At 31.5% G+C, this 72089-nt stretch overlaps 1 protein-coding gene across 1 annotated transcript; it reads left to right on the top strand.

Moving 5' to 3' along the window:
- Positions 1–33501: 33501 nt before the first annotated feature.
- On the top strand, positions 33502–67339 carry LOC132757886 (uncharacterized). The gene is made up of 15 exons (XM_060749381.1): positions 33502–33675; positions 45800–45907; positions 53838–54182; positions 54465–54548; positions 55347–55474; positions 55793–55871; positions 59651–59680; positions 60081–60122; positions 60372–60451; positions 62857–62963; positions 63137–63228; positions 63973–64136; positions 65127–65255; positions 66349–66511; positions 67329–67339. The coding sequence occupies exons 1-15, from the start codon at positions 33624–33626 to the stop codon at positions 67337–67339; spliced, it is 1614 nt and encodes a 537-aa protein (XP_060605364.1). The 5' UTR covers positions 33502–33623.
- Positions 67340–72089: the final 4750 nt, after the last annotated feature.

Here is a 72089-nt window from a genome sequence, read left to right as displayed (position 1 = left end):
GCGATAGCAAACACTGATATTAACAATTTTGATATTTTTAATATCCCCTAGATTTAAAAAGATATTTAAAAAGAAACATAATAATATCCAAGGACTGCATGACTAATTAAAATAAGAAATAGACAATACGTTTCATGATGTTGATATAAAGCCAAAGCGAAATCACAACCGAAGAAATTTCCATTGACTGTAGTTGTAAAGAGATGGTTACCTTTTCTGGAATTTCATATAATTATTTTATAAAAGACTTTCATTTAAACACTTCATATACATCAATTGGATCCAAAGAGAAACATTTTTAGGTTCAAAATTCAAAAGGGTGAACTTTTTCTTCTTTATCACAGACACTTGTAGTATAGACCCCGCCCTTCTCCACCCCTGAATATAAAAAAGTAAAAGTATTATCTATTACAAGAATAAGTTTTAAATTTTTGCTTATATTAGTATGAGACGGTTAAGTGTCTAACACGTGAACAAGTTTCAACCGAATTTCATAACGTTTTAAAAAAGTCAATTTTTTTACCAACGCTTCAATTTCCTGAAGATACCAAACAAAACTGACCTACATATATTTCAGGTATTTATGTTATCGCATGCCATTTATTTCTGGCGTAAATCAGTCTATGCATATATTCCTTTAATAAATAAATGCATGTTATTTTCAGATCGTACCTTTCTTCCAAGCTTTGCACTTTTAATTACATTTTCCTAACCGTGTCACATGCTTCTTTCCGAATTCATGACGACTGGAATGTTTCCCGTAAATTACAGCGGGAAAATCGCTGGGAAAAAGAAATTCAATCGCAACTACTGGGCCCTTTCCGTCAGTCTTCTTGATTTGGTTTCTGTACTGATTAGGGGAAGTAACCGCTGCGGGGTTTTGGTTCTCGGCATGAAAATGAAAGCGCAAAACAGTGCCGGAACTCATTCCAGTCGTCTCACATCAAAGGTAAGCGTACGTTGTTATCTTTATGAAATTATGATATTTTAGGGACTTTTTTAAACGTTGTTAAAATAGCGGAAAACAAGTTTTATGTTCAAGACATGTGACCAGGTCGTAGTAATATGCAAAAATATTTGGACGTACGGTTTGCACGATAAAAATACACAAGGTGTATACGAGTGCGGATCATGGAGGGGAGCCACGCACATGACCCCAAGTGTCTGTGGTCTTTATTTACCTTTAAAGCATTATTTATGTACTATGTACTTTGTACATATCTCTTTTGAAAATGTGTATTAGCAATGAATTATCGTGTCATATATCTGAAGTCAGGATTAATAATGGCTTTAATCTATTTTAATCACGTCATTTTTTTATAATGGCTTGGAAAAATTATAACTATTAAAATGTATCCTGGTGCTAGATATGACATTATTAAAACATTTGTTTATAATGCTATAAGAAGCCATATATATGGCTGGGTAAAACTGAATGTATGTTTACAAAACAATTATCACCGACAATTTAATACAAGTTCTGTATACACTATTTAATGATATATTCGTTACACAATTCAAATTTAAATAATTAAATAAGTAAATAATTGATATAAACTATTAGCAGTTCTTTTTATTTTGGCTCAGAAAGTACAAAAATGAGAAGTTGTCCCCATAGTTTAGTCAACTGTTTGTAAGCAGTGAAAGTGGCAGTCTCAAGCGTCTAACAAAATTATCAGGCGCAGCTTCTTAGATGAATCTGATTATGCCGACAGTGACATGTTTCCGAGAAGCCTCTTGTCGGTAATATTAAACGAAATCACACAAAAAGGCGTCAGATAATAATTGAAAGTTACTGCTGCATACGACTGGGAATAAAAAAGAAATAGGTCAACATTCTTTATTCCTCCAAAGTGTATACATGTATATAAAATGTTGACAATCCACTTCTTTGTACTCATCGAAAGTAAAACTTATAACTGTCAAAGTGAATTTGTGACGAAATGATCTAAAGAGCAACATGGTTCGTGTCAAATAGGTGTCAATAGTAACATAATGTGCGAAGTATTGTGGTCAAAAGCCACATGATGTGAGCCAAAGAGTAACTTGATGTGTAACGAAATGATGTTAAAAGCTACATGTTGTGCGACGAAATGATGTCAAAAGCTACATGTTGTGCGACAAAATGATGTCAAAAGCCAAATTATTTGTGACAAAGAGCTACATAGTGCATGACGTTATGACACACAAGAGCTGCATGATATGTGATGCAATGATGCTGTAACATAGTGTAACGGAAAAGAAGGTGAAATCATGTCAAGCCTTTGTTGCTTTGATTTCACGTTTTAAATGTTCTTAACAATACTCGAAAATTTCGATGCCTATTCATTCAATCTCAAACGGAAGAAAGATAATAGTTAAACTTCCTAACATGCATAATTACACATTGTTATAATTGTGTTGAAGAATTTCGATGAATAAAGTATCACTGAATGTGTGTATTTACATAAAATACCAGACAGACTTAAAAATACACATTATCTGCGTAAAATTCTTCTAGTAGTTTTTGTATTCTTGAATAATTTCTTTTGCGTCATAGAAACCGCCTACTCACATTACTGTGTTATTCATGCGAGAGAATAAGAGAAATATTGCTCCGTAGACGTTAAATCAGTTTCAAGAAATTTGCAAGAGTAATTTCCAGTGGAATATGAAATTTATAAATTGATTTATAAGTAGCCATTTGACAGTATGAGTAATAAATCTGGTGACGCAATATTTCTGCCATACTTTTAGATTTAATCTGGCATAAGGAAAAAGAATCAAAGGACTGAAAACGAAAGGGTGATAAGTATTTCTAATGAATTTTATCAATTAATTATGTTTTTATATGATAATTCATCATTCAAGTTGTAGATATGCCTTCAAACAACAATCTTAATCATTTCACATATTACGTGTCCCTGTCCTTTTGCCACCATTGTGTCCACTCCCGGTTTTGGTTTAGTGCCTTCTGGGTGCCCTACTTGGGTATGTCGGGGGGCTGCGTCCTGTGAACGTTAATTTTGAGCCTGGTTGATCTTTATTCTTGCTTTTTAATACGAAGCAATATGGTATCGCTATTGAACGATATAATACTTGATCACAGTGTCTGAGTACATGCACACTCGTATCGATCACAAAATGAAGGCTAAAAATAACGAGCACATTCTCTGATAATTTGATATTTCGGGCAGACATCAAATTACCAAATTATTCGTAAACGTACAATTTATAATGTTCAGTAGCCATTCGTCGCTAAGTATTATTAAGATCACTTTAAGCCGTCTTGTTGAGTATCTGCCAGGAGACGTCAAAGGAAAAAGCTATTGACATTGTAACAAGGCAGACAGAACGTTTTTCAGATCGTGGAATAGATTATAATCGATTTCCTACACGGAGCTAAAGTGCTAGTTTTTTTATTTTGTAAAAATGTAGATTGGCATCGATGCATGTTTAATTTGCAAAGATACAACGTCCCCATAGACATCATGTTATTAATATATATTACAACGATTTTATGTCGCGTTGTATAATCATAAAACACGACATTGTATTTTTCTTCCTCATGTTTATTATATCGATATAATAACTAAAATTTTGACACAGAATCGTGGCATACACTTGTATGTAAAAATGTCACGGTTGTATTTTATAGTCTATTTTGAATATATTTGGTTTATTCGATATTGTACTATGATGTTGGCACAGCATGGGAGTTTAGTTTTACTGTACTTACGTATCGTGGTATGCAATTACAAGGGTTTTTTTATCATGTCCTATTTTCTAAACACGAAAACATGTTCCATGTTATGATGCCATGTGATCATAGCAAATTGCATGATATCGGTGCATTATGCTATATACTATATTGGTGGTGAGTTATTGGCGTCCGCGCCGAAGCGCGGCGCCCCTTTATGGAATGAAATCAGATTTTGTGAAAGGGCGACAGCAACTTCTCGAGCCTTTTAGTCGGTATAATAAAAGCCGATCATTCCGATCGGTATGAGGGTGCTTGATTATAATTAATTAATAAAAATGAAATGTCGCGATATGTACAATGAATAGCGAACTGGAGGATTTCGCAATGCAAACATTTTCAAATGCGTCTCTTCGGTTTTTTTTATTTATCATTTTTTAGTACACAGTGGGTTATCATGCTATCTTAAAATAGAATGATGAGTTGAAAACCTAAATATTCCGAAAATCTATTTATAGAGGGATCTATTTATAGATTGATGTACTCCTATCGGTAATTCCGGTCTCTCCCGGTCTATTTTGACCGGGATACTAGTGACCGGCGAATAGTATCACACGTTTATTGTCCGGTCTCCCCGGTTTTGGAGAAGATGTTTGATATCGTTACAGAACAGAACAAATATTTTACAGATAAATAAGCTTTATTCTAAAATGAATGTTTGTCACTTAGTTTGGTTACAATAATTAATAAACATAGATCAACTCTCAAATGTATTGATTATTATTATTATACATAAACATACAATTCGAAAAAAAAAACAAAACAAAAAAACAACAACTTTAGCATGTTTCATTTTATCTATATGAGATAAAAAACAATAAATATGTACAATAATTGTGAAAAATTTATGGTTTTAATATGACACTATCAACTTTAAAACATTTTATTTAATTTGTCATACGTGTTTAGTAAAGATGCCGAGGAGTTATTCAAAGTTACAAATTAGATTTTATTAATTATTTAATTGATTGTTAATTTAAAGAATGATAAAGAAAAATACAAATGTACATGTACATGGTTTAAGAATAAACAATATTATGATTATATTGAAAGATTAACCATAATTTACTGACTTTTTCCAGTTAAGTTTTGACTTATAATCGTCGGTCAATATGACAAGTGAATTCTTAAAATTTATTTTACAGTTTTAATAAAAAAGAGTAGTAAACGTAAAAACTCAGTATTAAAATAGCACATAAAACACAAAAAAAGAGAGGAAAACCATATTCATAAAATCTGTATTTTTGTTATTAAGATAGATATTACAAGTATTGTATAATTAACAAAAATGCTAACATGACATGGTAATATAACCAGTGTCATATTTTTACTAAGTGTGAACAGATACCTTAAGAGGGGGCCTTCGCTCATAGCGATTACATAATAAGGGACAATTCCACAAGTGTGGTGTTGATCATGCGTTACACATATGGATTATAAATGATTGTATACATGTATATCCGTTGCTATTAATAATCACGATCATAAAGAAATAACAAGTAATATTCTAATCTCTAGCATGCCAATCAAAGTTCATAATGAACAATGTCTTCCGTCCGTTCATTTTGGTAAAAACCAATTAACCATTGAAAAGTTTATAAGAATATCTTGACATCATATGTCTACTAGTTCATCTTCACTTTCTGCAATTCTTGCTTGGACGCCCTTTGATGCTTTGCATCAATGCTTTTCTTGTAGTTATTTACTTATTATTATTTTCAAATTTATACCATTGGAAGAAGGTCTACACCCATAGTTTGTGTGCAAAATTTGTTAACATTCGCTCATTCTGTTTTACCAGGATATTCATTTGTTTTATGAAATGATTGAAATATTTACAAGAGTTAAAGCGCCTTTAACTCAAGCTATGAGTCGACTTCAATATCGATTTAAAATTTTTATTCTGAGTATATTTCTTTATTACAGTAAATTGTTGATCAATGCAAGTTTTTAAAGGTTTGATTGGCTTTTAATCCACAGAGGAGTCTCTTCAAAGAACCAATGGTTACCTTTGGAACCGTTTTCCTCATTCTCTCATTTTAGTTTTTGAATGTTAAAATGTACCTCATTGACTTCATTGCCATGATTAGACTTCTTTAATCATTTCGTAATCAAATTTATCTATATTAAAATGATTTTTATGTTGAGAATGAGTTTATCTGCAACACAAAGGCATTTTCATGAAAATGAAGATAATTGGAAAAGAAGATGTATTCGTATTTCTTTACAGTAATAATTGGCTGCATAATCTCGTTTTAACTAATGAAATTCTGATAACATTCATAAGAGGTAATAAATATTTAATCATGAAAATAATTGCCATAAGTTATTTGTATTAAATGTAATTATTAAATCTAAGAATGTTAATTTGATAGGCATAACATACCATCAAATTAAAATGAAAAACTTAAACGTCAAGGTATAACCGTAAAGGCCCATTAAGCAATTTTTATTGTTTTATTTCTCCGAACCTATTATATTCAGTGATTATGATCTCCGAGCATTTTATAGTCGGTGTCGTGTTACAGTGTCCAAAATAATACATATTGGCCTTATAAATGAAGAATCCTTTTTATCATATTGATATTTAATGCAGTTAAAGTGATTTTAAGTGTTTTATATTGAATTAAAATACATATTTGTTTTTATTTTGATACAGAAAGGACAACGTGCTGCCCATTCAACATTCAAAGCTAGTGTCATAATCATCTCACTTGCTTTAGATTCATAATTAAAACTCTGAAACACGTATTGCCATTTCTTAAGAAAGACAAAAAATGTATTCATTTGTCTGAATAGAAATAAATACATATAAGCTAATCTGACTGGGAATAATAAGGATACTATAAAGATAATTTTACATTAATAACCATAATTTCATTTCCATTTTGTATATAAATTAAACAGGATATCACAAATTTTGATCAAATTACCTGATGATACACATATAATAAGAACGAAATGGAAACACATGTTTTAATGTATAAAACTTTTACATAAATTCCTAAAAGTATCTTAAGAACATCACCTGCAAAAAAGGGTAATCTAGATACTCATAAACAGGCTCAAATGTCTTTCCGTGTGCCGGCATATAAAACTTTTATAACAGAAAAAAAGTGGAAATTGCTCTCATTGGTTGGGAATCCCGAAAGCAAGCAGGTGTCGCTTTAAAGATTAGCGTCAGTTAATGTCAATGATTCAATTAAGTACACCAGTCAGATCACACTGATCTATTAATCATTTGCAGACGACAAATATATTTGAACGACCAATCCCTAGTTATTCTAAATATTCTTCCAGAATAATACAAAGCATACCATACATACCATTATTAACAACAGTGTTTTATAATTCATTACATTACTGATATATTGTTATAAAGGCCAGACAACTGTGCATGTAAACAAATATTGCAAAACAACCAATCCCAAATTAGTCTCAAAATATCTATAGTGTAATAAAATTTGTCTGGCCCAGCGTTCAGCAATTTAGAAAACTGTCTGTCTTGTAAATAGTCTATGCAAGAGAGTACATAGTCCTTGATTTTCTTTGTAGTGATGATGAAATACCAGACTTTTAGTTGTAATTTTTTTTTGTCTTAGCTCAGTCTCAAGTATAAGGAATTTACACTGGTTAATGTGCATTCTGTGCCGATTTCTGACCAACCAAATACCTGAAATTAAAATTTGATATGAGAAAATTTCTTTATATGCTTGGACCTTTGAACATTTATTTACTCTTATTATTCATTACTGTTTATCGGAAGATAAAACACATATCAAAGAATATTGCCGTCGACAAACTACCTTCACGTTAATGTGTTAACTTAATTATTTCATTAAATGTGAATAGCCGGATTTCTTTTTTTAATTTTTCAAAGCCCTTTCATAATATTATGAAATGCCACACTAGTACATCATAGAACAGGTATAATGCGGGTAAACGGAGCGTAGTGCGTTTCATTTTTCTCCTATTATTTCTTAAAATGTTTGGTAGATTCACGTTATAAGATTATACAATATAGAAGAAGCACAAATCTCCAAATTGTTATGAAAAAAGTAAAGTTTATGTTTTATTATTTATCTTAGTATTTCATTTTGTATTAGGTAAACATATACCCATGCAGGTAGGCTTGGCATTCATAGGGATACATTCTTTGGTGCTAACTATATTTTTGTCCTTGACGATATATATATAGGAAAATGATAATCAGTATGCCAACCAATGATAATTCGAGAAATTTATATGCATTATTACAGATTTCCATATTTGGTTAAGGCACCATTTATATATATATATCGTCAAGGACAAAAATAATTTTTCTATATATATATATATATATATATATATAGAAAAAATGATAATCAGTATGCCAACCAATGATAATTCGAGAAATTTATATGCATTATTACAGATTTCCATATTTGGTTAAGGCTCCATTTGGTTCGAGCGACATTTAGAATCTAATTTAGATAGATATTGTATATTACTGTCACGATCTGGCAATTAATTCTGTGTACATAAAAGTCAAGCAAAATTAAATAGAACATAAACAAGAGGCCATGCACTAAGGAAACTATTTATTGAAACAATCATAACAAAACCAAACAGAGAGGCAAATGTAGGATGTTTCTTTTTTAAGAAGAGAAAATTGAAGTAAGGAAATATTCAGCTTTCTCATGTAATGTGACAGCTTTCTGGCCGGTCCTCACATTATTTTTTCCAGAATAATAAAGTTCAATAAAATAGGACAGCGAGTAAATCAAAACGTCTTTGGAAAACACTATCGCCATGTAGTATAGAGCTTGAATTTCTTTCAAGTACATAAATACTGATATTTTTATCTACCTGCACAAAATAGCAAACATGTTTGACAGGGTTAAGTTGGTTATTCATTCTAAAAATTCATGTTTTCATTTTGTTTTTAATAAACATGTCTTTAAACATTATGTCGCACAGCATTGGGGAAACATGTCAGTTTTGAAATCATTTGCCATCAAATTTCAATATGATAATATTAAGAGCTGCAGGAATGATCGTATATCAAACAGCCATTGTAACGCTTTGAAATGTTACTTAAATTGCAATTAAAAAGACGTCTGATGGAATATTTGAGGAATACTACAAACAAATACTACACGGTACCCATTTTTGTAATCTTCAGACCGGCAGTGCAGTGAGGGAATTGATTTATTTGATTTATTGCAAGTTTCTTGTTGAGCTAGATTGAAATTGAAAGTCTGATTTGTTAAGACTTCGAGGTATTATTTAGAATATAGTGCATTCGAGTACAGTTTTGTTTTGTTTGATTGTTCTGTTCTGAGCAGCATGATGTTACCATCTTGAAGAAACCGTTTACACTTTATAACATTACTAACAATGCAGTGCTGACTTGTTAACGTATGTCCTTACTTTTAAAGATACATTTATTCATGATTCCTAACGTGAATCTTTCCATTTATCAATGTTCCTTTTATTATCAGGCGTAGATGGTTTAACATCATTATAACATATAAAATAAGACAATAATATAATAAATATGTTATTCTGCATAATTTGTTGTCAGCGTAATGCCATTTATAGAAGTAGAGGAATTTGTGGTTGATAAAACACACTTTAACGTGTAGGAACATTCGAACTTCATTCCTTATCTGAAGATATTTGATTATTAAATATCGTTACCAGAATGTTATGTTTTCAAGGATTTCACACATTTCTTTTGTCCGGGAACATTCCGTCTGTCAACATTAAATGAATAAGCATAAACAAAATCAGCAGGTTTGACCTGGGTATTTTTACCTGAAATGTCCACATATGGTTTCATATGAATTTCTAAAATCCATTTTTATCTTATTGTTTAAGAATTGTACTCTTATTTTTCAGCAGAACAATATATTATACAAATATGGACTTTTTAGCTGTTGAATATTATGTGATATGTACTGAAAAAAAAATATTGACCGAGGCAATAGCCGTCACGTCATAGTCTTGCGTATTTCGGGGATTTGCAGAAAATCTATTTCAAGACGGAAAACCGATGAATATACTCTGAAAATCTACTTTTAGAAAAAAAAAAAGTGAATACACTCTGATATAAACCTGTTATTTTTACAAAAAATTGCTTGTTAGCCAATCAGAGAAAGGCATTTCAAAGTTATTTATAGATTATATAATAATAATAATAATAATATATTGTTTATTCACTATATATTCTAATGAATTATTATGAGTTATTATATCAACTCATAAAATGTCATTTCTAGAAATCGTTTACACATACGTATTCTTCTAGGAAAACATAAAATAAATAAATGCAATAAATGTGCATTCACACATGTTCACAAACACATTTTCAAGAATCGTTTGGCCAGTTAATTTTAGGATTTAATGAGTGATATCTACATCTTAACCTTTGGAACGTGCATATTACTATTTAAACAATCTCATCTAAATTATTATTTCAATATCGGGTCAGATTTATGTACTTAATTATCACTGTCTGGCACAGCATTCAACTGCTCAGAAACTAATGCGTCCAATCAATATTAAAAGTACTTCAGCACTGATAACATATGACTTCTTATAATGTTATTGTGAAGATTATTTCTCAGACCCCGAAACAAATATACAATTCGGTATAATAATAGATTGTTGTAAATAGAAACATATTAAATCTATCAAGACATTTGGATAACCTTTTATTCGTTAGCAACAAAGTGATATACTATTAATAAGTATTTCTGTACTTTTATCAATAGAAGAGTGTCCTTCAGTAAAGATACTACTTGATAACTTTGATTACGTGAGTATTCTTATACCTGAGTATATAATGTCAAATACAGCTTGATGAAAGGAAGCGTTAAATACGAATACTAGTACCAGAAGATACAAATGTCAATCAAAGCTACAATTAACATTACTATTTTAAATATATACAAGTCTGTCAGTTCATGTATAGATGTGTATAGAGATTTAACACGTTAGGGAAAGGTTTTCACATAATTTATAGATATGTTTTTAAGAACCATGAAATCTGCTAGCTGTACAACATTTATAACGTGACTGCAAAAAAAAATGCACATTGTTTCATAGGACTTAGATATGAGTAATAATGTCGTGAAAGATTTTCCTTAACGTGTTGAAAATTTACCCTGAACAGTACAAATGAAGCTACAGAATAATTACAAATAATAGAAATTCCCACTTTCTGGGGGTGAAATGATGTATTTAGAAATGTATATCTTCAATGAGAACACTTATTCATCATAAGAATATATATGTTATATATTAATGGAATGGGTAACATTTCATGTAAAATCATGTAAGGGTTAATGAAAATCAGAGAAATTTACTATAAATGCTCATTATAGACGCTTATTTATAAACTATTACATGTATAAAGAATATTTGAAACCTATACTTTTATGGAAAAAAGTGAATTAGAATGATTTTTTTTATAAATGTACTGCAGAAATGAAAAAAGCTAAACGGATAAAAATATCAGGAAATAAAAAATGCCACACAAAAGAGGTATACACATGTTTTGTTCGCAATCACATAATTGAGTTTATTCCTTTTGTTGGTAAATGCGTATAGGGATGATACCCATTGTTCAGCGAATAAGTTAATAATTCTTTCTTATCTTGTATTTATTAAGAATTATTGTCACTTATTTTTAGCCTCATTATAACGTCAATTTGAAATTATTAAGGTTAAAGACAGCTTTTAGTATTTCCCATAACGACACTTGGCTTGGTTATATCTATGAAAGGATATGTTGGATCAGTTATTACAAATTCGTTACAAAGTATGTCGAATTTAATAATATCATTCTCTTGCGACTGAAACTAATTGAAAATATAGTCTGTTTTCCTAGACATAGTTGCCGTTAACATAATACGAAACTACTTAATCAATTCCAAATTCTTTCAGAACTTATATTTTTTTTATTCATAAGAATGGTGATGTGTCAGTTCCATATACTTCGCTCATTTGATGTAGACATATATCTTAGACAATATAACATGGGTATATGGTGTTTTTTCCCGTATGTTTAAGTACACACACACACACATATATATATATAAAATTCAACTTTCATTTTTATCAAAGATTATAATTCTAAACCTTACTGAAAATAAGCATTTAAGTTCATATCAATAATTATCAATTTTCCATTGCATTACATATTGATTCTTAACCCATTTCGTTTTAATTTTTTTTACATTTTAAAAACTTTCATAAGAATAAAACATCAATTTTAATTTGTCACACATACTAAATGTTTTGGATCTCTTTACGTAACGCGCACAGCAAATGAAACAAAACAATAAATCTTTCAAAGATTATTATGTCATATTAAGACCACTAATTTAATTTTTATCAACTACTCTATAAATTGTTTTAAACCGACAATAATAATAATAGAAAAATAAATCAATTTTCATTATTAGAATTGCTTGTTTTTGCATTATAATAAATACTATTTAGAATTCGTTTTCTGTTAGGTTATTATAACAACTAAACGTCTTTTTTTTTCGAAAAAAAAATAACCTTACCGCGGTATTTATTTGTAATGAAATCAAATACGATATAATTATACTCCAAAACCGGGAGAGACTTGCCATTTAGCTTGTGATACTATATGCCGGTCAATATAAACCGGGAGAGACAGAAAATACCTAGAAGAGACAGAACAATAGGACACCTCAGCTTTTTGGGTATCCTTTTAATTTAAATGGATTTTGTTGATTATTTTCTAAGATTTGATTATTTTCTGTTTTTCTTTTATATAATATTCCAAGATAAAATGGCAGTGCATGTTTTATGATAATTAATAATAATAATAATAATAATAATAATAATAATAATAATAATAATAATAATAATAATAATTATAATAATAATAATAATAATTATTATTATTATTATTATTTGGTTGCGTATTCCCCGCCATTTGATCTGTTATTTGGTTTTTATATTATTATGATATATTGTATTTTACGATTTTAGCATCACATCTCATAGATAGACTATTCTCCCATTTGTAAGGAATTGGAATTATCTCCCATTATAAGAAATGGGATTTTCTCCCATGTATCAACATGAGACTTTCCCCCCATATTCAGAATTCATTTGGAGATTTCACCTATGGGTGGATTTTCCCCGCAACGAAAATGGGAGGATTTTTAAACATTACTTTCTTTGTTTTTTATTTATACAATAAAGTATTTGAAGATTACAATAATAATTTTCTTGCATAAAAGTTAATTCTTTATTTTTTCTAAATCTCCCATAATATTTATCTCCCATTTTTATAGAATGGGGGTTAAACCCCATATGGGATAGCAAAACCCCAGTAGGATAATGATAAAACCCCATTGGGGACTCAACTTTGATTGTCTCCCCAGCACTCATTGTTAGGGATATGGGAAATCTCAAGACCAATTTTTGTTTAACTTTATACCAACTGTTGACTGAACTCTTCCTTTATTCTCTAATATTTAAAGAAAGGGTTGCTGAGTTTGCGAAAATCCCGGATTTGCAAACTTATTCCGGAAGCTGTTCACTACACTTCAATTTCAAGTCTCAGGCCTAGATCAGGGACGGAAGGTTTACCTTTTAAATTTCTTTTAACCCTGTCGACAGTTGTACCAATATCTAAAAGACAAGGAATAAAGGCAGACAAAATTTTGGTTGCAGAAGATTGATGACGATCATCAAAAAATAAATCATTAACAGCTGCAATAATGGCAAACTAGGACCGGTATCATCGTTAGTACCAACATGTTATATGATAAAAGCCGATATAAGATACAATTGACCTTGAGATATTCTTAAAGCTACAGTCACACTTTCATCCCGGCAGAGCCCCGGTAGACGTCCGGGGTGATCCGGGAACGACCGGGGTACGACCGGGAACAACCGAAGTACACCCGTAACGCCTGCAACGTCCGGGATGATCCGGGATGATCCGGGAACATCCGGCATTCCGGGGTATGATATAGCCGGTAGAGCTACGGTAGAGCTACGGTAGAGCCCCGGTATATGCAGGCAGAGCCCCGGTAACTACAGGCAGAGCCCCGGAGTATAAAGGTAGAGCTACAGTTGATCCCGGTAGAGGCCCGGCAAAGCCCGGATCATTTCAAAAGAATAACGACAATTATGATTGCACTTGTTTGTATTAAAACCCTTCCCATTTCCCTTCTATCCAGTATGGCATAAGGATTTTTCAGAAAATCATCATGAATTACTATTCTGGAACAATATATATTATATTAAATAAAAATTATGTATCAATGTTATCTTTTTCGGGCGATTTTAATCCACCGGGGTTCTACCGGGGCTCTGCCTGGATTGCCTGGTCTCTGCCGGGGTTCTACCTGGATCGACCGGGGCTCTGCCTGGGTCAACCGGGGCGCTTCCGGCGTCATCCGGGAACGACCGGGGAAGCACCGGCATGAACCGTAGCTTCACCTAGGCTCTGCCTGGATGATCCGGAGCGCATCCTTGGTGGTTAGTTTGGAACTACCGTAGTGATGCCGGGGTAAGTGTGACCGCAACAATAATTTCACCCGGATCGTCCCGGATCATCCCGGTAACTTACCGGGATGGTCCTGGGCTCTGCCGGGAGTAAGTGAGACCGCAGCTTTAACTAAGCCATAAATTATTATTCTTTTTGGGATGCTGTAATTTTAGCAATCTAAATCCAGAAACATTTTGGCTACTATTGATAAAATAAGTCTTTGAGTGTAGTAGGATTTGCGTACTTGTAAAAATAACATATACTGAAACAAAAAAGAAACTTTCTCCAAGTTTGAATGTAGATATGTTAGTACAGTTTTTCAATCCTTTTGAAACTCGATTTTTACGTTGAATAAACATATCGGGCTTTTATACGGGGATTAGCTGAACGATTTTGCAAACAAAACGAGTTTTATAAGCTACTACATGTATATAAGTGTGTACATCTAAGTGGTACCCTTGAACAACTGGCACATACTTTGCGAAAGTTTCTGTTTTGCTCCAGTATATAAGAACAAACATCACAAAAATCATTTCCTGTGTTTTTAAGGACAAATAAATCTTTGAAAAGTATAAAAGGATTTATAGGTTGTGTTTAACCCTAACATTTCATTTTGAAAATTCAACGATGACTGAATATGGAAAAGTATTCATTTCATTTAAATCAATCCTAGTAACTGATTTAAAGTTCTAACGCTACTTAAATAGTTGCAAATACTTGATACAGGTTTACATGAACATAAGAGTATAATGGAGTAGTCTATAGACATGCGGGTAAATAACTGAAATAACAGAATTTAGAATACATACATACTGTAATAAATGATTCTCATTGAGTTTAAAACATTTTCCACTATTTTCACACTGGCCTAAGCTTCGCAGACGCGGTGGGTCCATCGCAGAAGCAGTGGATAAAATATGGCCGTTTGCTGTTGTCGGTAAGTTTATGACTGAATTTTACTTTGTGTTTTGACGTTTTACTGAAACAAAACCTAGAGAGACTGGAGCCCACATATATACTCTTCAAACTTATTACTCGCGCACAGTGCAATTCATTGTCGTTTATGCAAACACTTCTGTAAAGTTTGACGAGGGGCCGCAACATTTGCCTAATTTTGGTAATAGCTCGTACAAATGTGTACAAAACTACAAATAAATACACCAGTATAACATCGTTTGTATCATACTTACAAAAACAACCATATTTTGGAACTTTTGGAAATTGTTATTGCCTTTTCATAAAATAATTGACAAACATTGATTACAACGCAGACGGCGGTGGATACCATTGCAACGCAGTGCTGTGGGCCCAATAATATTTATGTGTATTGTGATGGTTTAACTTGATATATTATGCAGTTTTTTAATAGAGTACAATGATCCTTTTATTTCTTTGACATTAGAGAAACGTGTTTATTTGATGTTTAAAATGATATAATTATGTATACAAACATAAGAATACTGCATTGCGTTTGTTACGTCGCTTTTCATAAGATAATCGTAACGTTTATATATATGTTTATAATACTGCACGCTTGTCACTTTTAATTGGATAATCGTGACGCTTGTATAGTTTTATATGCACGACTGTTGTCAATTTTCTAAGAAATCTCACTTTATTCTCAATAAGGAGGTTTGCTGTGTTATAAATGCGTTATAAATATTCCTGACAGGTTATATGACCGTATATAAACGGTTGTTTACAAAATAACCCTCGCCTAGTGACTGGTTATATTTTCAACCAGCCGTTTATAAAGGTCCATATGACCTGTCAAAAAATCTAATTATATACACGGCTGCTGTCAGTTTATGAATATTTTTTCTATAAAAAGGATGCTTGCTGTATTATAAATTTTCAACATGTACAAGGACTTGAGCTACAAATCAATCCTGTAAAGTTTCATTGAAATTGCATAAGTGGTATAAGAGGAGTAGTCCGAACAAACTTAAAAAATAAAAATTATTAAAGGGCCACAACTCGCACAAAAATCATTGAAATAAAAATTGCTGACAATATGCAGAGCTTGACTTCATACTGATCATTCCTGTAAATTGTGAGTAGTTTATGAGGAGTAGTCCGGACATATTTTGTGACGGACAGATGGACGGACAAAAAGACAGACAGACGACGGAGAAGTGACCTCTATCGGTTTGTCATAAATCACAAAAGAAATATCTAAAGTTTATTTTCCAATTTCCGATTTTTGACCTGAACACGCTTCCGTAGTTTTAAATTTTTTTGCAGACTTTTATTTACCGGTAATATAAACGAATTTTTTATAAACAGAAACAAAATATATTTTATGTATAATAAATGATCATCTGCTTTTAGCATATTAATAGGGCCAGAAAGAGATATTTAACCTAGATCTAATTATGCATTGTTCATTTCTCTGTTGTAAGCTCGATTTGGGCGGCTCAATATCAAAGGTTTAAGATATTGTATAATGTTGACATTCAAAATTTTTAGGAATTTTTACAAAATATCACTTACTTTCTTTTATATTCCTAGTAAATGGTAAACACCACACCAATTGTTACTGAAAAAAACAGATCGGCCAGTCAACGCATCCGCCATTTTATACGATTTCATGTCAATTAATGACGTCATATACACAGAAAGCCACTGAATTGTGGACTATATAGGACAGCTTAAAAAGGTGTTTTTTCGCCATTTTCTTTGATAGATTTTGACACTTTCCCCATTGATATGAGGCTTAAAAATAGCATTGTATCTTCATTAGGCATTGTTACGTACGATGCGCAAGGAATTAATTCTCATGCAATTGTTTCTACGTTATAAATAGAATGACTGGACTAATAGGCATGCGTGATATATAGGAGCTGCTTATCTCTGTTATTTACATCTCTGAAAAGAATCATCAATTCAGATAATATACAAGAAAAGCATTGATGCAAAGCATCAAAGGGCGTCCAAGCAAGAAATGCAGCAAGTGAAGATGAACTAGTAGACATATGATGACAAGATATTCTTATAAACTTTTCAATGTTTTTTACTAGAATTATATATCACTTATGAATGAGCGGACGAAAGACATTGTTCATTATGAACTTTGATTGGCATGCTAGAGATTAGAATATTACTTGTTATTTCTTTATGACCGTGGTTATTAATAGCAACGGATTTTGTTTGTTTGCGTTTGTTTACCCTCGCCACTGGAAAGAGACCATATGGGCGAGCAACGGATATACATGTATACAATCATTTATAATCCATATGTGTAACGCATGATCAACACCACACTTGTGTAATTGTCCCTTATTATGTTATCGCTATTAGCGAAGACCCCCTCTTAAGGTATCTATTCACACTTAGTAAAAATATGACACTGGTTATATCACCATGTTGATCATGCTGAGCATAATTGTTTATTATACAATAATTGTAATATCTATTAATTTTGATAAAAAATACAGATTTTATGAATATTGTTTTCTTTTCTTTTTTGTGTTTTATGTGCTATTTTATGTTTACTTACTTTTTAAAAATTTAAATTGTAAAATAAATTTTAAGAATTCAATTGTCATATTGATCGACGATTATAAGTCAAAAATTAACTGGAACAAGTCAGTAAGGAATGGTTAATCTTTCAATATATAATATTGTTTATTCTTATATTCTTAAACCATGTACATTTGTACTTTTCTTTATCATTTTTTAAATTATCAATCAATTGAATAATTCATAAAATCTAATTTGTAACTTTGAATAATTCCTCGGCATCTTTACTAACCACGAATAACAAATTAAATAAAATGTTTCAAAGTTGATAGTGTCGTATTAATACCATAAAAATGTACCTTTTTTCTCAATTATTGTACATATTTATTGTTTTTATCTCATATAGATAAAATGAAACATGCTATTGTTGTTGTTCTTGTCGGTTTTTTTTTCGAATTGTATGTTTATGTATAATAATAATCAATAAATTTGAGAGTTGATCTGTGTTCATTAATTATTGTAACCAAATTAACTGACAAACATTCATTTTGGAAAAAAAAGCTTATTTATCTGTAAAATATTTGTTCTGTTCTGTAACGATATCAAACATCTACTCCAAAACCGGGAGAGACCGGACAATAAACATGTGGTACTATTCACTAGTAAATCCCGGTCAAAATAGACCAGGAGAGACCGGGCATTACCGATAGGAGCACATCCCTCTATAAATAGATTTTCGGAATATTTAGGTCATCAACTCATCATTCTATTAACAGCTTTGGGATAAATGTACAACAATAACATACCATAATAACCCACTGTGTAAATAAAAAAACCGAAGAGCGCGATTTATTGACGGAAAAGGTTATTTCATTTGAAAATGTTTGCAAGTTCGCTATTCATTGTACCACGGATTAATTAATAATCAAGCACCTTCATACCGATCGGAATGATCGGCTTTTATTTAGACCGACTAAAAGGCTCGAGAAGTTGCTGTCGCCCTTTCACAAAATCTGATTTCATTCCATAAAGGGACGCCGCGCTCCGGCGCGGACGCCAATGAATCATGAAATTGTCGTATGTAGTATGTGGTATTGTTGAGTTCGGCCGAAAGTGTGCAAGAAATTGAAAACATAACATGTGTAGCCGCCGATGGTTTTATTTTAAATTATAATGTACTATAAATTCTGTCACAGAGCTCGCTTTGAGGCTTTACCTTGTTCATATTATGTTTGCATGCTCTTCATCAGAGGCGATTTTGGTTCAAAGTCCTATTATGCTCGTATTTGGAGCATGCCAGGAAACAGTACCAGCAGGTTATCTGCACTCAAATTGACATTCGGGGCTCCTTGCCAATTTCCGTTAACCCAACTGCAAAATTTCGCGAACTAACGTGTTTCTGAAATGGGACTTTTACCGTGTTCGGGATCGTTTGATGAATTAATCATAAAGTACGTACAATTTCGACTGATTCAGGTATAAAGTACAAATCGATAATTTTCAGTCAGTATAATAACTTTTCTAAGCACTTTTTCCATAAGATAAAGACAAAATACAAATAGACGCCGAGTCAATAGCAACTTCAGGTAGGTTCCTGTTTCGCGAATTCCTTTTCCCGGAATGATAATATAAATACTGAAATTTGAATTTAAATGAATTTAAGTTCTCTGACAGGTAGAGTCAATTGAGATAATTATCATATAAAATATAAAGACTTTTTCGGTAGTGTTTTGTGCGCATCGTATTGCATATCTACGGGAGATAATCACGGATAATTATCAAAAAGAAAAAGAAGTTAAATAGTACTCGGATAACTCTTCAAAACAAATAATGAGTAATTAATACATAATAATTATTTTTAAATGTTCAGAAAGAGATCGGTCAGAAGAATAAGAGGGCTGTTTAGACAACATCAGATAAGAGATTTCTCCTAGCAGTTGTATTAATTATTGATTATTATTATGTCCTATTATCTCACACACTAGTAGAAGTGACGAAAGCGCGTCGCCACATAATTACTGGCAGACAAGTTGGCAAAGAAGTTTTAACAATATATCAAAAGATATTGAATAGAAAAATAGTACATACATTTTTATAGAACTGTATGGCTATGTTGACTTTTTTGAGATATCTAAGTTACCATGGAAACTGCAATTGTACAAAAAATCTAACACGTTAACATATATTCATATTTTTGAATTCTTAAATGAATGAATAAATTTTACTTATCATACAACAAAAAATAAACAAACAAAAAAAGAATAGAAAATTCTATGACAGAAATTTTCAATGACATTATCCTCCTCTATTCCCAGCGGTAATTCCATCTCATTCGTAAAAGATGCTGTAACACTAAATGCACAAATGAATTCTTGACTTTCTAGAGTGTAAGTTGTTCTAAATATACTGAACATCAATTTGTGCATGAAATAAAATAAAATTTGTTAACGTTTAAAAACATAGCGTGCTGAATAGTGTGTAGTAAACTGTGTTTCCCATACCTATATGTAGGTCACTGGATCGCATGAAGTCAGTGTTTCCTTACATAAATGATACCGGAAAACGGCACCGTTCTCAATAGAAAAGTGACGACAAGATTCCCAATTCATGACTTATAAATTCCCAAAAAACAATGAAAATGTCCTCAAAAATCGGCAAATTTAAAGGATAACAAAAACAGTAATGGTCATTGATAAGTGATATACGATAAAAACCAAGTATAACCACATAAGTGATATTCGTACCCAGTTAATTTCGTACTTTTAGTATTTCACACCGAAACATTATTTAATGTACACTTGTTATGATTATCATTTAGTTTTCTACCCAAAGTAGAAAAAAACAACATTAAAGGTAATAATACATGATTTTAAAGTGTATATTATGCATAATTTTCATGTCTCCATGGATAAAAAGAAATTCCAAATAAATATTTTGCATCATATGTTAACTTCACAATTTGAGTCAAACCAATGGATTTGTCCCAATCTGTCCGGTACGGCATCATTCCCAAAGCAGGGCAAAAAGCACTGGGAAGTATTGAGTTGTTGAATAACTGTAGTAGAGAATTTTTTGTCAATAATAAATAAAAGATAGCATAATTTCAAAGACTGGTATTACATTTTGGTTTTTTTTGCATGTGAAATATATCAGACAGAATGTTAAGAACTATTTTTTTACCGCGCAAAGGCCAAAGCTAAGACTTAGCTTACAAAAAAACATCACAACAAAGGGATATAACTCTGTTCAAAATTAAAGGTAATTTGCCTATAAAACTTATTAAAAGTAAAATAAAACAGTGACATTATAAGTAGAAAAATATATTAGTGTCATGGATGAAGAAAGTTTATCTGGCTCTGCTCACCAAAACAACTCATCCAATTTGCCAAATATACTTCCTCCATCCATGGCACCAACCTATTATTCTCTATTTGTCCTGCCAGCATGTCTGAATATTTCCTTTTTTTTAAACACCAAACACAATTAAGTTATTTACTTTAATGTATCTAAAGGGTGTACCCGTTTCCGATGTCTCGTTCTTTTTCAGGGTTTCACAAGAACTGACCATCGGTTGAACTGACCTTTGTGAAAACACTGAAATTCGTGAAAAAATGCTTGTACGATATGAGAACACTTTTGCAAATACAACCCACCATGTTTAATCCCAAATATAGTGAAGACAATGCAACAGATGGCTAGTTAAAGAGCTATAGCTGCCACTATTTTTGGCTGGATATTTTCCATACCCCTCCGTACTGTCAACGTAAATTAAACTATTTGTAAAATAAAAAGGATCCTTTTTGTAATGAATGTGTATAATTGAGTAAAGTAAGATAATGTTTGTGTCCAGTTTATGTTGATTAAATATTGTGTTCGGCCAACAGTGTCATTTATAACTGAATAACTAATGAACATGTACTATACATGTATATAGTTACCCGAGTTATGTATCTAAAATAGTTATCACCTTTGATTTATACTCTGATTTTTTTCTTAAACATGTGATTTTTCTGTAATTTGTGCATGCATTTTTTAATGGTAACCTTTTCATTTAAGATATTATTTCAAAGTAAAAGGAAATGTTAAATCTTTTATTTTAGCTTTCAAAATGTTTATAGGAGACTAAAGACATTTGTCAGGTCATTCACTTGATAACTGACCATACTGCATTGTTCAAAGCAAGGGACTAATTCGACAAATACTTGGTAGTTATGAAATATTGTGGAAATTACTGCACTATTGTTGTTTCAAGTTACAATTAATGTTTAGAATTACATAATATTATTGTGCTAAGTAATAAAGTTTTTTTTAATGAATTACAATTTTCCTTAGACAATACAATACGTATCGAGATACATATTGTATCATGGACCCTGTACAGTGATACGTGTCTTATGGTGAGGTGAGCAAATCGTTACGCCCTTAATGTATCTTAAAACACCGTCATTAACACATGTAACAAATGAATACTTTACTATTAGATTTCTACCGATTCAAAATTCTCCATAATTTAGGATATTAAAAATATGATGAAAACTACTTCTGACAAGTGATTTATAATCCCATTTTGAGCCCCATTGATGATGTGCATGCGGAATTTAGGATTCTGGTTTTAATTTACAACAAGAAAAGCATTGATGCAAAGCATCAAAGGGCGACGCCAAAAGAATTTGATCCAGGTTTGCACCTAAATACTTAACAAAAGATGTGTACTTTATAGCAGTACCATTTCATGTGACCTGGAGGCTAGGCCCAGTTTAAGTTGAAACTTAAACCAAAAAGAAAAGACTCTGTCTTGCCAAGATACAAAGACAATTTATAGTCAATTAACTAATCTTACGATTTATTTTACCAAATACAAGGATACCTGAGTCATCATCATATAATCACAGGCACGAGTATCACACCTGGGAAGAAAAAGTATGACCAGATTTATAAAAAAACTGTGTTCATCTTAAAAGTTGCAAAAACCAAAAAAAAAAATGTAAATAATGACCCCCTTTAAAAATATACTATTAACTTAAAGTATATTTTAAAGGGGGTCATTATTTACATTTTTTTGGTTTGTGACAATTTTAAGATGTCAAGTTTTTTTTATCAATCTGGTCATATTTTTTCTTCCCAGGTCTGATACTTGTGCCTGTGCATATAATAAAAGCTTATTGCTTAGGTTGCAGACATGTCATTGACATATATTAGACATAAAAGAGGACCTAAAATGAACATCAGGGGGACATTATAGGTACTCAGAGCAGTAGTAGAAGGAGTACCAGCCACATCAACCAGCTGCTATCAGAGATAAGACTTGAACCATGTAAGAATGTCATTACATATGGCAGATGCTTGAAGTTCCATGAAGAAGAAGAAAAAGAACTTCTTCATGTGCAGTATAGTGTGATCAACTGTATCAAATGCTTTTTGTAGATCTAAAAGTATCATGCAATACTGCCTTTGTCCATTTCAAATAAAATACAATCTATTAAATGAATCAAACATGTGTCAGTTGAAAAACCACTTCTAAACCCTGACTTAAACTGCCTGACCATGACTCGAACTCATGACTTTCAGAAGACCAACTGAGCTATCCGGCCGGCTACACATTTTCTCTTAATAATGAAATAGTTCTAAACCACAACATATTTCCCGACTCTATTGGTTTATGTCCATGAATTTCTGATGTTTACAGAGCATAGTGAATTAAACTCATGGTTATATGCAGTCACTGGATGAGAAAAACTTTCAGCTTGACCAGAACTCAAACCTGTGACCCACAGAATAATGTACCGCGGCTGTAAGCGATTGAACTATCTGGCCGCTTACACATTTTCTGGCCTAAATAGTGAACAGTTCTAAACCGTGACAGATATTTAGATTTTTAAATTAACAGATAATTAATTCTTGATTAATAATTGAGAAATAAAAACCTTACATACTCATAGTCTAAATTAAAATAACAATTTATATATTATGTATAATTATTTTTACTAAAAAGGGCTTAGACAGTAAACTATTGGTTGTGCCATTATTTATAACAGGTTAATTTGAAAGTGAACATAACTGTGCTAATACATGTACAATATCTATTTTTTGTACGGATAAAAAACTAACCCTTTTTCTATGATAAGAAATTTTATGAAGGCTGATTTGTATTTTGCATCAAGGGCACTGGGCGAAAACATGTAAATGCAACAAACACACCACTTTGTGTTCTGGCGCCCGGTTACTTTTTTTGTACTTTGTTGGTTTTCATGTGGCAAAAATCACCTGCTATAAAATTTAGTGTACAAATTTATTCAAGGGCAAGTAAAAATCTACTCTATGAAAAGTCTGTTGCCGGGTTGACTCAAGAGACCTAAGCTTGGAAATTGAGACCGGTGTCCCTCCATTACAAATAGATAAGACAGAAGCTGTCCTTTTCAATCTATGCACATGTTAGAAAAAAATTAGAATAACCATTCAAAATATGATTTTTTGAGACTTTAACAATTATATTGCTTGATCCAAGTTTCAGGACATTTTCAATCAATACATGTATTATCATTTATAACTTTAAAATGAAAGTCTCATCCCTTTAATAATAATGACATAACTGTAACTCTTTAAATTCAGAAATATTATAAGTCTCATCAGTCATCATATCAATATACTAAGATATACATGTATGCACATAACATTAATAATTCCCAGTTTCTATTAAATAAATATGAAATCCTAACATTAACATTGGTACTAATGGATGGAATTCAAAATCTAGTAGAATATATAAACTCTGTTATAGATACTATTATTAGCCAGCTAACACTGGGTATAAAAGAACTATAACCTGTAGACTGATCAATACATGCATTATCATTTATAAATTTAAATGCAAGTCTCATCCATCATAACTGTAAGTCTTTAAATACAAGAAATACACATTATATCCATTATACTATGATACACTTGTATGCACATTACATTAATAATTCTCAGGTTCCATTAAAAATAAATATAACATCCTATTAACAGGAATTCATAATCTTGTAGAAAGAAAACTATTTTGTTTTTGTTTGTTTCATTTTACGCCTTTTTTTTTCAACAGTATTTCAGTCATATAGGCGGGTAGTTTCCTAACCATCGTTCCTGGAGAGTTACACCAGTACTAGACAACCTTCCTCCGCGCTAAACTACCAAAGCATCTCCCGGGGATTGAACCCACGCCAGAGAGGTAACTGGATTAGAAGTCATCGACTCTAACCCCAGTCAACCACGGAGGCGGTAAAAAAAATAATGTACATGATATTGTTTAGTATAAAAGTAAAAAAAATCTCAAATAGTCTTATATCATGTCATACAGATTAAGTTGTGTTAGTGTCTAAACATTAAATGCATATCTCTTACAGTAACAAAAATACTGTCCCTCTTTTAACCTTCCATTAGACTTTACTATACAATGTATAACTAACTCCATATAATGTAATCAAGTGTTTAAAATGAGCACCTATATGTATAGCTTAAATATTCTACCTTTCATTTTTACCAAAGGTTATTTTAGTAACAATTCATATACAAACACATAGAAAATGATAATTTCACATAGTGATTAGAAGATGCCTCTAGCAGAATACCTATAGGTATGTTCCAACTGAACAAACTAGAAAAACTGGTCTAGGGTATATCAAGCCAGTAAAAAATATATATCAATATTCACTCATCAGGGCCTCTCTGCTTTTGATGACCTTACAACTGGTAAATTTCATAAAAAAAACAAAAAATAGAAAGTAATACTAAAGATAGAGTAGACAGAAAAGAACAAATAATTTAGTAAACATGAGTTACTTCCCCTTAAAAGAGAGAAAACCTGAAACCCAAAAGAACACCCTAAACATTAAAATTACGAAATGTTGCAGCTCAGTCAGTTTTATTAAGCCATGCAAATTAATTGTTAAGTATTCATAAAAAAAATAGATGACCATGTGACAGCAGTTATTGCAGAAAATCGGATAGCTTTCAACATCCGGATACCGGTACACTTTGTAAAAACAATCATTCTGTGCAATAGAGAAACGTAATATGGATAAAATCAATAGGATAATCGTTTACAACAATTCCATTACATATCCTTATACTCATTTGCAGGTGAACGTTCTTCTTGTAGGAAAATTTTGAAAATAAATGAATGAAAAAGAATACGGCATCAATGTAGACCACAACGATATTCGAAATCCGGGTTTTAGTATTGCCAATAAAGCTAAGGGACAAGCTGTTAAACTGAGCCTGCAATTTCGTGAAAATAATATCACAATGCACATGCTTTTTATATAAAGTTATTAAATACAAATATAACAACATATTTGTTTACTTGATTTTACGAATCAAAATAAATCTAATTAACTCAACATGAAATTAACTGCTAATAATAACAGCTCCTTCCATAGGCAAAAATAAAAAGCATTCCATATAAGACGACGCCGCTCACCGGCGTCGCCAAAAACAAAGCATGACCCAAATAAACAAAATTCAATTTCATTTTATAGTTTAAGATGTTATTTTTTAAATATTTCTAAATAACCTTTATATTTTGTCAGAAACTGCTTCAATACTGCCATATAAGTTACTTTAATGTAGAGGAACCTATCTCAACAAAAGAACCAGTTACTGATGTTTAACCTTGTCCCAATGTTTACCAAGTTGTGTATGTTTCCACTAAAACTTAAAGGCATGATCATATGGCAAATCTTACACACATTTAAAACTCCCTATTCTTCCATAAACCTAAAATGTTCCCAAACTGGACTTTGCTTGATTATTTCCTTTCTTTTTGTCCACAGTTTTAATGTTTTGGTCATATAAAGTGTCGCACAAATACCGGCACCGACTAAAATGCGATGACCCTCAAATCACAATACGGTTAAATAAATGATATAAATCTGTCAGATTATTTTTTTTACAAAATAATTACTGATTCGATTATTTTGTTAACATTTTTTTCACAAAGAATTTTTTATTTGGAAGTCTGAATACAGCAAAAAAAATGTGAAGTTGTCCATTTAGTTTTAGACAGGTCCTTTGGACAGGGTGTCTGTTTCTGTTTATGTTTTGTCTCATAGACTTTTTTAATAACCAATGAAAGTATCGATTTTTAAAAATTTGAATCCATATTTGATTTAGATACATCGATATCATTTCAATCGATGACAGCTTTACCCACATAAGGGTACATGTATTTGGGGAAAAATGTCAAGTAATACCATGTGAGTTGCTTTTGCATGTTTTTAAGCCTTTTTAACAGTTTATCAGTTATATGTGAAGGGGGTAGTTTTCTTACCATCCTACCTGGAGAATTACACATAAGTCTACTTAAAAACTTCTTTTCATGCCTTGTGAGATTGTTTTTTTTATTTATAGGCATAAAAATGATTATATTTTTTATGTTTGTGAAAATATGTTTACTTGGTACTATGTTATTATCCTCAGTCTAAATTCAAAGTTGTCATTCATTTTCGCGACACGGTAATTATACGTTTCTGAACATAAGATGTTGTTTATCAGTAAGAATTTTTAATTGAAAGTTTTGCTAATACTTTTGTGCAAACTTGTATTTCATCTTATTTTACGTTTGTTTGAACCATAGTAGATATGTCCTTGTCGGCTCTGACCCTGTGCCTGAAAAGATCATGAGATACCTGCAGTAAGAAGTAAAAGTCAAACTTGACATACTTTCATAACATATTGTGAAAATATGTTTTTTAATGTTACTGATAATACAAAATATGACTACATAAATGTTAAATATTTAGTTCTCACCTTATCTCAGTTATAAACACGATTACATGGACGCCATTTTGTTGTGTACTCACTTGTGACGTTATAGTTTCTATGCGCATGCGCCGCGCGAATACTGAGTAAATGTGCGAGGCAATGAAATGCGAAAATAATGAATGTACCCGTTCAAGTCAAACATTATCCTATTTTTTAATTTGTTCAAAGAGTGGATAAAAATAAGCGTTTTTTGCCATACTATGACAACTCACTAGAGTAACTGATGTAGTGGGTGGGTTTTTAGGTGTGCGTTTGGAATAATGTAGTGAGTTTTTAGGTCAAATACATACACCCCCACCCACATCCCCCACACACGCACGCGCGCGCACACGAAACCCATTGTTATGGTTTTTTTTATTGATATGTCTATTATAATTTCTGTTTTCAAGTAATTATACATTGGTGGGAAGGTTTTAAGGTCAGGATCCTCGAAAGTATTTATTCTATTACAAGTGCTACTATTCTACAAAGCCGGATGTGTGTGACGTCGATATCTTGATATTATACTCCGAAAAAACCAGCACAGGTTAATTCATCTATGAAGATTTTCTTTAAACCTTTACTTATTTAGGTGTAACCTTATTTGCACATGAACTATTATAGATCTATTAGAAAATAAGTATTGAGCGCAATAATATTACTTTTATATTGAACTACGGGTCAGAAATATGGGACATATTGAAAGCCCTATTTTTTATTCAAAGAGTTTATTTATTTTACATTTTGAAATCAGTAATTTTGGTGTTAAACTACAAAATGTTAAACAACAATGTGTGGTGAGTCAAGAAAAATGAAATGGAATTTCCTTTCGTACCAATTGCACACTACATAACCAACTCAAATACAAACGAATAGACAACAAAATCTGGAAACATAATGATCCGTCGGAAGCAAAGTATATTGTGTACGTGTGTTGCTGCCATTTTATTCTTTGAGCTAAGTACAGATTTAAGCAAAGTAAAATCTTAACTGGATGTAAAGCATCAAAAAAGCGTTTTCAGAAAAGTTTCTGCTCCTCTACCCAATTGTATATTAACTTATGGATGCAGAAAAACAAAAGGACGGACAAACGGACAAAACTTTCTGCCGAGTTACAGTGTCCTAATTTATTAATAAGATATAAATACACCGACAGAATGACTCAATGGCAAACAGATGAAATGTTTGATAAACTTACATGAGTGTATGTGTATAAAATTCACAGCGCCATTGACAAAATGACAAGATATATTTGTTGCTCGTACAATACTACCTAATGTAGTAATTCAAATGATTACATAAAACATGCGCGCTTGAATATAGAACGAGGCACATTTCTGTGTGTTTTGTTGGTAAATGTACATATATATTTTTGGCGCACACTTGAAGCATTACTGACTCATTATATTCCTGTCAATTTCATCTTTAAGAAATATTAGTACAATACAAATCTATAATTTAAAAGGTAATTGTCTTAACTTAATTAATATCATTTTGCTTATACAAATTCATTACATTGCTCTTGCGTGCAAGAGATGTTACTATTTTCAGATTTTAATCAACTATATACATGTATAACCACTGACTTTACTTCAACTACATATTCATCTTCCGAAGACTTCCTTATTCTACCAGTTCTAGCAAAATTTTTCAACAATCGTATTACTTGGAGCATACTTGTGTTTTCATATTTTATATACATATAAAATGAATAAGGTAGGGGAATAAAAGAAGATCAGGCAATTTCCGAGATTTAGAAATCAAAGGCTTACCGTTATGGAGGTCAAAGCAATTCTCGTTTTTGACGTTATACCTTCACACTTTCATTAAACTTTGACGTCATACCCTGACGTCAAAAACGTGTCAATAAACTAGACACTAGCAATTATGATTCAGAATATGATAGTTTTATATTGGCAAAAGTTTTAAAAAGATAGAAAAGAGTTGAGAAGAGTAATATTATTGCTTAAATTTCAACAATCAGGAAAAGTAGTCATATAGTATTAGTATAACCAAAATGGAAATTGAGATATAAGCAATAAATAAAGGCAAAGCCGTTGACGGCCCTATAGCCATTGCACACAATTAATGATGAACCAAATCAACGCTAGTGTTAGCTTATCAAAGATCTGCTTCTTTTTGGTATTATATAACACTAAAAGTTTGACAAATGTCTAAGTTATACCAAATTTTAAATAAATACCAAAATTAAAATACGTTATTGTATTTATTAATATTGAAGAAACAAAAAAGGCACAATGAAAACGGAATTGTGTCATCATTCTCAGGAATGATCTTAAAACGTTGTATTTTAGACGTCAATAAGAAGTTACAAAATTTAATTTTTTCTAACAAGTTTTTCAATTTATTTTAAGCAAACCAAATTAACTCTGGGTTTAATAAAATCTGTATGACTCACGGTATGTTACTCACACAGTGCCTGATACAGTTTTTTCCGGATTCATGCTGGACGTGTGTATTTATTGTATGAGTTTTTACATTAATTATTTTGTAAATTTACATCAAAGTAATTGTGCGCGTTTTATCTTTTCCACCTTGTATATGTAGTAACACAGGAATGTGATAATAACGCAGAAATTGTTATATCGTATCGGATATTAAACAACGACTTTGTGATCTTACATTTCTTTATTTGTACCTTACCTTAATCTAAGTGTCTGCAACCTCGACTCCATTCAACTTGGCTGTCTAGTTTCTATATCATATCTCAAAAACTCATTTAAAAATACGTACTTGACGTTATAAATTATAGAAAGTGCAATTAATTATCTTGAAATATTGACGAAACATTATGTACTTTCATTTATATTTTTGTGAAATAACCTACAATTAATCTTGGAATGTTTGACATTCCTATGCATGAATTATGCAGATAGAATGAATAATGCTGACAGAATCCGGCTCTAACATCCGGGTGCGTCATATACAAATTATGACTAATGAGCCTTAAATGTCATAATTCTACAATAACATATTAAATACTGGTATTTCCTGTGCACAGTGTCCTGTATTTTGACGCACAGGGTTTCATTATATAATAATCAAGGACCTACTAATTACTAATCATCGAGTCCGACAAATTCTCACGCATTAAAGCTGCAACTAATCAAACGGAAATGACAGAAGTTCCTGTATTCGTTTCTTAAACGTTTAAATGTTTAATATTATCATGCTTAAACCAAGCGCCTTCCATAGTTGTATTTTTGACAAAGTTGTATTTTTTACATATAGTTGTATTTTGACAGAAAAGCACACTGCTGTATTGAACCTGCAATTTGCAAAGTTATGATTTTTTTTAAACGAAACGTTATTTTTGATTGGTCGGCACACACCATATTTCCCGTAAGGCTTATAATAGACTTTCAAATAATCCAGTATATTTCAAGCATAGTGCTAAAACACCATATACTACACTTTACAATGGGAATATGACACAGTATTGTAAGTACACGAAAATAGGTGAAGATAGATTTATATTCGGTTTTGTTTTAATATATTCCTACAAAAGTTTGGTAACTCAATTTATGTTTAAAACCCGTGTTTTAAATTTCTGCTAACAAAGTCTCGGTCAATTTAAAGCTTTACCTAATTTTACTGGAAATTTGGTTTAAAAAAAGGAGCAAATTTAAGAAATTAATCATTTCAAGATCCATTAACTGTTTCTCTCTGTCATTCATTATCCAATCTATGGCCTTTTTTGTTGAGAATAGATATATATAAAAAAAGACTCTATTATGAGGTTGACTAACCGCCGAAATATTACAAACATTTTTTGAACATTTGTTAAAATCATCGTACAATCAATCAAACAAACATTATATTTGTCTTGAATTTTGAATTTATTTTCTAAAGTTTGACTTGTACCAGGTATCTGGCTACAAATATGGTTTCTCCATCTGTTTACCCACCGAAATATGATCCTGTATTAATTCTCCCATGTCATTTTGAAATAACATGTTAGTATGAAAATCTAAAATGGGAAATACATACATACACATTAAGGAAAGAGGAATTAATTTGTTTTTTTTTAAAATGCATTCTTAATATTTCTTAATATTATGTACATAAACACATATGAGGATGAAATTGTATTTTTTAAGGAGAAGACTTTTTAAGTTCACTCTATAATCTATATAACACACACGCGCGCGCGCACACACACGCACGCACGCACGAACACACACAGAGGTCAGGTAAATCTGAGCACGCACTCGCACACACACACACACACACACACGCACACGCACACGCACACGCACACGCACACGCACACACACACACACACACACACAGGTGAAAGAATTTTACGTTATTCACTGTGGCTATTATTCTATGTTCTGAGAAGACAAAAACATGCAATTATTGAAAAGGAATTAAAAAACAGCAGAAAAAATACATTTGCTTTTAATCAGCTATAATTATTATAAGATGATCACTTTTAAGCAAAACTGAATAATTTATTATAGAGCTTAGCATTGTGAATTGGTCAACAAATGGCTTATTTTTCTATAGATATTTCAAATATTGATAAAAAAAACAATATAAATGTATGATTTGGATAATCTTGTTCAATATTTCTTGAAAAAGAAATGTTGATCAAGTTCTAAGTATTTTAACATGAACAATTTAAATGATGGATAATAATAATTTGCTCTAGAACAATTGACTTAAATACTATAACCAGAATTATTTAAGGTATCACAAATCGTTTATTATGAACAAATTCACTTTAATAAAACATATTATAGAGCCAAAATAATTGTGATATGTGACGGCTTTTGTAATCAGTGTAGCAATACCACGTGACATTGACATCATTTTCTGCATCATTTCCAAGACAAATGTCGCTCGATTCGGAAAAGAAAATAGCCGTAAATATTTTATTTCTGTTCCCATTTCTTTGGGATATGCACCAGTCTACGGGGAAAAATATAAGCTTTCCACAGAATATTGGATCTTCGTCAAACTTGAAAAAATATGTTTAGATCAATATATGTTTAATTATGATGTATTCAACAAAAAGACATGTAGATATACTGTGTCTGTGTACATTGAATTTTAATCTACAATAACTGCTTGATATAAAATTTCACATGTCATAGTACAACTTTATTCAAAAGACGTGCGCTTTCAAAGTTTGCGGAAAACAAACTTTTAACTGCACCAAACAAGGGAAGATCATTAAACAAGAACATGACCACTTGTTCAAGGGGAAATTCACTGATTTTAAGTCAGGTACATACCTCTATCTGTTAAAAAAATCTGTATAAACCTAAGTTATCGTACAGTTTTTATAGGCATAATCACGGCTTTAGTTTTCATTTAAGCTGTACTATAAGTTATGATTTGTTAACTGACAATATTTTGTGCAAGCAATTTTAAGTCTATCAAAAAGCTTATAAAGCGGCTAAATGTATGTTGTTTTCTTTATTTCCATTTGATATGTATGTAAGTTAATTTATTCTAAATCTTAATAAATGGTATTTATTTTCGTTATCACTATAGAGTCTAATAGGAATAAATTAAATGTTATAAAGTTCAAATAAGAAAAAGGTAAATTTTAAAAAAGGAGTATGACCGAAAGAAGCTATTTAAAATAATATTTATTCTTATAAGTGTCTTACCAACATGGTCATCGTAGGCCCTACTCGCCAAGTATTAAGATGGTTAAATAAATGCTATTTATTACTAGTCCCGTACTTGTTCTGTTTGGAAAATCTTGACTTTTTTATTTTACCCGAACTTGCAATACAGAGGCTACGACTTTGAAAATGAGATGGTTCGATAACACGCTAGTGTAAATGCCATGTTACAAAATATGATTCCATGTTACAAAATAGGACATTTATGTGATATTAATGAATTGCAAATTGCTTTGAAATGCCAAATGCAAAAGGAAATGGCATTTACATATGTATTTTTAGTATATCGAGTTATATGAAACCCTAACTTTAGTTGGATCGTGAGGCAACGTAACAAGTTACTCCGCAGATTCATTCGCCGTTTTGGTGAAGATAGACGTTTGCTTTATATAATATGCTGGAGCTTTAAATATGAATTGCGTGTTGTGAAATTCAACATTCATATAAAGTCATCATGGCTTTGAAGAGTTTTTTCATCTTTATTTTTGTCAACTATTTGAATACGGGTAAGTTGTTTGTTATATTAGTAGAATAGTTTTGAGTTTAGCATGGTACAACTTGTAATTTATATTCAGCTGATTGTTCATAAATAACAATTCTTAACCTTTTGCTTTCCTACGACCAGTTTTCATTTATTCCTTTATGTTTATATTTACAAGTAGATATTCAGCGTCTTAAGAATGAGTATTTCTGCCTATTAAGCATTTCACAACGTTACTCCCACCATGGCGTTTGTAACGTGCTTGATGATTTAGAAGCCAACATATAAAATCCAGCATTATAATATAATGTCTGAATAGGTCAATATCAATATTTATAAGAACAGAACAGAACAGAAATTTTATTATAGACTTGTACAAAGTACATCATCTACAATACATTATATTCACATATATTTTAGCTGCATGAAAATTTACAAACAAAATCTGGTTATCACATTTTACGTATTCAATAGTTTCATAATTATAATATATAAGTAGATAAACTAATAGACAAACAAACAACATGCATATAGCTATGCCAAAAAAGATGTGCATTTACTGTATACTTTTATAAATAAATAAGATTAATTATGAATATTATTGGAATTGAAACAAATCATTTGAACAATGATTCAATTCAGACATTATTAGTTAAAAGTGTATACCTAATGGAAAGAGCTTCTTTAACAAATTTTGATAAACGTACAAGCTCATTTTTATTTTTTGAGTTTAACAGTTGAGTAAATTTGTATACTGATGGATTTCTGTAATAGTAAGTTTTTAAGTGTTGTTTTCTTATAACATCATAGCATTTACATAAACAAATAAAATGGTATTCATCTTCAATATCTAAATTATTGCAACACAAACAATATCTTTCTTCGCGAGGAATCCTATTTCTACTAAATCTACCAGTTTGAATTCTAAGCGGAAGACCATTCATTTTTAATCTACAAAAATAAAATCTAAAACACCTAGGTAGTATATTTAGATAACATTCATATTCAAAACAAGATTTAACATTTCTATATATACATAAAACAGGACTTTTTTCAAGATTACTGAACCATTCTTGCTTAAAGGAATCAATAAGGCGACATTTAAATTCTGATAAAAACATAACCTTGTCCATATTGTTACAATTATCAAAAATGTATAAAAATCCATAGTTATTTAAAATATTTTTAACATTAGAAACCCAATTTGTCTGCCCTTTATTGATATCTTCAAGTGCTTGAGTATGAACTGTATAATATTATATTGTCTGTATTTACAAGTTTTAACCAGAACTTAATAATTCTCACATATCTATGAATATATAATGGATATCTTCCAAGTTCACCATATACACTAGTATTACATGTATTTAATTTAACTTTTAACAACCTTTTACAAAATTTTAAATGTATTTTTTCAATTTCCTTAGATTTTGAATAACCCCAAGTTTCACATGAATAATTTAATATTGGTGAAACGAAGGCATCAAACAACTGACATAATGTTTTTGAACTAAGATCAAACTCTTTACATTGACATAACAGTATGTTCATAAATTTTAAAGCTTTTCCAATTAAATGTTCTTGATTTTTAGAATAAATTTACCAGTATAGTTGAAAATAGTACCTAAAGAATTGAAATCATTAACAGCTTCGATTTCTTGGCCATCATAGGTCCAATGCTCAGATGCTAAAAGTGCACCCCTTTTACGAAATACCATAATTTTTGTTTTTGAAGTATTAACTTTAAGGCCCCAATTATTACAATAAGACAATAAGAGATTCGAAAGAGTTTGTATTTCATCTGGGCTTTTACCAATGATAGCAATATCGTCAGCAAATAATAAAAGAATTAAAACTATGTCATCTAAAGTAAGACCTGCTTCAGTTTCAAACTGAAGATATAATTCAAGCTCTTCAACAAAAAGAGAGAAAAAAAAGATGGGACATAACTTCCCCTTGAGGAAGACCTACAGCATACAGAAAATAATCAGAATAGCTAGAACTTGACTTAACACAATATTTTACTTTTTGATACATAACACGTATTGTACTGAGTAACTTCCCTTGAATTCCGCAATTGTATAATTTAAACCAAAGGCCATTTCTATAAACAGAGTCAAAGCATTTAATCATATCGACAATATAACATACAATCTTTTATTATCATTTACATATTTCTGAACCAATGAATTAAGAATAAAAATAGCGTCTACAGTGGATCTTCCCTTACAAAATCCGAACTGTGCATCCGAAATAGTGTTGTGTTCATTACAAAATTTTTCGATTCGTCTATTTATAACTGTTGTAAATAATTTTGACAAGCAACTTACAAGTGTAATGCCTCGGTAATTATTAACGTCATTTTGATTCCCTTTTTTATGAAGAGGGATAATTATACCTTCGGTCCATTTATCAGGAAAACAGCCTGAGTTTAAAATACAATTAAATAAGTCACAAATATGAGACGATATAATATCAATGCATTCTATAAAATATTAGTTCAATAAACAATCATTACCATAGGCTTTAATACGCTTCAGTGATTTAACAGCCGATAAAATTTCAGAACAAGAAATAGGCTCGTCTAATTCAGGAAAAATTTCATTAGTAATTGTAAAATCATTATTTTCACAAAACTCTCAGCTTCAGCGTTGTAACACTAAAAAAATCATTACTTAAAGTAGAAAATTATTCTCTAAATTGTTCTAAAGTTATTTTATTATCAGCCTTTCCCGTTTGTTTTTTAAAATATTTCCAAAAATCTTTCGGCTTACTCTTTTTCAAATTTTCAATTTCTTTCATTTTCTTTCTATAGAACATATTTTTCTTCATAGTAATAACAGATTTATAAGCAGATTTATGATTACACAAAATTATTCTATTTTCATCCGTTTTATAACAATTAAATGATTTTAACGATTCTAAATATACGTTTCGTGCATCGATACAATCCTAATCAAACCATTCTGTGTGCTTCATATATTTTTCTGCATTATAGCATAAAATCGGCTATTTTTCCCTCTTTTGCCCATGTTATAACGGGACCAAAACCATATGTTAACATAGTCACGCGCTCTTGTTATAGCCCGGTTTCACCTATGCGCAATACATACAGGGCCCAGAAAACAAACAAACAAAAAATGACGATTTGGCCTATTTGCCAAAGAGTCATGCGCTCTTGTTATATTGAAATTTATTGATTCGAGGGCCTCAGTCGCATATTCAAGTAACTATGCCGGAAAAACGGTGTATAGACATCGGTGCTAATCTTGGTTGTCGCCCTTTCTAAGAAACGGACAGTTGCCAATGTAAACAAATACAGTAGAATCTACCTGTCATTCAGTTTAACACTCTGATTAACTTACAAAACTAGATAACACAAAATTAATATGAGAAAATGTTTTTTATTTATGTTAATGTTGATAAATACTCTTTATATTTCTTTGAGAGAAAAATGCTTAGTGCCTGACTTTTTTATAAACTTGTTTGCTTGAAAAAAAAAATCGATTGTGATGTCACTGATCGTTTTTCTACCGTCAATCTGAAATCATTCGAAGAATTTCTGAGGGTCATGTTTTGTCTTGGGTAGAGTAATGTAACGTTTTTTTTCTTGAGATAATAAATCTCCAAAGGCCAAGCTTTGTTAAATCAATTAAAATTCAAAATTTCGTTCGGTTCCGAGAATTTTCCAAGTTGTTGGCCCCGGAAAAATGAAACGCATACGTAAAACATAGAATTGGATAAATACCGTCCAAGCACAAGAATTTAATGTAATTGTGTTTTTGTATAAACTATACATCACGAATCTGTTTGAAAATTTTATGCTATAATAGCGTCAACGCACGTTTATTTCGTGTTATAAAGTCTGCAGAGTTATAACACGGAAAAACGTGCGTTAACCCTATATCATAATAATGAACATTTCTATATTGCAAATTATAAGAAAAAGAGGATCTGCAACACTCCGCATTGTAATTGTAAATTTAATCAATGCATCATTAACAGACTGTCTACTATAACAATCTAATGTATTAACAATAGTATTAAAAACAGGTAAATTTTTAATTATGCCCGAACGAAATTGTTGCCTGAAATCATTGTCCCACTTAAATTTAATCTCAGAATGACCTGCGTATTATTACATACAAGTGACAAGGTCAATGGGGAATGATCACTCCATTCATTAAATGTATGTATAGTAAAATCACTGATCAATGAAAAATTGCGTTCGTTGCATAATACATAGTCTATCACAGATTAACCGTTATGAGATAAAAAAAAAGTATAAGCGGTCGTGTTCCCGATACGGCCATTGATAATACGTAAACATGATGATTTACAAAAATCTAACAGTTTAATACCATAATTGTTATGTTTACTATCTATTGTGGCCCTGCATGAGGCACTATCGGGTTCATAATCTATATCATCAATGTTTTTGTTTACTTTATCATGTAGTACACAATGAAATCATTTTTATTGCCTACCCTACTGTTAAAGTCACCAAAAAGATATATAGAACCAAGACTTTCATAAGTAAACACATCATTTTCTAATGTTTCAAATAAGTCGGTATTAAAAGTGTTATATACAGGTGAATTTTCGCCCCAAATATATACACCACACCAATATATATCTTCATCAACATTAAAAAAGTACGATCTAATTTCAACCAAATAATTGTATCAAAATGATTCTGAACAACTTGAATACCTTCTTTTAACTATTCTTTATAATAAAGCACTATTCCGCCACTGCATCTGCGCGCATTCTTATTTTGAAACTTTCAAAAAATGTTATGAGTGACATAGAAATATTACTTTGAGAATTTGTCCATGATTTATATAAGAAACAAATATCATGTTTACTTATAATATTAACAAAATCTTTATTTACTTTTTTATCTTTAGTAAGTCCGTGGACTTTGCATGAAAGTATCGAAAGTTCATCTTATAAGACTTGTAATAAATTGGCCATTCTCTAAAAGTAGAGCATTTATTTGTTCACGGAAATGGTCACCATTGTGTTCTCGCCATTTGTATATTTTAAATTCTGATAATGTGTTATTTACAACATTTGTATTACTATAACTTTCATTTAAACCATAAAATTTTAGGAAAATGGTCCGATTCAGTTCGATCAAGTACACTGAAGTTACAAATATTTTAAACAACTCGGACGAGGTTATCATATAGTCGGCAACGTTAAATTTCCCTCTAAATCCCCATTAGTTCTTCCATTTAAGAAAAGCACATATAAAACACATAGACAGGACTGATTTTAAGAAAATTTAAATGTTACAATACAAGTATCTTGAGTGTTTTAACGTCATACCGGAATGCTGAAGACAATGAGGGTGGACACCAAGAAAATAATTTTGACCTTGACGTTCAAAAGGTCAATTCAAAATGGCGGCATAAAAGTACTAAGATCGGTTATTAAAACTATGATACAATATGATGCAATACTATTTTTGTGTCAAAAATCAAATGATTCTTCAATATTCTCTATGTAAATACAATTATTCAATAAATTATATAACAAATTTCTAGTAATATCAGGTTAACATGTAAATATCGCCCCAAAAACGAGGTCATGGTGGTCATATATATCTTTATTTCGCAAAGCATGATTATTATAATCATGTAAGTTAAAACTATATTTCGTTATTTTAACTAATATTATATTTAAGTGTCTACTGAAAGAATTTGATACTAAAGCTTTGAAGGAATTTTACTGTGATATGCCATAAAGCTCTCAATATGGTCTCATATGTTTAATTTCACATCACACTCATGAATTGAGTGTCCATTTGTTTATATGTACACATGACAGTATTTTTCACAGTCTAAAGCATTTGCTTGGATAGGTCGTTTAGTCTTTTAATATGTTGTTTTACGATTGTTTTACCGCTCAAGAATGTGCCAAAGCCTATGCTGGTGTTAAAAATAAAAATGATCAAAGGGCAGATAAAAATAAAATTCAAGTATAAGCATTCCCATAAAAAAACTAGAAAATATCGCCTAGAAGAGGCCGGCTTTTCCAAAAAAGTTGAAACAGAAACGTTATTCCTGAACAGGCTTATATAGCTTATATATGTTCTCTTTTGAGATATATTCCATATATTGATTAGCCAAAACACTTGCTTCGAGGTTCACATATGAAGAAAGTGCATGAAATTTAATTCTTTATAAAGCTAACCTAGCAAAAACATTGCGGATGGTGTGCTCCTTAGGCGTCCCTTTTTGAGTTCTTTTGTCTTTCAATTTGTTATCATGTGGCATTAAAGTATCTGTTTTGAATGGCTTATGGCAGGAGGTGTTCGGGGATAAATGGTCGTTAATTGTATATTTCGCCAAACAAGAACGGCAACAATAACAGAACAGCTAGGTAAGGGAATTTAAACGAGTGATTTGTGAATAAATTAGGGTTTACTGGCTTTGAGATTGCTCAATGGATATTCCTATTGATTTTAGGTTTTTATGGATTCCTCTGCAGAACAATAAGTCTATGAGAATATCATGTCATGGTCTCATTTGACTTTGAACCTAGGTTGGACAAAGCTTTCGGTACTTTGAGCATTGGAAATTCACAATACCAAATGCAACTGTAACGCTTTCATTTTCAAATTCTTCAAGACCCATCTGAAACACAAATGAAAACCTAGTGATTATTTAAAGTTTCTGGCAAAGAGGTTATATGTTTGAGCTGAAAAAGTCTTTAGCATTATTAGCGTGGCTTGTTTTATAACAAATCTGGTTTTGACTATTAGGAGTTGCTAAAATTAACATTAGTGATCCCAAAACTATACAAGAAGCCAAATAATTGGTCTGGTAATACCAACAAGACGATTTGTCCATATTGTTTTGGGATAAATGCAGCAATAGCATGTAGATAAAGGAGAAGTGGTGGTAAGATCTAATAAGCAATCATACCAGTCTTCTGATAACTCCTACAACACTACCCATGCGCCTGAGGCTATAAGGAAACTTAAATACGTTTTGTATGGGAAGATCTCTCTCTCAGATTAAATAATGTTGCCGTTGATGATAATTATCTTGGTGACTTAGGTTCTGCCTCTACCAGTTAGTGATAGTGGTGGTAATAGTAGTTATAGGAAGGGCTAAGACCTAGTATATGGTGGTGGGAAGAGTAGTTCAAGGGAGGCTCGGCCTCTGATCATTTAGTAATGTTGGGATTAAGGATAACTGCAAGAAAAGCGGTGACTAAATTATATAAGTGTACCTAGTGGTGAACTGGATCATTATCTGTAGAAACAAATCACTCAAATTTGACACGGCTTATGAATTTTAGAAGCTGCAATCAGATCTTGGGCAAATTACTTTTTTTAAAAAATAAGTGATTAAGTAACACATATTTCATATTCTTTAACAGTTACAATGGATTACTTAACTTTTCTTCCGGTTTTGACTGAAAAACATTATTTGTGTATGGGCAACCATGATTACTTATGATAAAATTCTATTGTCCTATTTTAAAATTGCAAAGACCTAGCTGTAATATTAAGAATCTGGAAAATGTTTGGATCACAAAACCTATGCAAATATGAAATATTTAACTAAATATTCAAACACCTTTATTCAAGTTTAACACAAGACTTAGTTTGATAAATTAAAAATACAAAGCAATTTTTTTTAATTTGAATTTGGTACGTATGTACATACAATTTCATGTATCAGTAGTAATGTGTTGATGAGCTACACATACAAACCTCTTGGACAATAACAACACTTTTGTACTAGTGACTTCCAAAAATTATTTTCCCGTCGAACATATCTATTATTTCGAAGCAGTTCAAAATAACTTCCTTCATACTCAACTTCCCCAAAAACAAATCTAAGTTATCATGTGGAATACAGTCTAAATAATCGTTAGATCCCCTGCTAGAAATATTAAACTATTTGATAGTTCTTAAGTTATCTCGTTTACATTTGATTGTAAATATGAAAAAATAATATAAACAAGATCAACAAGGAAAGGCGGCGTTCAATGAACGCAACCCCCTTACGACCTAGCAACAAGAACCAGTGGCAAGCCGCCCAGGCGGACCCCAACCAAAAACAGGACAGGGCACAAGACTGAGCACGGACAGGTTAATCACTAAAATGATTAATAATTTGTAACTGATAAAGAATTCAAAGAAAACAAATAAAGGATTGAATAATTAGCCCACAAAGTCAAAGGGCAAAGGGGAAGGGGACAGATGACCGGGGGAAGGCGGGGGAGGAATGGGTAAATCAAAGAAATAAAAAGGGGCAAAGAGGAATATACTAACAGTAGTCGAGAAAACAACAAGGGACTCAAGCAAAAGTGTCCCCAAAACAGTATGAAACAACATAGACATACATCTGAGAAACACAAAGGGGCGCCGCCTTGGAACGGTCAGCAGCACAAGTACTGCTGGGGGGGTTTAAACGGGTTAATGATGCAACAAACCTCACTCTTAGCCCCACTTTGTTCCTTTAATCGAGACAGTGTTAATAAAATGAATCCCCGCTAAGTGAAATTCTAACAGTTGTTATGGTTACAAGAGGTTAAATAAATAAAACACCAAAATGATCATGTAGAAACATATAAAAGTAAACCAAATGACCATAACAAAAGTACTCAATGTCCTAAAGGAAGACAGAGCAACAAGAAAATCACCTACAAGGGCCCGACAAAGCAAGTCAGAAAACGAACATTAAGACAATTTAGTCCCAAAAGGCTTTAAAGAACTGTCCATCATAGAGTCTCCCACTTGGTCCAAATATCATTTCTTTACTATCTGGAATCGTAAATAGGCAACCTTTCAGGTGATTCATAATCAAAATACATAATAACATTTCTACACTTAAAAAAATTCAAAAATACAATATAATACAACACAATCCTCAAAAGCATTCTTAATATGTAATAATATTTAGTTTAAATAAATTGCTTTTTATAAAATAGGTAATACCACCGTTATTGCGAATGTTATTAGAACGTTGTGCTCTGATATGTTCATAACAAATATAAGATTCTAAAAAGGAGCTAAATTCACCCACACGTTTTCCCCTTATTTCACACGGGTGAATAATACCAAAAGAAGAGAAAATGCTTTTAAATAAGTTCAGCATGGTCAGCATGCATGGTCAGCTCATACATGAATAATAATTGTTTATTTGGCCTTGACCGTATCCCTATTCTATATTAGATGAGTCGGAAGCATCATTGGACAAACCCGAATCGCTCCTGATTGGTCGGTTCACAAAGCGCGGTTGATCGGGTTCTACGTCAGCACTCACGTGGTTTTGTACATCCAATTGCTGCATTATGTGTAAAACATCGCTTGTCTGGCCACGTGGACGTGTATTCCTTCAGCGAGCACCGATTGACACAATAGATTGAATAGTGTCGTCGTATTTGTACACAAAATCTTTCACGATCAATTTGTCATACCGGATTACAGCATAGTTACCATTTCTTCGTTCTGTCAACATCCCTTCGCCGAGATATTTTCTATGTCATCTGATATTATCCCGTTGAACTGAAAAATATGTATTTTATTGAAGTTTAATCATTTGAACTTTGTAATACTTGTTCACAATCCTTGTATTTATTGAATAGTATAGAATCATTTAATAATACGTCTAGATACCTTGGTGATATGTTTTATTTAGATATTTCTTATTTTGATCAAATGGTGTCTGATATTTATCCCCATGATATTTTAGTACATTATTTTTTGATCTTCATATTACTGTCTACAACAAGTCTATTCACACGAAAATCTATAACAAAGGCGATGACAGTTAATTATTCATACTGAGATGGAGACGTACCCCATGCAGCATCTTACTTGGTATATGTTTCTAAATTAATTAGATTCGTTAGCACTTGAAGCAACGTAAACGATTACAACAAGCGGAATATATTCATTACTAGCAAGCTTTTAAAGCAGGACAACCGTTATCCTAAATTATGTAAATATTTAACAAAATTTTACAAAACGTAATTTTGATTTGATTTTAAAGTTTCATAGTGATTTTATAATCTTCTACGTCAAGGGATTGGCCAGCCTGATTTTTATGGCGATGTGATTTACAAAATCGTAGGATCTAGGGTCATGGTAATTTTTTTGCTGTTTTTACTTAAATCATTAAACGGTTTATTTAAAAAGGTTATGATCCTACTATTTCAAGACATACTGCATGCTAAGTGTTCAACGCCTTGACTGTCTTATGATTATAAAATTGAACGTTGTTGTGTCACTCTTTCTTTATACTATGTGCACTCATGAATTTAATATGTGGATGCATCCTTATATGAATTCAACTGAACAATATATGATGTCAATGTGTCTTTATATGATGTCGACCAATCATTATACGATGTGCATTTATGAATATGTTATGTGGTAGCATCATTATATAATGTCAACTTATCAATATTTTATGTCAATCTTTCATTATACAATGCGAATATATTATTATACAAGTGCATTTATGAGTATATTATGTGGTAGCATCAATATATACAGTCAACTTATCAATATAATAAGTATGTCAGTCTTTCATTATACGATGAGAATATATTATTATACGATGTGAATTTATGAGTATATTATGTGGTAGCATCATTATATAAAGTCAACTTAACAATATATTATGTCAATCTCTTATTATACGATGTGAATCTATTATTATACGATGTGCATTTATGAATATAATATGTGGTAGCATCATTATATAAAGTCAGCGTTACAATATATTATGTCAATCTTTTATTATACAATGCGAATATATTATTATACGATGTGCGTTTATGGATATATTATGTGGTAGCATCATTATATAATGCCAACTCATAAATGTGTTATGTCAATCTTTCATTATACGATGTGAATCTATTATTATACGACTTGAATCTATTATTTTACGTCCGCTCTGTCTTTGCCCTGTCCTGTTTTTGTTTGGGGTCCCCCTGGGCTCCTTGCCATTGGTTCTTGTTGCTGGGTCAAGTGGGGGTTGCGTTCATTGAACGCCGCCTTTCCTTGTTGATCTTGTTTATCATATTTTATATGAAGTGCAAACATCATTATATCGTGTGCTTTTGTCATTATACTGATGGGGTTAAATTAACCGGGCTATATCTCATTATGCACCGTTCGTGATGGGAACTGTCTATATCCCATTGTGATAAAATCTCAAGACTTGAGGGAATTCCGGGCGGTTCTAAACTGCTGACAAATTGATAAGTTGACTCTATATGAAGACGATTTTACATAATATAGTGTTGTTTTGACTCAATATAAGAATGATTCCACATAATATATTCATTAATGTACATCGTATAATGAAAGGACGCATTTACATCATATATTGTTAAGTTGACTCTATATAAAGACGGTTCTACATACTATAATGTTGTTTTGTTCTTTATAATATATTTGTAATTGCACATCATATAATGAAAGACTGACAACAGTTAAGGACACATTGACATAATATACTGCAATTATGACTCTATATAAAGATTGTGCGACACAATATATTATAGGGTCCTCCTGGGCTCCTTGCGCTGGTCTTGTTGCTTGGCCGTGTTGGGCTTGCGTTCATCAAACGCCGCCTTCCTTGTTTATCTTGTTTATCATATTTAATACATTTTGTAGATTTGTCAGAATAAATTAAGTGTTAAATACACAATTTTACATCTCAAAAGAAAGTTAGAATGTAAAGTGAAATGTTTTTGAATTCCATATATTCTGGAAAAACAAAATCAAACACAAAAGACCAATGTAAAGAAGATAACTGTTTTGCCAACGTTGCGAATATAAAAGTAGTTCGATTTTTTCATTTCCTATTGTTGATGGTCAGATTTGATCCCAAATATAAGTAAATTTGTTGTTGTCTTAATCGGAGATTATGCAATAATGATATATAATTCAACATTTATATGGTGATTTAATTATTTTGATTATATGTGATCGTTCACGAACTAACAAATATCTTCGGTAAATAGGTCATATGTGTGAATAACAATTAATTATTCTTGTTTTGTTGCTTTCCAGGGTTCTCCGTTCTTATTTTTCTCAACAAATATAATCTAGCTACATTTATATAGCAAACATAGCTAATGTTTATTCTGCATTTGATGTATTCAAGTGTTTCTTCAACCTAAAGTTGTATATAAACCTACTGAGTTTCCATACTCAAAATGTTTTGAAAATGGAACAAACCGACTGAATTGTGAAAGGCTTAATATGAGTTACGGTAAGTAACATCACTGAAATGAAAAAGTTATCCCTGCATGCGGTGGTCTTGTTACCAATATTTTTAAGTCATTTGAAATTAAGATTCAATTCATTATCGTTTTTTCTCAAAAAAACTATCCATGATAAAGACTTTACGTTGAAATACATGTCCACTATCAGAATCAATACATTTTCGTACTCAGCATGTGACACTGATAGTCATGTCATAATCCTTGTTTTTCTGGCGTCAATGATATTGATAAACTAAATATTTCAAATTAAACATACTTGTTCAATATCACGGGCGGCGTCGTCTCTTATGGAATGCTTTTTATTTTGGCCTATGGAAGGAGCTGTTATTATAAGCAGTTAATGTCATGTTGTGTTAATTAGTTTTATTCTGATTCGTAAAAATCAAGTAAACAAATATGTTGTTATATTTTGTATTTAATAACATGTAAAAAGCATGTGCATTGTTATATTATTTTCACGAAATTGCAGGCTCAGTTTAACAGCTTGTCCCTTAGCTTTATTGGTAATACTAAAACCCGGATTTCGAATATCGTTGTGGTCTACATTGATGCCGTATTCTTTTTCATTCATTTTTAGCTCGACTATTTGAAGAATATGAGAGCTATTGTAGTCGCCCCGGCGTCGGCGTCGGCGTCAGCGTCCGCGTCGGCGTCTGCGTTGGTTAAAGTTTTTTGTACAGTCAAATATCTCAATTATTACTTGAGATATTCAATTGAAACTTACAATACTTATTTATAGTAACAAGCTACATCAGATTGACAAGTTGGATAACTCTGCCTACAATATTGACAGAATTATGCCCCTTTTTAACTTAGAAATTTTGGTTAAAGTTTTTTGTAAAGTCAAATATCTCAATTATTACTTGAGATATTCAATTGAAACTTACAATACTTATTTATAGTAACAAGCTACATCAGATTGACAAGTTGGATAACTCTGCCTACAATATTGACAGAATTATTCCCCTTTTTAACTTAGAAATTTTGGTTAAAGTTTTTTGTAAAATCAAATATCTCAATTATTGCTTGAGATATTCAATTGAAATTTAAAATACTTTTTTATAGTAACAATGTACATCAGTTTGCAAAATTGCATAACTCTGCCTGCAATATTTGCAGAATTATTTGCCCCTTTGAAACTTAGAAATTTTGGTTAAAGGTTAAAGGTCTTCAAATATAATTACTTGAAACTTTACACATGCACTTAGGGTCATAATTGGAGGGTCATAATTTTATGTCACTGACCAAGTTCCATAACTCTATCTTGCATTAAGGCTGATTCATATCCCCTTTTCTACTTAGTCTCTTGGTTAATGTTTACATGCAAGTTTTACATATCTCAATAACTATTAAAGATATTTATTTAAAACTTCACATATGCATTTAGGGTCATAATTGTAGGCCACTGACAAAGATCCATAATTCTATCTTGCAATTAAGCTGATTTTTCTCCCCTTTTTCAACTTAGAAATTCATGGTAAAGTTTTGCTTGTAAGCTGTTATCTCAATAACTACTGAAGGGTTTGTGCCTTTTTTGGGACAATTTTATGCATTCATAATAATAAAGCAGTTATTTACTTGATAAAACATCTTAATAACAAGCCTTTGTACCTTTTCTATCAAATTTATGTATTCATAGGTAATTAGTATTATTATACCCAATAAAACACACTCGTGACATTACCTTCCGAATAGTCAAGCCAATACTGTATAATTAGACTCTCTCTAAGGCCTATAACATGAATTTATAAAAAAAATTAGCCCTTTTGTGAACTTAAAAAGTTTAACATTATCAAGGCTCTTTTACTATCAAGCACTTCGAATAGTCGAGCGTGCTGTCCTACCGACAGCTCTTGTTATATTTTCAAAATTTTCCTACAAGAAGAACGTTCATCTGCAAAAGAGTATTAGGATAGTATCCGATTTTCTGCAATTACTGCTGTAACATGGCCATCTAACTTTTTATGAATACTTTACCATTACTTTGCATGGCTTAATAAAACTGAGCCTGCAACATTTCATAATTTTGCTGTTTAGGGTGTTCTTTTGGGTTTCAGGTTTTCTCTATTTTAAGGGGAAGTAACTCATGTTTACTAAATTATTTGTTATTGTCTGGCTATTGTAGGTATTATACTCACCATGACTTATTCCGCGTCATCACTTATTTTACGGTAATGGCATATTTTCATGCGACCAGTGTTAAAATTGGTCAGAATTGACATATTTTATTCATACACCTATAAAACAAAGTTTTGGTGCAAAATATTTTAAATCTCTAGATTTTTACGTAAAGCAGAACAACATTTTACAAATTTCTGCAAAAGGCAACAATAATTAAATGTGTGCGTATGTCAGAAACAATCATCATTTTCTGAATGTTCTTGGTTGTTGAAAAAATAAATTGTGACTTACAAAGTAAGGATAACTTTTATATTTAAAATCAAGCAAAATAACATGTAGAAATTTTAACCGAAACATGAAAAAGCTGAAATGTAACACCATTACCGCGATTTTAATGATGATATACTGTTTTCAAAATGACCGACATATGGTCTACGTTTGGTCCATTAAAATTGACTTTGACTGAATATATTGTTGTTTCCTTGTGCAATACAGCAGAAAATATGTTATAGCTTATGACAATTTTATACAATAAGTTTCATTTATTGTTTTCTTTCTGGTTTCAAAGCGTTAAGTACCGTGAACAAAGAGGAGCACAGTATATTTTACTATTTTTGTTGTACACAATTTACCAGTTGTAAGGTCATCAAAAGCATAAGATGCCCTGAGGAGTGAATATTGGTAGATTTGTTTACTGGCTTTATATACATTAGACTGGATTTTTAAGCCCCCACAAAGTGGGGAGCATATAGCGTTGCACTTGTCCGTCCGTCCGTACGTTTGTCCGTCCGTACGTACGTCCGTGCGTCCCAAAATCCTGTGAACGCAACTCCTCTTTAACCGGATGGCAGATTTTGCTTAAACTTCCAGAGTTAACCTTAATGTGTAGATGGTTGAAAAGGAAGAAATTTTTGCTGCGACCAAATTTAACAGAATTATGGCCCTTTGTTGATTTTTTCACTATAAACTAAGTAGAAATTTTGTGAACGCAACTCCTCTTAAACCGGATGGCAGATTTTGCTTAAACATCCAGGGATGAACAACCTTAATGTGTAGATGGCAGTAAAGGAAGGAATTTTCGCTGCGATCAAATTTAACAGAATTATGGCCCTTTGTTGATTTTTTCACTATATACCATATAGAAATTTTGTGAACGCAACTCCTTTTAAACTTGATGGCAGATTTTGCCTAAACTTCCAGGGATGAACAACCTTAATGTGTAGATGGAAGTAAAGGACGGAATTTTTGCTGCGGCCAAATTTAACAGAATTATGGCACTTTGTTGATTTTTTCACTTTATACCATACATATGTTGTCAGTGGGGGCATCCTTGTCCTTTGGACACAGTTCTAGTTCTAGTTTGTTCAGTTAGTACATACCTACAGTTATTCTGCTACAGGAATCTTCTAATCACTATGTGAAACTAATTTTTATTTTCTATGTGTTTGTGTTTGTACATAAATTGTTAATAAAATAACCTTTGGTAAAAATGAAAGGTAGAAAATTAAAGCTATGCATACAGGTGCCCATGTCAATATATTAAAACAGAGAAAGGATAACATCCTGAAATTATCAATTTTAAACACTTGATATATATGCAGTTAGTGATATATGAAGGTTAAAAGAGGGACAGTATTTGTTACTGTAAGAGGTATGCATTTAATGTTTAGACACTCACACAACTCAATCTTTATTATATGATATAGACTATTTGAGATTTTTTTAACTTAACATTACAGTTTTCTTTCTACAAGATTATGAATTTCATCCAAGTACCAATGTTAGTAGGATGATATATTTATTATTTAAGGAAACTAGGAATTATTAATGTAATGTACATACATGTGTTTCTTTTTTTGTATATGGATTTAATGTAAAGACTTACAGTTATGATGGATGAGACTTGCATTTAAACTTATAAATGATAAAACATGTATCGATTAGTCTACATGTTATAGATATTTATACCCAGTGTTAGCTGGCTAATAATAGTCTGTATCATAGAGTTTATACAATAGAGTTTTCTTTCTACTAGATTTTGATTTCCATCAATTAGTACCAATGTTAATGTAAATGTTAGGATTTCATATGTATTTAATAGAAACTGGGCACTATTAATGTTATGCGCATACATGTTTATCTTTTAGTATATTGATATGATGAGACTTATAATATTTCTGTATTTAAAGAGCTACCGTTATGACATTATTATTAAAGGAATGATACTTTCATTTAAAGTTATAAATGATAATACATGTATTGATTGAAAATGTCCTTAACTTAGCCGGTGCTAGGGGGCGTGAGAGATGTTGCACTTATTCATTATCTCTCATGTACAGACTCAATCAAACCGAGTCTGCAATTCTTATGTAATTTTGTTGTGATTAATGCTTCCGAGGGATCACTTTGTTTCCAGAATTTTGGATCAAGCAATATAATTAGTTAAGTCTTATCCCTGATTGTCTGCAGCTGTTGGATGTGGCTGGTACTCATTCTACTACTGCTCCGAGAACCTATGGTGTCCCCATGAGGTTCATTTTAGGTCCTCTGTTATGTCTAATATATGTCAATAACATGTCTGCAACCCTTAGCAATAAGCTTTTATTATATGGTGATGACTCGGGTATCCTTGTATCTGGTAAAATAAATCTGAAAAAATTCTCTCTTATGGCATAAGTCGTATAAGATTGGTAAATTGACTATGAACTGTCTTTGCATCTTGGCAAGACAGGGTCTATTCTTTAAACTGGGCCTAGCCTCCAGGTCACATGTAATGGTACTGCTATAAAAAACATCTTTTGTTAAGTATTTAGGTGCAAAACTTGATCAATTTTTTTTTCGCGTCGCCTTTGATGCTTTGCATCAATGCTTTTCTTGTTTCTTCTTAAATTTGTTTGTAATGTACAGAATGAGAAAAAAAAACTAGACATGTTGTATGCGGACATATCCTGTGTTTCATAATTCTGAGTCCTGATTGAGCTTTGTTTCGGATGAAAATGACATATAAATTAATGTAGGTGCCATTGTTATTTTTTAATGTACGCTTGAAAAAAATGTCAGTGTACGAGAATTTCATATATGTTTCAGAAAATGTCATTGTAATTTAATAATGTTATAGAAAATGTCATTGCAGGTCATTTTTTCTAAATTTATTGTCATTGTACTTCACATATGTTAAAGTAATGTCTTTGCACTACATTTAGCTAAAAATTGCATATTAATTCACATGTACTAAAGTTAAAGTGACTCCATGAATTTGTATTACAAGACTGGGCTAGAAATGCTTTTCAAAATTTATGTTCCATTTGATGTAGGTCTAGACTAATACTTTGTATTCCAGCTCATTTGCCAACTTCGTTTTGCTAGAATTGTCTTTTTTTAATTTCGAAAAATGACCTTAAACTGAATAAACATTGCATCGCTTTTCACCTTTACTTGACTAAGAATAGAAAACAAATACGATTTTCAATTTATTTGGATGTATATTACTTAATATTATGTTAAGAAAAATAAGAGAAATTCAAATGTATGATTTTAATGCTTTTGGACGTTCAGTAGAGTTCCTTGTAATTTCATTGTATCTTTCAACACTTCTAGAAGTTAATGTATTGTATTCATTTATACTAAATTAAAATAAATGTGTTTAGACTTTATTTATGCTGATGTAAATGTCATAGCTGCATTTGATTTATAAGGAAGAGAGTTAGATGCCTTTTGAATGACATTTTGTTAATCCCCTTTCGCAAAGCAGGGAGTTGCTTATAGGAATAGCTTCCGTCTGTATTTCCCCCTGTCTGTCCATAAATCCCTCCATATGTCTGACCGTCTGTCCGTACATAACACTTCCCTGTCGCTCCATAACATTTAAACCGCTAAATTTTGTTTTTAAATAACTTGGTACATATGATCACTATTATATGACGATGTGCAGATGCAAAAATTGATTTGGTACCCCCTAGGGCAATGTTGTACGTAAAGGTCAAGTTTTTAAAGTTTGCATTTCAAAACATTTAAACCGCTGCATTGGTTTTAAGATAACTCAAGAAATGAACATCATTAAGACTTGCAGAGCACAACAATTAAGTCACTACCCACAAGGTCAGGGTCACATTCAAAGGTCCAAAGTAAAAAGATAATTATATTTAACATGTCGAGTGATTTTCCAAAGACTTGTGAAATTGTCCAAAATAGCATATATTTCCTATATGGTATTTTACGCTTTATTTATTAACAGTTTCCATCAAATGATGACTGGTAGAAATGATAATAATATTACCGGTGGCATTTTATTAAAGATCACCACACGAATATAATGGTGTCTCTCAAGTATCATCCAACACTATGAAACTCTAACATACTGGCAATCTAGCTCCACGTATCATCTATGAACATCTCCTCAGAGATTGCATAGAGCGAAATAGAATCCCCAAAGAACGTCCAAACGTCAAAGTTGAAAATGTAACAGGCTCAGTTTGATGAAATGTTTTTTTTTATAAATGCTATCTGAACAGCTTAACAAACAAATGTGTTATTAGTTTATGCAATGAATAGGGTCAACAATACAATTTTACAGCAGCTAAAATGTTTCATTTTATTAACGTTACGAAAATTAAGCCAGAAAAAAGTTATAAACTTTAATTATAAAACTAGTTTGGCGTTTTTATGATGAATTTCACGTACATGTAAAATCTTTTCTTGTTGAACACATAAAATTGCAGCATTTTCAATTGGCTTAATATCAGTATCTTTCTAAAATACACTTTGAATTATCCTGATTGGAATTATGTCACATTGCTAAATACTGCATGACAAGCAGTCACAAACATATTTAAAGATGTTAATGATTTTTTTTTTAATTTCTGACTGTTATAAATAAGTACTGGAGCAGAGAGGGAACATTTCATTTACAATTGCCGCCTATCAACAAGCACATTAATTACATACTTTAATAAAGTGTCTTAAATTGATCCCCTTTTGACAACTTTAAGATTTATATTTCTGGTAATATGAACTTTTATGCAAACAATGAAAAAATCGCTGCCGGGGTTAATCATACATTTAATTCATACTGGTAACATTTATTATAGGGTAAATCATATATTTGTTTAGGTGAATCTTTAAAAAAAAACGCACAATAACTTCAAAATCGACAAATAAATAAAATGAACCATTTCTCCTTCAGGTACATGTGATTTTATGGTCGATATGAATCTCGTATTATTTTATTCATCATACAAATCCGAAACATTGTCAATTTGAGAACTTAACACATCGTCCGTGTCTTTTTATTTGCATTGCACAAAAAAGTATAATTTTTTTCAGCATTGCTATGAAAATTCTAAATGTCAAACGAAAGAAGAAAAAATCTTTAAGCATTTTTGCCCATACGATAAACTACCTAAAATACTTTTAACTATCGTCAACAAGTAATGATCGACAAATTATGATGATTGACTGATTAATAAAAGATACAAATGAAATCTATTTTTTACATAATTCTATCAAAGAGAACATTGATTCTTTTAGCTGAAATTCAAATTATTGAGTTACTTTACATTTTACATAACACATTCCTTTATTTAATTTGTTGAATCGAATTGGATATGTAATTCACATTCTAAAATTTCGAAACATAGTCATAGAAATATAGGTAAAATTGCTACAAATTAAATTAACCATTACTTGCTACAGATAACTGTGACTAGAAGAACCAGAAATTTTGCTTTGTTTATAAATTTATTTTAAAAGTGTTTTTTTTTTAAATAAAATAAATCTACATTTTCTTTCTGTTTACAGGAAGACAAGAGAAAGAGAGCGTGTGGCCACCAGGGCCATACGCAATTCCAATGTGTAAATATGGCTGTCCGGAATCACAGTCTCGCGGATGGTCGAAAAGCAATTTAAAGGTCAGGATGGTAGAATTGATTAAAAATTCAGAAAGTGTCTCTTCAGTGTTGGGTAGGAATTGGGACCCCGATTCCTCATACATAAACGATGACTATTTTAAATCGCCGCATGGTCTAGAAAATTGGACGCTTTTTTATTTTTGCGTGAAATTCCGTAATGACACTGCACTTGATAAGGAACAATGGATTTCAGGAAACTACAGCATTTATAAGATCGGATCTTCATGTCCCACGGGTATATATCAATGATTGTATACTGAAAAAACTTTATGTTCTGACAAAAACTGATTCTTGCGTGGGCAATATGAATCAAACTTTCCAATATCTCTCATGAATATATTCAGTCTATTTTGTTTTTGCGATTTTCATATAATTATAATTTTTTTCTAATCTGGCATCAAATATTTTGCGGTTTTATGTTCATATATCACTTCCATCATATTCCATGAATGATACATTTGAGCTGATATATCTGATATACAGTATATCTAATACTATGTATCATGATTTTTTCTAGGATTTGAAGAATCCACTAAAACATTGCCTGTCACTGAATTTGTTTCGCATGGTCAGGTTCCAGATATTGCAGTGAGTGAAAAAGGTTCGTGGGTAAAACTATTCTAAACTTGTTTGTCTGTACTGTTCAAAAGAGCTATTTACTAACCAATTTTGGTAAGAAAATGTTCGTAAAAGTGGATTTGAACAGTATATCATACTTTTGATAGTTTTTAGGATTGCATTATAACAAAATTTGTTAATACATCTTTAAATGGACGAAATATTTAAACTGATTGACGCTGGTTGTGTTAAAAGTACACTATACTTTTGAATTGAATACAGCTTTCTCTCTGTAGGAAAGAAAAGTATGAGCTTCATGATGTTCTTATGGATTAAGAACATGCTGAAAATCGGAACAAAACAGTTTTGAAATAATTTATGATAAAGATATGTAAATTTTAACAACGGTTTCTTGACTTCCATACAAATACTTATTCACTGTTACTGTACTAAATGCTGAAACGCAAACACAAAGCAAGCAAAAGATAACTCCGGTATTTGAACAATGAGTGCCATTTTTTGAAACTGTACCAGGACATTAAAAAAATCTTTTGACAAATAAAACTTGAGATATTGCAGGCTTTATTTGCTGAAGATTGTGCTGGGAGGCGGCGTGGACGGTAGTTTCCTATCATGTGATCACAACTATCGTCGATGTACATGCTTAATCAAACCGATTTACAGTTTTGATGTGTTAGGCTTTCTTTTGTTTTTCTCTTTTTTAGGATCCGTTTAAATGTGTTCTGAAATTTTGTCCGTCGCTTTGTTTTCTTCACATGTTATACTACTATTGTTCAGAATGATTACAAGATAAAATATATAATTTTCTGTATTATTTTAGGGAATTCTGAAATGTTAACTAAAATCCTCCACATTTCAATCTGTAAAAGAAAGAAATTGGCTGACATGGGATACGTTCATACAAATGAAACATTTAGATTGTTGGAGACTGATTTCATTCTTGAAAAGGCAAGGGCTTTTATTTTTATTAGTAATAATTAGAAGTTACTTTAATATCAGAAATCAAATAAATTAAAGGCAAGTTACTAAATAGACATTTGACATATGTTATTTATTATACAAGTATAACATTACACAGTTAAGTTGAAACCTATTTGAACGTAATCTTTATTTACAATTTGCATCATATTCCAACCTGGAAGCACATGACTGTATAATGAAATCGAATTTGTAAAATCTTTTGTACACTTTTGCCATATATCAAATATTGCACTGAACGTGGCTATTTTATATATAAGTCGAATACAATAACCTATATTTTGACAGGAGGCAGATACAAATTGCTCCCAGTTCAACGTAACAACTGTGTCTCAGGGAGCGACTCACTGTTTCTATAACCCAAAAGGTAAGTTATCTTTATTCAAGGTTGAATTCTATCTTAAATATTACTTTCTTCAAATATCGGGTTTCATTTTTATTTGTCAATTAAAGCTATATTCTATAAAATATGTATAAATATTTTGCTGTCCGCCTAATAAAATCAAGCAGTCTACATTTTTTCTAATGGTTGTAAAATCTATCAAATACTGTTAAGAAAATATGACTTTAAAAGGAAAACCCCACGGTGGAACTATAGTTCGTATACAATTTTAACAGCAAAATGAAGACTGTGTATGCGTTACGTCACAGTGTTAGACTTTAGAAATATCAATAGCTGTAAAAAGCGAATGTAGGATGTTCCCATGTAATCAACTTTAACGCTATGCTTTCGCGATAAATATGGCCTTTTGTTATACAAAGGTTTTCAACGAATGAAATTATGAAACTTTTCTTTATATAATACGGAAATATACCGTTAAATTTGGACTGATACTAAAAGGCATAATTGTTGATTTTCTGTTGATGTTCGGATCTCCCATCGGCGGAGTTTCATATGTAAATAGGAAATGTACTCTCAATTTCGCCACAATGATCTATAATGTTTGTATAGAACAGCTTAAGTTAACAGGAATAAGTTTGCAAATCCGGGATTTTCGCAAACTCAGCTACCCTTTCTTAAGTAATTAGAGAATAAATGAAGAGTTCAGTTAACAATGGGTATAAAGTTAAACAAAAACTGGTCTTTAAATTTCACATACCCCTAACAATGAGTGCTGGGGAGACAATCAAAGTTGAGTCCCCATGGGGTTTTATCATTCTCCCACTGGAGGTTTGCTATCCCCCATTCTATAAAAATGGGAGATAAAAATAATGGGGGATTTAGAAAAAAATAAGAATTAAATTTTATGCAAGAAAACTATTATTGTAGTCTTCAAATACTTTATTGTGTAAATAAAAACATAAAAAGTAAAGTTTGGAACCGAATATTAACATATAGAAAAACTTTTACCGTTAAACTTCCGATCCAATATGTAAAACAAAAAAAGATATAGATGAATTCTCCCATAATGTTATTCTCCCATCACGCTCTAATGGGGTATTTCTGCAAGTTAGCCATCATGGGAGATTTCTCCCATTTTAATTTTGGGAGGTTTCCGCACCATTTTAATTTTGGGAGATTTCTCCCATTTACTAAATGGGTTAGTTCAGCCAATGGGAGAATTGCCAAATTCTTTAAATATATTCCTCGAATACTAATAAGTTTATTATAAGTATTATATATTCAACACATGTAAAAATATTAAGAAAAAAAAAATATTTTTCCTCCCACGGTTTTATTCTCCCACTTTAAGAAATGGGGTTTAAACCCCACTAAAGTCCCAGTGGGATACGTAAAAACCCGTGAGAGAACTGAAAAACCCCATGGGAGGTCACACTTTGAACGCTCACCCAGCGTTTAATTATTGCGCTATCTTTGTGTAAACGGTCAATAATCGTTAATTTTTATCCAAATTACTGTTTGATTTAACTTTTTGAATTGAAACTATGTTAAAAAGGGTAGTTGAGTTTGCGAAAATTCCGGATTTGCAAACTTATTCCGGAGGATGTTATAGTCATTTTGTACACAAAACATTTAGTACACAAAATTAAGAACGGGGGTCGCTATCAAACCCATTTTATTAAACAATTATAGCTATTTCTGTTTTGGGGAAACTTATAAAATGCAGCTTTAAAAACAATAAGCATCTTATCAATTTTTATCATTCACATTTAACACACCTTTTATTTCGGAAATTTAATAAACTTCATCATTTCATCATATTAAATCAAATGTCATTTACGAGTTAAAGCTCTAAATCTGAAAGTAAGTGGATTAATCAACGGGCACCTACTATACTGATCATTCGGATAAACTGAAAGAAAAAACTTTAAATTCATAGATCACATCAATTAGTTATAGTCATTTTGGACAGAATATCAAATAATTTTAAAATTTTAAAAGTATAGATAATTGGCATATATCTAAAACTTGCTAAAATCTATATCGAATTTTTCGTGATCGTCCAATTTCAACAATACAAATTCTTGCAAGTGTTTATAAAAAGAAAAATGATATCTTGGTTTTACAATGTTCAATGAACAAATATTTAAAGTTAATTTTATCATTATTCTGATTAATAGCTATTTGGTTGTGATTTAGCAATTTTGTATAGGCCCACTTTCGATTTTCCAGTCTCTGATTGGTCTACCTCTACACTCGATATTAAAATACATATTCCCACATGTGGATATGTTTTTGTTGAAATATCATATATATAATACAAGAAATATGAATAAATTATTTATATTGAATTATATGTCTGCGGTTTTGACACCATGGTAAACTATATCAATGATTCATTTTAGGTCTGTTACTAGGCTAGTAAGCATACATTATTAGGAAGATGAACATTTCATTATGACACAGTACATTTATTTTAATTGTCATTTAAATTAGAATGCATCTGTTTTTCTTATGATTATTAAATATATAAATAATTAATTCAGCCCCAAGAAAAAAACTTTATTTTTTTGTTTGTCATTACGAAGTAGAGTTGAATTTAAATAGGTATAGGTTCATTCTATACATTTTTATTTCAATGGCTGGATTTGTCCCCAATATTTTTCCGCTTAAAGTGTTTCTGTTATCATATTCTTACAAAATGCCAAGACACATGAAATCTATTGAACAGTTTTAACTTTGCACACATGTCTTCATGAAAACACCCAGAAACGTCCTTAATAAAAAGAAAGTTCAAATTATAAATGTATATGTATTTTAAAATCTGACGTTTCCATATTATATCAGAACCATTCATACCATGGATCATGACTGTGGGTTAAATTAATTCCTGTTTTAAAATCTGTTTTGATTTGCCTAATTTTGATATATTATTAACAATTTTTGAGAAAATTATGAGACGCTTAGATCGTGAATGGCGGCTTCGTACAGAAATCAAAGTAGCATAATTATGTTGTTAAATTGCTGGAATATTTAAATGTAAACACACGTATAAATGCTATAAGTATTATATCGTACATTTTGAACATATAAGTATACAAGAAGTGAAGAAGTATGTTATTGAATTATTTTGAAAAACTACTACTAGTATTATATGTCAGCATTACATTGCGAGATACAATATGATTTAGAATTTTGCTAAGGTTAAATTAACATAGAATCTACTGTTTTGACACATTAGTCTCCAAAACAGTTGTCGTTGATATCGCGAGTTGTTTGATTGCTATGATAAATCTTACTTTTTTTTACATTTGTCCTTAGGAAGTGACCATGGCGGCCATAGTCCTGAGTGGTAAATTGTTCGCCAAAAAACGCCACAAATCGGTGTTAAATATCCGATAAACATGGCTCAGACCAATACATTTTTCGATTCTAACAGGACAAAATAAAGAAGGTCACTGACGCTATTTTTCAAGCGAATATTATTTACTCTGCCGATTTTACTATTTGATTGTTCTTGTCTGAATCCTACTGTCGCTGAATTATAAAAACAATATTTATTTAATCAAATTTTCAACAGACTAAATTGTATTTTTTTCGCATCGATGCTTTATCCCCAATCGATCAAGAGTTGCATACTTCTATACAAGCTGGTTTTATATCTCGACCAACGTTTAGTCTAACAAAAGATTCTTTAAATAATAATTATATTAACGGATATGAATAAAATCGTCTGTGAGAAGATTTGAAACCATTATATGAACGATTCAAATGTTTGTTCTTTCTTTTTTAATTGTTAACAGTCCAAAGCATTGACTATGAAACTGCAACAGGTATGTATTCTTATACATCTTCTTTAAAGTATTTTCAGTAAAACATGAAATTAAAAATTGTCATCCATATATAAAGCACCATTATTAAATGTTGAATATTAATTAGTTCTCTTTTGAACAATTATTTTCAGAGTACTGAAAGTTTACCTTTGCAATCATTTATTTCATCAAATTTGTATGTACAGTATTTTGATGAACGACTTTTTTTACAAAATACATAATTCAGACATTCAAATTCAAATGAATACAAAACGATGTACAAAATGATATACTGGAGAATACTGTAACGGTAATTATGAACAAAAATAAAGACACCATTAAGATCCAGAATTGAAATCATTTATAAATTTCATTTTAAATTTGCCTAGCGTAGCCTTTTTTTTTTTTTTTTAAATTTCAGAGCTGATTCTTAATCAACGAACCCTCTACAAACTGCATCAAGGTAAGATTTAACTTCATGTCTTGAAGACATACATGATATACATTTGCAGGCGTTATTACATGTGTAACGGTCCTTATAAGTATGTATTGCTGAACTTTTATCTATTCTAAGATAGTCACGAACTTATTAAATTATCAAATGCAGTAAAATTACTCATGTTCTTCTTCTAGAAGTTTGTCATTTTATAGGCATATTTAACTAAATCTCAGATAGAAAACTGTATGCAAAGTGTTGTTTGATTTATTTCAGATAATGATTTTGAATGGTATTTCATTGACTGTAAGCGTTCACTTGAGATAGTTATGATTGACATCAAGTCTTCACATTTGGTGAGAATGTTTTATATATACTATCTATAGCCAATGTAATATGTCTAAATACCTGTTTTATCTGACAAGGCCCACACTTTTTTGTTAGCCGACCGACTTTAAAATTCGTTATAACCCCTTTTATTGATGATGAATTGATAGAAATTATATTGGGCAAGTTCGTTAGTACCGAATTCTCCTTTACAAGTTTAATAACTCATAGAAACATAGCTACCAATATATTTTTCAAGCCTGTAGTAATACATACCGTTTATTAATGCAAACTATTTAAACAGTTATTTAAAACTTCATTAAAAAGTGCACACATGACATTAAACTATTGCATAAATGCCGTAACAACGATGAAGAAAGCGACCCATATCAACCGGCTTAACCGATGTCGAAGCACTCTCCTCAACAATCGATACGCTTCAAGTGGTGTTATCAAAAAAATTATCGAAAATTGTTCTTGGATTATAACCCGGTCAGTTCTCTGTTGAATTCAATTGTGGCGGGCATCAGTCTTTTGTTTGACTTAACCTTTCGTCCTTATAACTCCTATTTTAGCTGTAGAAGTAGGCAAAGTCCAGAGGGTAAATCGCGAATTAGGCAAGTACAGTAGTAGTTGAATATTACAAATTGAATCCCTATATGGAGAGTGTTTGCAGTGTGTGCTTGGAAGTGTGGCATGGTGTCACCCGATCGATTTTGATTGCTAGAAGAGTTCCAGTCGTTTTTTGTTTATTCTCCAAGAGGGAGAGTATATAGACGCTACATTGTTAGTCTGTTCTTCCTTCCGTCCGTGCATCCTTTCATCCGCCCGTCCTTTTTCGACCAGCGAATAACTTAAAATACATTAACAAGATATAATTTAAAGTGAATTGGTTCATAATGGAATGTCTGTTACAAGTATTCAATGAATAATTACATTGATAGTATTTATTCTCTCACATATAGCAAGAAACCACGAAGTAATTATACTGTGTTTTCGTTGGCATTTGTGAGATGCATGATCTGAAATAATATTTACGTAAATAGCAGATAATTAAATGTTCTAGGACAAAATATTATTATTCACCATCAATGTTCATACCAAATAATTTAGAATAATATATATATATTTCAAATCAGAAAATATATATATTTTAAATTAGGCAATTAATATAAACATATTCAAATGATAATTTGTATATTTTTTTATAAATATTTGAAATACTTCTGGAAAATGTGCTTAGTTTCGACCAATTCATTTTAAACATTACAAAGTGATAGAAACATTGAGAGAAAATGCAGTGCTTAAGAAAATTAACTATACTTTGCTTAACTCTTTAGTAAGGTGAGTTTACGTCATTTCCTTTGTTATTTATCATATCAACTGAAGAAGCTTAATTAAGCAAAACATGTTTTGATAAACTGTGTTGGTATATATATCTTGTCATCAAATAATATTTTGCTTAAACTGCACATAGTTATAGAGACTAGTCAGAACAATTGCAGTATTAACAAAAAAAAAAAGAACAACTGTAACATTATTTTTAATTTAGCTCCCTTTATGATGAAACATAAATATACTTGCCAATTTGTTTAACTAGAAAGGTATTGTTAAAATGTTATAAACACATCAAACAGTGATAGAAAACAGGGAGAGGGTGACTGTTGTCCAAGATCTTTATTCAATATGATATTTTATCACTTCTCTATAATGCTAGTTACACTTTTGGTTATAATTCATAGCCTTAATTAATTGGTCGATGTCTTTCAAGCGTGATGGAAACCTACCTTGGATGGCCTTCTTACTGAAGCGACATTGGTCAAGATCAAGGGCAATGTCGCTTATAAACAACTTTGATCACACATCATCCGTTGAATTACTTATGCCATTCATATTTAGAAAGTAGATACTTTAGGAAGTCCTCTTACTTTATGAAGTTATCGAACAGTACGACACTTAGGTCAAGGTCCCCGATGCTAAAAACATTTTAATACGTTTGCGTATTAAAAATAGCCTTTATCAATTGACTGGTGTCTTACTTATTTAGTTGTCATAAACTTGTTTTTCGTTTTTGTTCCGGCTCAAAATAGGGAACGAATGGCTAATCTTAAGTTATCTTCACGTGTTGTTAATTTATGTTTTTTTTTATAAATAAAACCATCATACGAGGCATGTACCGCGCGTGTTATTTTGAGTTTATCTATATGAATACTGTGAACGGTTGATGTCGAAAATATCACAAAATGTTAACCTGTGATCAGCGTTTATTCACTCCTTTAGCAGGTCGTAAAATAATAATAATAATTAAAAACAACAACAATTTGTAAAATAAATTAATGACCAGTGTTTTGAAATTCATAGTATCTTAATGAATTAAACATTTATTAGTCTGTCGATTGCATGACTTTTTGAGTGCTGGAATGTTTTCCTTCAGGAAAATATCTATTTCAAGTGTTTTATCAGTGATGTACCTGGGAATTTAGGGGAATCTGCAGTTTGTAACACAGAAACCACCACTCTTCCAGGAAAACTATATCTAAGGTAATTGTTTCGCATACCTTATTGATGCTGTTATAAGATGAAATATGTGCTTACCTTTGAATGAGAGATCGTAAGATCTGTTGAAATATCTAAAATACGCTTCTGAACTATTTTGTTCAAATCTATTTTCGTAGAATACGGAGTATATTTTTAATTGACCTCTTAAATTGCAGGAGAACACAAGGTCGGTTTTTTACATTTGCATTGAAGGCAAGCATAGCAGGCGACATGTCATTTCAGGTCTTCATATCGAGTATAGAAGCACGTAAGTAAACTTTATGAAGCTTAAAATAACCAACTCTGAAGAATATTGTTTGTGAATGATTCACCATTGATAACTTCGAATATTAAATTCGATAGAAATATTAATTTATTAAGTAGTTCAACATTTAAACTAAAAAAAAACATTCATAAAGTTGGTGACTTATTTTGATTACTTATGAATCCATTTTCTAACAAATTTCATAGGTTAACATTTGAATATTCTAATATGGGAATGAATTATTTAATTAAATTTTACGAATTTCTGCCTAATTCATTTAGAGTTTTTAGAAGCTTTAGCCGTATTGAAACAATCTGGAATCCGTTCCTGGGACCAACCAGTACAAAAATGAGCTTAAAATTTCTTACTAACAGACACAATGGCTTGCCACTTGCGAGATTTGACCCATGCATTTTTACGTTGGTGTGTTAACCTCTCTAATGCCGCCAATGAGTTATTTGTTTACGTGTTTCAATTACTGTCTGAAAAGATTTTGGCAATATGATATACTAGGACCAAAACACATTAAAGCAAACTGTTTACTTCTAGTATAATATGGAACACATGCGTTATCCAAGCACTTAATATCACTTTGCAATCAGTACTCCATTTTCAATGATCTTTCATTAATTATACAGTACAAATCATTAACTGTGCCCGTGGCAAACCTTTTAACAAAATGTTTTGTTTTTGTTTGTACACGAGTATGTATTTGTTTTTGTAATACTTCTAATGCTTTGTCTGTAGAAAATGGTGAGCCATGTTTTGAAAGTATTGAAATAGACAACAAACATGTACCAAACAGTCAGATCACTGTTTCTTCTGGAACCACAACACAAATACCTACAAATACAAACACTATTTTTACTGGTTGGATTCATGATGCTACAGATCTGACACCTTGGATTTTGGTTTGTATAATTAATGTAAAAAGTATTCCCTCATAAAAGGAATAAAACGATAATGCATTGAGCAATACTTTAAACAGGAAGATAGTATTTTTATTGCATCTACTTACTAACATGTTCAAACATTTTCAATTTGGAATCATTGAGATACCATTCTTCCTGCTGCTTAACTTTACTTGAAAAAATCTATTTCTTATCTCCTTACATTTAAGTAAAATTAAAAGTAATGAGAAATGATGACTATATTGTTGTCAATATATTATCCTTTACTTTAAAGTGTATGTCCAGATTTTGTTGGCAACTTAATACCTCTATTAAATACTTTTTCCTTTACTATTTACAACTTATTGTAGTCTGTCTGTGAAACTAGTCTTTCTGTAAAATAAAAGGATAAAATAGTTTTGTCATACTAGTTTATAACATGTAGGGAAAATTTACGTATGAATGAATTGTTATAAATATGTTCTCTATGGAATACAATCTTTTTCCAGTTTTGAAAATAAGGAGGTGATTGGTCCAATATATCACAAATATCTTTAGAAAATTTAAGATTTGTGAAGATGTTATAATCCTTACTTCATAATTTTAGTGATTTTAATTCAAATGAGCTTATAAGAGCGTGATGTGAATGAGATTCAAATACGTCACAACTATTTAAACAAACTATACACATTTCATATTAGTTCATCGCAGTACTTTTTTCAAACGGAAGACAATAAGAAATCATTTTTGCGGTTGAATGCACACATTTCATAACTATAAGCACAATTCAGGGAATCGCTTCTTTTGACTCAGTTGTCTAAAGTGTGTAAGTGGAAGGAAATGGTTTGAACAATTAGTATTTTACTGATGCACTTGCAACATTCTTCTGCGACTCAAAAATGTTCTGAAGAATATATACATGTACGTGTTGTTCAGATACCTTATTTGAAAATTAAAAATAATTCTGACACATGTCAACACTTTCAGTACACATAATCTTTATCAATTTAGATTGATTTAATTGATGTAACAACCATAGAAGGAGTTAGTGTCCACGTTTCGAAAGACTGTGACATGCGGACCACTTTCAGTTTATATTTCGGCAACAATAAGGATACATTACAGTTATACAAGGTCATGGTATGCTCGTTTGTGTAAACATATTTTAAAAAGTAACAACTGAACATCAGTATTCATATTTTATTCATTGTAAATGTTCCAGATAAACTTTAATAGTAGTGCTTATTTATTTATTTCTTAATTTATTTAACTATTTATTTCTTAAATGTTTGTCAATATTTTAAATTGTATTTCAAATGCTGTATGACGCCTTAATGATAAGAATTCTATAAGACTTGTCTTTCATTCTCATCCTTTTCCATTGAGTAAAAATGTTTTGTTTATTATGTTTTTATATGTACATTATATATACTTCCGGGAATAAATATGTTTAAACCAAACGTGTGTTTCACCTGAAACATCAAAAGTATTTTTGCGTGTAAATTGTGAAATAGTTAAAAAGTTATTGAATATCAAGAAAGCTAGAAACGCGATAGTTTTGCTTGTCAGAAATGTCAAAGTAACAATAGAATACACAACGACACAACATATCGGAAGAATTATAAAGAATGTAATGTTATGTCAAGTGTTGTATTTTTACATTGTTAGGTTATAATATAAGGTTACTTAAATCAATTGTGTCTATAATTCCTTTTCAAAATTTCCCGCGATAAACTGTTCCAGAAGGGTATCAAGGGTAAGTGATTACCACCGTATGAACTAATATGTCTACCAATGAAGGTAATCTGATTGCATTTATTTTAAAACAGGACAATGCGGTAAATGTGTATCTAAGGTTACATAATTGTTCTTGGTGTTCAACTAGGAGAAAACTGTCTCTGAAAGTAATAAAAGTCAAAAACACTTCTCGGGTGAATTAAAGTGTACCACAGTTCTTATTGTAACTGCAGTTTGTACATTACAACACACATATACCCATTAACTTTATGTTTAGCCATACTTTTATAGTTTCAGAAATTTTCATTGCATTTCTAATGGTTTATCTCAGTATAAATTTAGACATTGTTTTTAAACGTTATAAATCAGCCACTTTGCATTATTAAAACTAAACCAATTGTCCAAAAGAATGTTGATATACATGTATGTACTATGATCTAGAAAAATAAAGCCAAAGATATTTCGAAAAACACAAACTGGTGATTCATTATTTCAGGAATTTAGAACATTCCAATATGAAAACTGGTGGGATATAGATCAAGTGTTCATTCTGCCGAGACCAATCAATGGGAGATACGCAAAATTCAAACATTCACTTGAAAAGCCAACACGCAGATCAAGATGTCTTAATTTCAAATTTTTTGGCTGTAAACTGACACGTAAGTTGACAATTTAGGCAGTTGAATATATGTTTGTATCATGTTTACTATTAATGGATTGTGACAAAAATATCGATTAAAGATATACTTTACGTGTACCCAATTCGAAACATGTTTATATTCTGTTTAAATTTCCTAGTAAATCTTGACTCAATATAATGTGTTTTCTAAAATTACAAATATATTTGCTATGATTATTTTTTAATCTTGTAGATTTACAACTCTTATTTAACAGGTATAACTGACATCCACAACAACAAATCATCTGAAATGATGCCTCTTGAATATGAATTGCTATCTGGAGATTCAACTGTCTTGAATACAAATCTTACGAGATGTCTTGAACTTTGCAGTATTCAAAACAATTGCAGTGTTGCCAGTTATAATATATCGTCAAACAAATATGACCAACCCTACTTTTATGAACCGGATTATGAATACTACACTGACTATTATGTATTTGATAACGAACTATATTTATCGAAAAGGGAACCAATTGGATCCATCGAACCAGTTGGACTTTGTAATCACTACAAAAATAGTCCGTTTGGATTATGGAAAAGTAAGAAGATAACCGATGATGGGCATTGTTTTGCCAAACTACAAAACATTGGTTTGTTAACATTTCTTAATAAAGTATTTTTCAACAGTACAGGTCAGTGTTTCTTATGCTTGTGTGACATATTTATTAAGAGATTATAGCTTCTGGCAAAATTCAGATGTAACATAGATACATCAGCATGTGGTATCAGTGTTATGATAATCAAAACTGTATTATAACTTAAGTGGTATCACAATTAATTTGTGTATATTATAGATCTTAGTTAATGATTTAAACCATAAGTCTTATGAATGTTAAAGTTATCAAGACAATTTAAATTAATGTTTCCTAACAACTTCTTCCCATTATTGAGGTAAGTTTAGTATAAATGTAATCTACGTTTCATTTAAAAATATACTATCTATGGATTGATCAGAATATACTGTATGAAATTTCTGATTAACATTGCGCACAATTTAAAAAGTTTGCTCAAGTCGCGGTCAAAATTTTCTCTTTCTCGATTGCTTGATTCCGGCTTCTTTCCATAAGGTTATGAAAACAAATACTGAAACTAATGTTCACAATTAAATGTAATACACCGGGCATTTACGCTTTGCTATACTTGTCTTAAGCTTGTCTTTATGATGCAATGACAATTCCTGAGAAACCCTATCAATAAGGCATATGAGCCTCTATATAAGCTTTTATTTAGGCTAGGTTTGTTTTACGTTACACAGGCATTGTGGTGTCGTTCCCGAGAGCTAAACGCAAAGATGGATTGTACTTTGGTCACGTACAATACGTGAGTACAGACTCCATTATTACGTCCTTAAGTTACCCCTTCAGGACAATTTTGGACAGTGATCTACAATGGATTGTGAACTTCAAACCACATCAATTTGCCAAATTGGTTTTCACAAACGTCTCTTTATCAGAGGTATACATTTATTTTTATGAAATATTGTGCTTTCTATGATGCGGAAAGCCCTTATCATTTAATAACACGCATAAAGTGTTTCATATATCAACAAGATCTTGTTTTTTACTTTGTAACTAATGAGTAAACGCAGGTATATTTTACCGTTAATTAGATACGAATTAATTAATGTTGTTCAACCTATTTTCAAAGTGTTCGGAGTGTTTCCGAATGCCTCGTCCGCCATTTTTGTTAATCTCTTATCAGTGTTATTGTTTAAACGTTTTTTAAACGTGATGATTTATCAAAATGGATATTGAAGAGTAAGTTTTTTGTTAAAGATCCTGTATGTTTTGTGATTGATATTGTTACTATGTGTATACCACACTTGCAAAAAGTTATATATGTATATAATTATATAACTATGCACATAAAACAATTTTCAAACATCGAAGAATATGTAAAATGTGTACTGCAAATATTTGTGCTCATTATATTTAATCAATAAATTACATGCATTCATTTCTTATGGAAAATTTGACTTAGAATTTATAGAAAATAAAATTCAAATTACCTCCCTTTATTTACATGAAATGTTAAATTGGGTAATATCTTTATAAATAATGCTTACTGGAACTTACAATATTGACAAATCTTAATTTGAGCATCATATTTATGAAATAAAACCATGAAAAAATTGTGTTACAGGATCATTAATGATCGTCTCTTCAGTTCTTTTCAAAAATTATAACATTCATTTATTGATTTTATGCATCATATTTCTACCGAAGGCGTAATTAGGACACTAGAATGTTGCGTTTTCCAGCAACAGTCTAAATTGTGTAGAAGTGCTTTTATTAAATGCTTTTCACCAGCTTCCTGAGATCAATTTATGGCTCAAATATAAAACTATTCCAGGGTATACAAAATGTCGGAGTCAACTAACTAATGAATTTTCTCAAACATATAAGCCTAGGACATATATTTGTTATTGATTTAAATCTGATATCAATTCCACTTATAAACACAGAAGCATTACAGCCCTCGCGGGGCCGCATCTCAGCTTTACGCATTTAATCACTATAACTTAAACCCTAAATATAATGTATAAAGACATACTTATACTTTTCCGTTTTCAATTGAAACATTCTTTTTTCGAAGTATGCAACTTTAAACAAATTGATTTTATTCATTGATTTTGTTTATTTGGAACTTGAAATAACTCATTTTTAACGTTTAATAAATTGACGTCTAAGACGAAAAGCCAGGACTAAAGTTATTTAGATTGGCTAAAGCCCATCTCACACAGAACACACGGCTTATACGGTTTACCACCCGGTTAACCGTACATACAACCGAACTAACCGTGAGTTTAATCGAGCTACACTCGGGCCATTCGAGTGTATCCGTGCAAGCCGTGTATGATTTTTAAAACTTTTAAAAAACTAGCACGGATGTAATGTCCATGTATGATCGTATAAACGACCGTACAAGACCGCAAGAGACCGTGTGAGATCGTAAGAGACCGTATATACAAACCGTATTTGAAGTCCATTTCACGAGTGAGCCCAATCGTGTTAAGATCGTAATACTATATAAATCGTATGGAATCGTAAGAGACCGTCCCCAGGTCCTACATCCAACACCCGATTAACATCCGAAGGGCACACGATCACGGTACGATTCATTCGAGTGCACACACGGTTTCATATGATCGTCATACGACCAGTACGGTTCAAGTACGAATCATACATGGCAGACACGGTGTAGTACGGGTATACACGGTTTCACATGGCCTCGTAAAGTCTCACACGGCCTCTTCATCAGCATAAACTGTACAACGAATACCACAACTACAGTAGGGTGAACGTTTCAGTTTACACGTAAAACACACGCTCTGGAAACAACGATCGCACGTTACACGATATACGAACGAACGTTACATGCACGCTTTACCAAACATAATACGCAGACGCACGCAAAACGATATACGCTAAACGAAATACGCTAAACGATATACGCACGCTAAAACGCACGCAAAATAAAAACGTTTCTAAACGTTTAATAAAATATCCTTATCATATAAGTCTTTAACAACTTAATTAGCTAGATCGTTTAGCGTTTTGATTAAATGATAGCTAGACATGTATTTTAAACGGGTTTATGTTTCAACAAATGATTTTTTTCAAATTATAAGCTATCATGCGCTAATATTGAAAAAAAAATTCAACGGGTTCGTTTTTATGCGCATTTCTGAAAAAGTACTTTGCTTTAGCCCAGGAATCTCTAGATAGACATATATTACGTCGACACCGCTTTCGGCGTAAATAAAAAGAATGGTAGAAACTTAAGCAAATTAGCGATCAAATTATCGAGTCAAATACACAGAAACGAACGGAATTAATATGACATTTTTAAACAAAAGGAAAACAAACATTGCAGACCGGCAGCCCAACACATTTTCAAGAGAATGTCTAAATCTATGTGTGAATAACGTGCGTCGATGTACGGTGTTCATGGAACTTCATCATAGGGTCACAAACTAGATCGAATGTTAGAGTTAACAACAATAAATTTATGTTATTTATAGAAAAGATTTTACTTGAAATAAAAGAACTGTCAAATATTATCATATAAAGTTTACCATCATTTCGCTTAGACTATATGTTCTAAACTAATGACAGACGCAGACGCACGCTATTAAAACGTTCTGGACCAAACGATAAACGGACGCATAAGCACGCTAAACGATAGCAAACGCACGCTCTCAAACGCACGATAAACGAAAAAAGATACACGGAAAACGATAAACGTTAAACGCTTGTAAACGATGCACGCTTGAGAAAGCGTTTCATCAAACGCACGTTGCACGATATACGCACGCACGTTACACGAAAAAAGGACGCACGATAAACGCTTTTTTTGACAACCGAAACGTTCACCCTACAGAAAAATCTGCTGCAACCCTCAATTGCTAGATCCACCAAGAGTACTTGCTGAATCATACTAGAATGTATCCAAAGAAGAAGGTTCCCGCGCACAGAAGGAATGCAACAAGGGCCATCAAGGCCCGCCGACCACTCTAACCTTCTGACCCTGCCGAGCCTGATGAGCAGGGGGACCCTCCAATGTCTATCCGTCTTATCATGATTTCTAGTTGCCTTATCCTGCCATCTGTTGTATCTGGCATTGCTTCATATAACCAATATTCACATATATAGGTGTTCTTCGTTGGAAGTTCGAACATTTATGAAGCCAAGCCATCATAATGGGTCAATCTATATCAAATTATACACGAATATGTGATTATCCGAGCATAACTCGAACAAAAGTCGGCGGGACACTATGTAAACCCTGTGAAAGTTGAGTAAATCGAGTAAAAGTTGTGGTAAATCGTACCAGTCCGTACTAGACTGTTCTCTCAACCTTGCAGCAATCATATGTATTCGGATGCCTTGCTTGTTCGAGTATATCCGTCCTTTATTCGTACATGCTCGTGTTTCATTCGAGTCTATCTCGTGCTAGCTAATCCCAAGGCACGGTTGGAGCTAAATACCGTTTGGAACCGTGTGCCCAACCGTGTTTTGTGTGAGACGGGCTTAACATAGTTTTACTGACTACTGCAGTAATAAAGCTTAATAAATGTCTGATTATTCTAGTTCTCCAGACGATAATGAGTATAAAACTTTACTGGTTCAGTTACATTAGACAAATCAGAATGGAATTTATTTGTTGCTGGGAAATAATAAATTATTTTTCCCCATTCATGCTTCTGATCGTTAGGACAGACTTTAATCATTAAAGAAATTAATGCTATTTGCTCTTCGTACGGCTTTTATTGTTAAGAGTTTGTATGCAACTGCGTTATGGAAGATTAAATTAAAAAACTGGAAACAAAGTGATCCATCGGAAGCATTAATCACAACAAAATTACAAGAGAATTGCGGACTCGGTTTGATTGAGTCTGTACATGAGGGATACTGAATACGTGCAACATCCCTCACGCTCCTTGCACCGGCATGAGCGGTACTCAATTCTCAACACTCAAAAGTGCTGGCATCAATGATTCCGAAGGACTAGAAAAATATAACAACACTTAAGTGTAGTAGGTCATTTCAAAT

Source organism: Ruditapes philippinarum, unplaced genomic scaffold (assembly GCF_026571515.1).
Source record: "Ruditapes philippinarum isolate M1 unplaced genomic scaffold, ASM2657151v2 ctg3085_1_1_1_1, whole genome shotgun sequence".
NCBI lineage: Eukaryota > Metazoa > Mollusca > Bivalvia > Venerida > Veneridae > Ruditapes > Ruditapes philippinarum.
The sequence above is the reverse complement of the archived record's forward strand: the minus strand, read 5'-3'. Positions and strand labels throughout refer to the sequence as shown.

Excerpts from the sequence above, each read along its gene's own strand:
- LOC132757886 (XM_060749381.1), top strand. The coding sequence starts at position 33,624 with ATGGCTTTGAAGAGTTTTTTCATCTTTATTTTTGTCAACTATTTGAAT. Across the intron at positions 54,549-55,346 it reads TATTGCAGTGAGTGAAAAAG|GGAATTCTGAAATGTTAACT; the intron begins GTTCGTGGGTAA and ends GTATTATTTTAG. Across the intron at positions 62,964-63,136 it reads CCAGGAAAACTATATCTAAG|GAGAACACAAGGTCGGTTTT; the intron begins GTAATTGTTTCG and ends CTTAAATTGCAG.